Source organism: Lycium barbarum, chromosome 8 (genome assembly GCF_019175385.1).
Source record: "Lycium barbarum isolate Lr01 chromosome 8, ASM1917538v2, whole genome shotgun sequence".
In the NCBI taxonomy this organism is placed as follows: Eukaryota; Viridiplantae; Streptophyta; class Magnoliopsida; order Solanales; family Solanaceae; genus Lycium; species Lycium barbarum.
Window position 1 is genome coordinate 60261799 of NC_083344.1, and position 72089 is coordinate 60333887.

Below are 72089 nucleotides of genomic sequence, written 5' to 3' on the forward strand. Positions count from 1 at the left end.
GAGAATTGACAAAATCATTAGACTCATCGACATATGCTTGTCTTAGTCCGTCAAATGAATTCATTTATAATCTGTCGAAATTTCGGCAGGATTTCCCCTGTAAATACACCATCCCCGAGAATCTAACTCGGCCAAATTATCAACAACAAATCCGACAATCATATCTCCAACTCAACAATTATTTCAAATGCATTCTAACGCTAACAATCCTTTCTACACAATTCGACGACATTCCCCTTATATTCAATTCAACCACATATAGTCAAGCTAACATCAATGATTTCACATTCAAGTATTAATCCGAAATCATTCTAACATGATTCAAGAACACTTCAAACAATCCACACAATATTCAAAACAACCCAACCAACATACAACTTCACCCGAAGCCTTCCAAATTCAACAAGAACAATAACAACACATTTCCTTCTTTCAAATTCATGAACTACATCAACAATTCACATGCTAGCAACATTATTCTCCATAAATACAAGAAACTACATTCAAATCACATTAACTTCTCCAACAAGCCACAACAATTTCAATACCAATTTGAACCATTAAACCTTCATTTGCACCATAGAATCTACAACAACAACAACTAAAATACTGAGTAAAATTAATTCATCACTTCTACACAAGACAACCATCCACACGGCTTCAACCCAACACTCATATTTTTATGAATTTCATTCATTTCTACACTCTACAACATATACAAACCATCCATAACATATAAAAAGAGGATTAAACATTACCTTTTTCACTTATCTTCTTTCTTGACTAAAATTGCTCCTTGTAAGAATGAATGGTTTTCTTGCCCCAACAACTACTCCACGTTAAAGAGGACCTTCCAATTGGTGGGATTGCTAGAAGAAAATAATTTTTTGATCAAGATTTTTGGGTCCTAGTTTTTGGGCACCATGGCCGAATGGCCCTTGCTCTTTGCCTTCTCCAAGCTTCTTGAATACTCTAAGGGATAAGAGTGAAAAAAATGAGACCAATAAGTCATAGTTTGGGTATTAATAATAAGCTCCCATGTGGGCCAAGGCCCACACCCTGTTGGATGGCCCACTTGGCCCATTTAACTCAAGCCCACTTTTTTTTTTTTTTTTGTAATTCATTAAAATTTATTTTTCCAATTCCAAATTTGCCCTTAACCTTCCTCCGTATTTTCTATGAGCCGTCTTGCGAATTTCCCTTTTTGCCCCTAGTCTTTCGTAATATTTCCACATCAAAACTTTCATGAACAACTTGTGTGCTAAACAAGGTCAAAAATATAGCCTTGCCCTTGATTTCCCGCAATTATCTTGAATTATCCGAATACGCAAAATACGGGAAATAACAAGAGTGCACCCCCACAGTTCACAGGTAGGAGATTTGATAGCACAGGGTATTCAGGAGCCAGTCAGAGCTCCAAGGCTTCGGGTTCACAGATGAACAGGGGTTCGAGTCAGTCGAGGCCACCTTTGCCTCGGTGTTCTCAGTGTGGTAGGCCCCATTTTGGGGAATGCTGCTTTACTACAGCTGCTTGTTTTTTCTTGCGGCCGTCAAGGCCATATGAAGAGAGAGTGTCCTTATGGAGGTGGTACAGGTGGTATGGCTCAGCCTACTGGATCGGTTGTTGGTTCGTCTTCTTCTGTAGCTATGCGCCCTATAGGGCAGAGTATTCAGACATCAGCAGGTCGTGGTAGAGGTCGCGGCGGAACTTCCTGTTCTAGCGGTCTTTCGAACCATATATTTGCTTTGGCTAGTAAGCAGGATCAGAAAGCGTCACCGAATGTGGTTACAGGTATATTATCGATTTTCCCCCAGGACGTATATGCATCGATAGATCCAGGTTCCACGTTATCATATATATCTCCCTTTGTTGCTAATAGAATCGGAATAGAACCTGAGTTGATAGAGCCATTTGAGGTAGCTACACCGGTAGGAGATTCTGTCTTAGCAAAGCAAGTATATAGAAATTGTTCGGTGGTTATATATAGTCGTCATACCATAGCAGATCTGATAGAGTTAGACATGACTGAGTTTGATGTTATCATGGGTATGGATTGGTTGGCTTCTTGTTATGCTAACGTTGATTGTAGAGAAAAGATAGTTCGATTTCAGTTCCCAGGAGAGTTGATTGTAGAGTGGAGAGGGAATACAGCATCGCCGAGGGGTAAGTTTATTTCATACCTCAAGGCAAGGAAGATGGTTAGAAAAGGTTATATTTATCATCTGGTTCGTCTGCATGATATGAAAGCAGAGGTACTGACTCTTCAGTCAGTCCCGATAGTTAATGAATTTCCAGATGAACTTCCAGGTCTTCCTCCTGAACGAGAAATAGAGTTTACTATAAATGTATTGTCAGATGCACAACCTATATCTATTCCTCCTTACAGAATGGCACCTGCAGAGCTGAAGAAGTTAATGGAGCAACTGAGAGACTTGTTAGAAAAGGGCTTTATCAGGCTTAACACATCACCTTGGGGAGCACCAGTACTATTTGTGAGAAAGAAAGATGGGTCACTGCGGATGTGTATTGATTATAGGCAGCTGAATAATTTAACAATAAAGAATAGGTATCCCCTCCCCAGGATTGATTGATCATCAGGTACGGGTAAAGGAGGCAGATGTTCCGAAGACGGCATTCAGGACCCGATACATGCATTATGAATTTAGAGTGATGTCTTTTGGGCTGACCAATGCTCCAGCAGTATTTATGGATTTGATGAACCGAGTATTCAAACCATTCCTAGATATGTTCGTTATTGTATTTATTGATGATATTCTAGTCTATTCACGTTCAGAAGAGGAGCATGCGTCGTTTGAGGACGGTACTTAGGGTGCTCTAATACCATAAGTTGTATGCTAAGTTTTCTAAATGCGAATTCTGGTTGACTTCAGTAGCATTCTTGGGGCATATTATTAGAGCTGATAGTATTCAGGTAGATACGCAGAAGATTGAGGCTGTAAAGACTTAGCCTAGACCTACGACACCTACTGAGGTACGTAGTTTTCTGGGGCTAGCAGGATATTATTGCAGATTCGTAGAAAAGTTTTCCTCGATTTCAGCACTTTTATCAAGGCTAACTGAGAAGGCAGCTAAGTTCCAGTGGACGGATGCTTGTGAGCAAAGCTTCTAGTTGCTAAAAGACAAGTTGACTACGGCTCCAGTTCTAACTCTTCCTGAGGGACCAGACGACTATGTTATTTATTGTGATGCTTCAGGTGTTGGACTAGGTTGTGTATTGATGTAGCATGGCAGGGTTATAGCCTATGCTTCCCGACAGCTCAGAAAGCACGAAAAGAATTATCCTACTCATGATATGGAGTTAGCAGTGGTAATTCATGCCTTGAAGATATTGAGGCATTATTTATATGGTTTTCATGTTGATATTTTTACGGATCATAAGAGCCTCCAATATATCTTCAAACAAAAGGAGTTGAATTTACAACAGAGACGGTGGTTAGAGTTACTAAAGGATTATGATGTTGATATTCTATACCATCCAGGGAAAGCAAATGTTGTAGCAGATGCTCTTAGCCGTAAATCTATGGGTAGCTTGATAGACGTGCAACCAAAAAGGAAGGACAGAGTTCGTGAGATTTACCGGCTAGCTAACCTTGGAGTCTGTTTGGCTGATTCTGGAGATAATGGAGTTTCTGTTCGAGAAGTTACAGAGTCCTCTATCATAGAAGAGGTAAAGATACGCCAGTACGAGGACCCTGTTCTGGAACAGTATAGAGATACAGCTCTTCAAAAGTAGAAGACCCCATTCGAGGTTACACCCGACGTAGTGCTACGGTATGGGGGCAGACTGTGTGTACCTGAGGTTACAAGGCTACGACAACAGGTTATGGAAGAGCCACACTATGCCCGTTATTTTGTTTATCCAGGGTCAACGAAGATGTATCATGACCTCAGATGTTTATATTGGTGGGGTGGCATGAAAAGGGACATAGTGGAGTTTGTTGCTCAGTGCCCGAATTGTCAACAGGTTAAGGTCGAGCATCAGAAGCCTGGTGGGTTATTACAGGAGATAGAGATCCCAACTTGGAAATGGGAAGTAATTAATATGGACTTGATTACAGGTTTACCTCGCACTCAACGGAAGTATGACTCTATATGGGTTATTGTGGATAGGCTGACAAAATCAGCCCATTTTTTTTCCAGTCAGGACTACTTGTTCAGCTGAGGACTATGCGAGGTTATACATCAATGAGATAGTGAGACTTCATGGGTTTCCCACATCTATTATATCGGACAGAGGAGCTCAGTTTACAGCTAACTTCTGGAGATCATTCCAGAAGGGATTGGGGACACAGGTGAGTCTTAGCACAACATTTTACCCTCAGACTGACAGACAGGCTGAGCGTACTATTCAGACGCTAAAAGATATATTACGAGCCTGTATTATTGACTTCAGAGGTAGCTGGGATGATCATTTTCCACTTATTGAGTTTGCTTATAATAATAACTACCATTCTAGTATCCAGATGGCACCGTACGAGGCTTTATATGGGAGGAAGTGCAGGTCACCATCGGTTGGTTCGACGTAGGCGAGACTAAGTTAATCGGCCCAGACATGGTTCAGTAAGCTGTTGATAAGGTGAAACTCATTCAGGAGAGATTATTGGCAGCCCAGAGTTGACAGAAGTCATATGCTAATAATCGGCATCAATATTTAGAGTTTCAGATTGGCGATTGGGTGTTCTTGAAGGTATCACCCATGAAGGGTGTGATGATATTTGGCAAGAAGGGGAAGCTTAGCCCAAGGTACATTGGGCCTTATCAAATTATTTGTAAGGTAGGCAAGGTTGCCTATGAGTTAGACCTACTATCCGATTTCGAAGCGGTATATCCAGTCTTTCATGTTTCAATGCTTTGTAAATGTATTGGTGACCCTTCTAGAGTATTCCCTGTAGACGATATCCAGGTAACAGAGGAGTTGTCTTATGAGGAGAGCCCTATAGCTATACTTGATCGCCAAGTTAGAAGATTACGTACAAAGGATGTGGCTTCCGTCAAAGTATTGTGGCGAAATAATAATAGGGAAGAGGTGACCTGGGAAGCCGAAGCCGAAATAAAGAATAAGTATCCTTACTTGTTCCATATGCCTGCAGGTAAATTAATTCCTTACTTGACTATATTGATTAGTAGACAAGACTTTATGTCATTGTGGCCCTGTGAGGTATTTGTGGGTTGCTGAATGCAGGTTGGTAGGTATAGCGATAAAGGAGACCTTGCCAAAATTTTAATAAGACCCTATCGAACTAGTTTAACATTCGAGGATGAATGTTTCTAAAGGGGAGAAGGATGTTATATCCCGTACTTCTGTACGTTGGATTATTCGTAAGTTAATTGACATAAGTTCAAGGACAAGATTATTTTTAAGATATGAGACAAGGACTTTTAAATCCCAATTACACGGTTTCCTAATTAACTACTATTAATGTAGAAACATTAGTGAAGTGGGCCCCACTAAAACATGGCTGATTAGGATTGGAGCATGGACAAGTGGGGCACGTGTCAAGTGGGCTGGTTGCCTATATATATTAAGTGATGACTAATGCATTCATATCATCTTCTTCATGAAATTAAATTGAGAGAGAGATTACCAATAGCCATGGCTGTTACCTTGTTTCTCATGGCCAGAATTCAAGTGTTTGGAAGAAAGAAAATTATAATTTTTAGAAGGTGTTCTAGAATTCCAAAGGAGGCAGCAATATTTTCTACATCTCAGGCCTCATTTTCTTGTTGAATTAGGAGCAAGTAGCACGTTAATTTCATCTTGTTCATAGGAAAAAAAAAGGTTTCAACCCTCTTTTTAATCCAGTGAGTAGCAACATTGGTATTTGATTTGGGGAAGAAGAAGTGGGTAGTAACCTCATATCTCATTCCATTCAAGTAGTGTCATGATTATTGGGAACCCGGTCAGAATTGGCTTGTTCTTGTCTATGGTATGTACTCACTTCTTTTCATAATAGAAACAATCCTAAATACTATATTGGTAGGTTATTGTTGGGCGTTGTGGTATGGTAGTTGGGTAGGGTTGTTCTTGTAGAGTTGAAGGATTAAAAGTGTGGTTATGATTATGTATTTGTCTTGTTGTAGTCGATGGGCTGTTTGGGGTATGTTATTGTTAGGTAAATTTTGATGATGTGTTGTGGCTATAAATCATTGGGAATAACTTGAATATTTCGTGGTTGTTATGTTAATTATTATTGAACGTTGCAAGGTGTGGACTAATTTGGAGCTTTGTGCGTGCGGTGCGGGTTGTTTCGAGGTGTTCTTAGACCTTGTTTTGGCTAGTTCTTGATACGGTAACTGGGACGTGTTGTTGTTGATGTTATTTTGGTTGTTTTAGAGTAGGTTTGAATATGAGGGAAGTGAACAATATTGGGGAAATGCTGCCCAATTTTCTAGAAAAAAAAGCTACTAACTTTGAAGTACGTTTTAAGCATAGTTCTTAACGTCTTAATATAGGTTGAGGTACTTCGGGCAGCGTACACATACCGAGTCACGGATTAAGCGTCAAAGGTGTGTAAAGCTATCCCTTCTTTGTTTTTGGCATGGTCTATATGAAATAAACAGACGACAAACATATAAACTCAAAAGAAGCTCCTATTCTTAGAGATACTAGAATGGCTAATGTTCTTGATTTCCATAAGCTATTTCATTGTGTCCTGATACGTGTCTATGATTCCTGAAGTCCTATTTTGATATAATCCATAGTGTCGTTCGAGGGTGCTTTCAGGTTATTCAAGGAGTTCAGAAATAATTTTATGAGTCTCGCTTGCATTATGACTCCAATGAATTCTAGTTCTCAGTGGTACTTAACGTGACTGTCGTCTTGATTCTCAAGTGTTAGTTCATTTAAATTATTCTATTGAGTCCCAGATGATGATTTAGTTTGCATATGGTTGCTCAGATATTCTACTCGTGCATGCCGTTAATGTATCATTCACCGATTCATTCCATTGTTCACCGAGTCCCTCACTAGAGGGTCGGGTACGGTATATAAATATATATATGATTATTTCGCCGAGACCTTCACTAGAGGGCCGGGTACGGTATATATGTGTATGACTTCCTTCACCGAGTCCCATAATGGGCCGGGTATGGTATATTATATAGATATGCATGATTCTTATCCCCTAAGGCACCAGTGCATTGGTATCTTTAATTATCATACTTTTCTCATGTTATATTTTATTCAGTCTTGATCTACTTTATTGTATTTCATGCTTTATATACTCAGTACATTCCTTGTACTGACCCCCTTTCTTCGGGGGCTCTGTTTCATGCCCGCAGGTACAGACACTCAGTTTGGTGATCCTCCAGCCTAGGACTTGTGCTCAGCTATTTGGAGAGCTCCATTGTTGTTATATCCCGTTGTTTTGTACATTGGAATATTTTTAAGCGAATTGAGGTAAATTTGAGGACAAGATTATTTCGGGGAATAAGATGAAGACTTTTAATCTTCGATTTTAATTAGTACACGAATTGCTTATAAATTTTAATTGGGAAAGAAATATTAGTGGAGATTTGGGATTAATTAACCATGATTAGATTATTAAGTGGGATTAAGACTAATTATCATTTAATAAGAGGTTAGTGGGCCATGTGGACCCCACCATGGCATGGCCCAATCTGATTGGCCCATGCCTTGGGTGGGGAACGTGTCCAGCTCATGGACAACATATAAATGCCAACTTGATGACTAATAGACCAACCCTTATTTCATTTTCATCATCTTCACATTTTGAGAACTATAGAGATAGAGAGGGAGAGCTCACGGTTATGGCTGAGCTAAATCAAGCTCACAAATCTTCATTCCAATTTATTTTTTCCAAGGTGTTCTAAGTCAATTGAAGGTCATGGGAATGAGAATTAACCGTTCAAGGGCAGCAAGAACGTGTATTTAAATTCATTAAATTTCAGCCACGTTGAGAAGTCAAGTTTAAGGTAAGGTTTGATCATTTTCTACACGTTTTAGTAGGGATTTGGACTTGTTACAATTTGGTAAATGTGAATTGGATATATGGAATTATGTATGTTGACGTTGAAGTGTTGTTGAAGCCGTGTAGGGGGCTGTTTTTATTTGGAAATGGTGAATCAATTTTAAGTAACATTTTTGTTGTTGTTGTCATGGATTAGGTGATGAGAATGAAGGAATTAAATGGTTAAAGATGAAGTTGTACTTGTTTTGTGGGCTGTTGTAGAACTTATTGGGATATTAATGTAGTTTTCTTGCATATGAATGAATGAAATTGTTGTCGTGTGTTGCCTGGTATAATTCACTAATTTAGATGAAAGGAATGTATGGAATAATGTATAAAAAGCGCATGTGGTTTGCTTAGTGTATTTGTAGATGTTCGTAAGATTTTTGGGCACCTTTATGTTATATTGGTTGGGCTGTTATAAGGTCGTTTCGATGAAAATGTTATGGCTAAGGATCATTAAGAATAACTTGGATATGTCGTAGCCGTATGTAGGTTATTATCGACTGCTATGATATGTGGACTGATTTGAAATGTCATGCGGGCTGTTTAGAGTGTTCTCGAATCTTGTATTGATTAGTCTTAATATGGTACTTGAACGTGTGGTTGTTGATGTTGACTTGGTTGTTATGTAGTTGGTTTGAATGTAAGGGAAACATCGTCTAATTACCTAGAAAGGAGTTACTAACGTTGGAATACGTTTTGAACTTTCTCGTAGTTTAACCATAATTCTGACGTCTTAATATAGGTTGAGACACTTCGGGCAGCGTAGACGTATTGTGTTACGGATAAGCGTTATTGGTATGTAAAGTTGTCCTTTCTTTCTTTTGGCATGTCTTAGATATAAGTGACGTATGATATGAGCTTTGGGGTAATCCTATTCATAAGTTTCGAGTGTGATTCATGATTCTTATTCACTTCTTGATGTTAGAACTCTTAAGGTAATTGAGCTATTGCCTCTCGAGTCTTCTATACGTTGGATAGTAGTTGGTATGTACAAGCTCCTATTCTTAGAGACTCTATGATGACTAATGTCCTTGACTTTCATAAGTTATTTCTTATTATCTTGATACATGTCTATGATTCCTGAGGCTCTATTTGATATAGTCCATAGCGATATTTAAAGGGGTACTCAACATGACTATCTCCTTTGATACTCGAGTGTTAGCTATTCTACTTATTCTATTGAGTCTCAGATGATGATTCAGTTGCATATGGCTGGTCATGATATTCTACTCGTGCATACTGTTATTATATTATTCACCGAGTCCCGAGCCGGGTATGTTATCGTGCACAGTGTCACTGCATTGTTCACCGAGTCCCTTACTAGAGGGCCGGGTACGGTATATGTATATGATGATAGGATGATATGACGATATGATGATATGATTATGGAACCGAGTCCCATGATGGGCCGGGTGTGGTATACGTGTACACGACTTTATTCACCGAGTCCTATAATGGGCCGGGTATGGTATATGATAATGATATGTATGATTTTGTTTCATAAGGCACAAGTACAGTGATTTCTTGATTATCATACTTGTCTCCTGGAATCTCTACTTCAGTTATGAGCTTCCTTAATGTAATTCATGCTTTATATACTCAGTACATAGCTCGTACTGACCCCCTTTCTTCGGGGGGCTGCATTTCATGCCCGCAGGTGCAGATACTTGCTTTGGTGATCCTCCAGCTTAGGGCTTCTACACAGCTGTCCTGGAGTGCTCCATTGTTCTGGAGCCTATACTTTTTGTACAGATCCTTTTTATGTATATATATGTTTATCCAGGGGTACGGCGGGGCCCTGTCCCGTCATATGTCACTGTTAATACTCTTAGAGGTCTGTAGACATATGTGTGGGTTGTGTACCGATGTTGTTCGGCTGTGTTAGCATGACTTATCGTTGGGACGTTCCCATACGTAGTGGCGGCTTTGTCGGCTTGCATATATATATATATATATATATTGGGATGTTGTATGTAGTAGCAACCTCGTCGGCTTGGATATATAGATGTTCCCGTACGTAGTGACAGCCTTGTCAGCTTGCGTATTATGTCATGCTTGATTGATTGTGACTCCTCAGGAGACATGTTACCTTGATGTACATATGTGAAAGTTCTGAGATGACATATTGCTTTTACAAGTTTCCATATTATGTTTGGTTTCGGGTTGATTATAGCTAACAGGTACCTATACGAGTGTCCAGCTCGGGCACTAGTCACGGCCTACGGGGCTAGGTCGTGACAGTTGTTACGGAGCCTAAATCATTTTGGTGCAGATGCTTTGATATAGACTTTTGCATATCCAGGGGTACGGCGGGGCCTGTCCCGTCGTGTTTCACTATGATACTCTTAGAGGTCTATAGACATGTGTGGGTTGTATATAGGTTTTGGTTAGCTATGTTGATATGGTTCGTTTTGGGTATTTCTGTTACACCCCGTAAGAGTCCGTGCTATTTTAATTAAGACAAGAAAGAATGAGTTAAGAAAGTTCAAGGAAAGTTAATCGAGTTAGTAAGAATATCGTTATATATATATGGTTGCCTTAAGTATCCCGAGGTGACATCGTAACCTAAAGGATTTGAAATCGCGTTACGAGCGTATATGAGGTAATGTGAGTGCCCTTTTAAAGTATTTGAGATTATTAGTAATGATATAGAAGATGGATAAAAGATATGAATATATTTTTGCGATTGGAGTTTCGTCGAAGCTTCGTAAGTTCTCTAGTTACGTTTAAGGTTATTGTGATTCTCCGGACCCTTCGAGATGTGTATGGATTGTTATATATGTATATGAGTATGTATATGTATGTATAAGAGGTTATATGAGGGTCGGAAGAGGATTAGAAGTTAAACGAATCTGAACGAAATGAATCCGAACAACTTCAGAAAAATCTCGGACCAGATTTTTAGCCCATATTGTTGGAGACATATCCCCTAGTATAAGAGGAGTTTTATGGTGTTTCAAAAGCCTGAAATTAATTTCATCGAGTCTAGTTTCCAACGCAACAAACGGCTCATCAAAATGATATTTGGATAAGGACATATGGACGATGCAATTTGGGCTGGCAGGGCAGCAAGTTTGGACCCGACCCAAACACTAATGTTTCGGCCCATGAGGCCTATTAACGTTAATATATATAGCAAAATCATTTGAGGGCTGATCATTTTCAGCTAAGATCCTCCAAAAACATTAGAGAGAGAGCTCCTAGGCTAAGGAAGCCATTTTGATCAAAATCCGAGCCCCGAATCCCGAAGCTCATGAAGAGAAAAGCGTTGTACGTTGCGTTGCCTTCAATTTGAGCTAAATATTGGTCTTGGGGAATGAAATTTTCGTGGTTGAGCTGCTGCTAAGGTATTTATAAGATTCCTTTTATGTTATTAAAGTGTTTATTTAGAGTTTTAACGAATTAGAACGGAGAAAACAACATTTTAAATTCGTTTGTTGTTTTGTTGAGATTTATGGATTAGGGGCTGTTTTAATTGAAATTGATGGATTGATTTGAATTAATATTTTGGTTGTTGTAATCATAGATTATGTGATGAGAATGAAGGAATTTAAAGGTTAGAGTTGGAGTTAAAATTGTTGTGGGTTGTTGTAAGGATTATAGAGATAATAATGTGGTTTAGTTGCATATGAATAGATGATGTGGTGTCGTGTGGCTGCTGTTGTATTTCCCTGAAATTTGCTGAAAAGATTGCATGAAATAAGGTATAAGAAGTGCATATGGGCTGCTTGGTGTATTGTAAGTGTTCGTTAGAATTTCGGGCATCGTTATGTTATAGTTGGGGGCTGTTTTGATATGTTGTTATTCTTGTTGAAATAAAAGAATTGAAGATATGGCTGTGTCCATATGTTATTGTTGGTATTTCTGTGTCAACAGGAGAGCAATTGGAAATTCGGATAGGCGAATATATAGGGGAAATGCTGCCGAAATTTCTGTAGACAAGTACCAGTTAGAATTGGATTTCTAAGTACTTGTAGCTAATATTTGGTAATTGATAATATTATTGTAGATATTGGAGAGCCCGAGACTTGAGTCGGGATTTGGTTAGCGAGCGATTGAGGTATGTAACGCCTACCTTTCTTTCTTTTGGCATGACCTTTTTGAAATGAACAAATAACGTATAAGTATGCTCCTAAAGAAAATCCTATTCTTAGAGCCACTAGGATGGCTAACATCTTTGACTTCCATAAGCTATTCCATATGGCTAGATACATATTTTATGATGTTCAAAGATCCTATTTGTTATGTTCCGAATGTTATTCGAAAGAAAGAAAAACGAGAAGACTAAGGCCTTTGATGAATATTTCGACATGAAAATATGGTCTTAAAGTCCCCATTTGATTTGATCCATAACGTTATCCGCAAGTTTCCTAGTATGATTATGTGATCCGTAATGATGTCCGAAAAACATTTGATATGGCTAAAGTTTTGGATACATATATTTTGATACATACATATGATCTTAAAGGCTCCATTTGATTTGCTCCATAGTAATGGTTGAAAGTTCCCCTAATATGAATGTCACTTGAAATTCCGAAAAGAGTTTCTGAAATGCTTTTAGAAAGTTCTGTACTTCAAAAGTTTGTAACTTTCGTATACTAACTCCGATTGACCCGAAACTGATTTCTGAGCCGTCGGATGCAGTAAATATATTTGTTCATCGAGTTTTGAATTTTTTTTTATTTTTTTATTATGCATATGGTTTCCGCACTACTCTGCTCGTGCCTACTACTATGATATCGTTCGCCGGATCCCGGGCCGGTTTTGTGATCGTGCGCACCATGTATATTCGGCAGTATGATGTGTTACGGTTCCCGAGTTCCTCGTCATAGGGCCGGGTACCGCTTATATACGGCGTTATGATGTGATATGGCATATGATATGTTTTGATGTTGTGATATGATATGTTCGGGGATTGTACGGAGATTTGAAACCTTCTGGAGTATGATGTGTTGTTGCGCCAGTGTCGGAGTGGCGACCACGTTCCTGAGCCTTATGCATGATTTTTATTTGCATTACTTATGTTTTTAAAACAGGTTTGATATACTGGTTCTGTAACCGCTTTCCATACTCTTTATTTCAATTCTGATTTGGATTACTGTACCTCATGCTTTACATACTCAGTACATATTTCGTACTGACCCCCTTTCTTCGGGGGCTGCATTTCATGCCCGCAGGTACATACATTCGTTTTGGTGATCCTCCAGTATAGGACACATATTCTGCCACTTGGAGTACTCCTTTTGATCCGGAGCTCATATTTTGGTGCATATCTTCTGTTATACACGTTCTGTATATGTATGGCTGTTTGGGTACGGCGGGACCCTGTCCCGTCATATGTTTTGTAGAGGCCTGTAGTCATATGTGTGGGTCATGGGTCATGTTTGTTCGTTTCTGTTTATGATCTGTGCCTTAAGCGGTCCCTGTTGCTGTTATGGCCAAAACGGCCCATATGTCTGTATATGTTTGTAAATCTGGGTGATGTGTATTCCGCCAGCCTACCGGATTTGATATGATATTTCTGTAAGGGAAACCGCTTAAGATGACATTTGTTCTTAGTATCTGTTTGAAATAAAGTATGTTAAGTCTGAATAAATCTTTGATATGTCAATTTGGTACGTAAGTCAGTTTGGGTGTCCAAATAGGACACTAGTCACGGCCCACGGGGCTGGGTCGTGACAATTTCCATATATAGTGGCAGCCTTGTTGGCTTGCATATTATGTTATGTTTTGGTTAGTTGTGACTCCTCAGGAGATAGGTTCATTATGATATATGGCATTATGAGTCTATAGTTTGCTTTTACAACTTTCCATACTGTCCTTAGTTTCAGTATGACCATATCTAACAGGTTCGTATACGAGTGTCCAGCTCGGGCACTAGTCATGACTTATCGGGTTGGGTCGTGACAAGAACTTACAAAGTTTCGACGAAACTTCAATCGCGAAAGTATATTCATATCTTTTGTCCATCTTCTATACCATTACTAATAATCTCAAATACTTTAAAAGGGTACTCACATTACCTCGTATACACACTCATAACACGATTTCAAATACTTTAGGTTGCCATGTCTCCTCGGGATACTTAAGGCAACCATATATATATAATGATATTCTTACTAACTCGATTAACTTTCCTTGAACTTTCTTAACTTGTTCATTTTGTCTTAAATCAAGTAGCATGGACTCTTACGCGGTGCAACAGTCTTACTATAGGTGCTCGTTTGTCTTGCGGCTGTCAAGGCCATGTGATGAGAGAGTGTCCTTATGGAGGTGGTACAGGTGGCATGGCGGCCTACTGAATCTGTTGCTGGTTCGTCTTCTTCTGTAGCTATGCGCCCCACAGGGCAGGGTATTCAGACATCAGCAGGCCATAGTAGAGGTCGTGGCGGAGCTTCCAGTTCTAGCGGTCCCTTCAACCGCATATATGCTTTGGCTAGTAGGCAGGATCAGGAGACGTCACCAAATGTGGTTACCGGTATATTATCGATTTTTTTCCGGGACGTATATGCATTGATAGATCAGGTTCAACCTTATCATATACATCTCCCTTTGTTGCTAGTAGAATCAGAATACAACCTGAGTTGATAAAACCATTTGAGGTAGCTACACCGGTAGGAGATTCTGTCATAGCTAAGCAAGTATATAGAAATTGTTCGGTGGTTATATATAATCGTCATACCATAGCAGATCTGATAGAGTTAGACATGACTGAGTTTGATGTTATTATGGGTATGGATTGGTTGGCTTCTTGTTATGCTAATGTCGATTGTAGAGAAAAGATAGTTCGATTTAAGTTTCTAGGCGAGTCAATTATAGAGTGAAGAGGGTAGCATCACCGAGGGGTAAGTTTATTTCATACCTTAAGGCAAGGAAGATGGTTAGAAAAGGTTATATTTATCATTTCGTTCGAGTGCATGATATGAAAGCAGAGGTATCGGCTCTTCGGTCAGTCCCGGTAGTTAGTGAATTCCCAGATGACCTTCCAGGTCTTCCTCTAGAACGGGAGATAGAGTTCACTATAGATGTACTGCTAGATACCCAACCCATATCTATTCCTCCTTATAGAATGGCACCTGCAGAGCTGAAGGAATTAAAGGATCAACTAAGAGACTTGTTAGAAAAAGGCTTTATCAGGCCTAGTACATCACCTTGGGGAGCACCAGTATTATTTGTGAGAAAGAAAGATGGGTTGCTGCGGATGTGTATTGATTATAGGCAGCTGAATAAAGTAACAATAAAGAACAGGTATCCCCTGCCCAGGATTGATGATCTATTTGACCAGTTGCAGGGTGCTAAGTGTTTTTCGAAGATAGACTTGCGGTCAGGTTATCATCAGGTGCGGGTAAAGGAGGAAGATATTCCAAAGACGACATTCAGGACCCGATACGGGCATTATGAATTTAGAGTGATGTCTTTTGGGTTGACCAATGCTGCAGCAGTGTTTATGGATTTGATGAACCGAGTATTCAAACCATTCCTAGATATGTTCGTTATTGTATTTATTGATGATATTCTAGTCTATTCACATTCAAAAGAGGAGCATGCAGACCATTTGAGGACGGTACTTAGGGTGCTCCAGCACCAGAAGTTGTATGCCAAATTTTCTAAATGCGAATTCTGGTTGACTTCAGTAGCATTCTTGGGGCATATTATTGTAGCTGACGGTGTTCGGGTAGATACGAAGAAGATTGAGGCAGTAAAGACTTGGCCCAGACCTATGACACCTACTGAGGTACCCAGTTTTCATGGGCAAGCAGGATATTACAGGAGATTCGTACAAAAGTTTGCCTCGATTTCAGCACCTTTAACAAGGCTAACTCAGAAGGCAGCTAAGTTCCAGTGGACTGATACTTGTGAGCAAAGCTTCCAGTTGCTGAAAGACAAGTTGACTACGGCTCCAGTTTTAACTCTTCCTGAGGGACCACATGGTTATGTTATTTATTGTGATGCTTCAGGTGTTGGACTAGGTTGTGTGGTTATGCAGCATGGTAGGGTTATAGCTTATGCCTCCCGACAGCTCAGAAAGCACGAAAAGAATTATCCTACTCATGATCTGGAGTTAGCAGTGGTAATTCATGCGTTGAAGATATGGAGGCATTATTTGTATAGTGTTCATGTTGATATTTATACGGATCATAAGAGTCTCCAATATATATTTAAGCAGAAAGAGCTGAATTTACGACAGAGACGGTGGCTAGAGTTATTAAAGGATTATGATGTTGATATTCTATACCATCCTAGGAAAGCAAATGTTGTAGCAGATGCTCTTAGCCATAAATCTATGGGTAGCTTGACAGATGTGCAACCAGAAAGAAAGGAGATGGTTCGTGAGATATACCAGCTAGCTAGCCTTGGAGTCCGTTTGGCTAATTCTGGAGATACTAGAATTTTTATTCGAGAAGCTGCTCAGTCCTCTATCATAGAAGAGGTAAAGAGACATCAGTACGAGGACCCTGTTCTGGCACAGTATAGAGATACAGCTCTTCGAAAAGAGAAGACCCTATTCGAGGTTGCACCTGACGGAGTGCTACGATATAGAGGCAGATTGTGTGTACCTGATGTTGCTGGGTTACGACGGCAGGTTATGGGAGAGGCACACTATGCCTGTTATTCTGTTCATCCAGTGTCAACGAAGATGTATCATGACCTCAGATGCTTATATTGGTGGGATGGCATGAAAAAGGACATAGCAGAGTTTGTTACTCAGTTCCCGAATTTTCAACAGGTTAAGGTCAAGCATCAGAAGCCTGGTGGACTATTACAGGAGATAGAGATCCCAACTTGGAATTGGGAAGTGATTAATATGGACTTCATTACAGGCTTACCTCGCACTCAACGAAAGTATGACTCTATATGGGTTATTGTGGATAGGCTGACAAAATCAGCCCATTTTCTTCCAGTCAGGACTACTTATTCAGCTGAAGACTATGTGAGGTTATACATCAGGGAGATAGTAAGACTTCATAGGATTCCCACATCTATTATATCGGACAGAGGAGCTCAATTTACAGTTAACTTCTGGAGATCATTCCAGAAGGGATTGGGGACACAGGTGAGTCTTAGCACGACATTTCACCCTCAGACTGATGGACAGGCTGAGCGTACTATTTAGACGCTAGAAAATATGTTGCGAGCCTGTATTATTGACTTCAGAGGTAGCTGGGATGATCATTTGTCACTTATTGAGCTTGCTTATAATAATAGCTATCATTCTAGTATCCAGATGGCACCGTACGAGGCCTTATATGGGAGGAAGTGTAGGACACCTATCGGTTGGTTCGATGTAGGCGAGACTAAGTTAATCAGCCCAGACATGATTCATCAAGCTGTTGATAAGGTGAAGCTTATTCAGGAGAGATTATTGGCAGCCCAGAGTCGACAGAAGTCATATGCAGATAATCGACGTCGAAAATTAGAGTTTTAGATTGGTGATTGGGTGTTCTTGAAGGTATCACCCATGAAGGGTGTGATGAGATTCGGCAAGAAGGGGAAGCTTATCCCGAGATACATTGGGCCTTATCAAATTATTCGTAGGGTAGGAAAGGTTTCGTATGAGTTGGACTTACCATCTGATTTGGAAGCGGTACATCCAGTCTTTCATATATCAATGCTACGTAAATATATTGGTGATCCTTCTAGAGTATTCCATGTAGATGATGTCCAGGAAACAGAAGAGTTGTCTTATGAGGAGAGCTCCATAGCTATACTTGATCGCCAGGTTAGAAGGTTACGTACTAAGGATGTGTCTTCCGTCAAAGTATTGTGGCGAAATATTAATAGGGAAGAGGTGACTTGGGAAGCAGAAAGCGAAATGAAGAATATGTATCCTTACTTGTTCCCTATGCCTGCACGTAATTTAGTTCCTTACTTCGACTATATAGATTGGTAAATGAGACTATATGATATTGTGGCCCTATAAGGCATCTGTGGGTTACTGAATGCAGGTTTGTAGGTATAGCTATAGAGGAAACTCTATCAAAAATTTTATAAGACTCTATAGACTAGTTTAACATTCGAGGATGAATGTTTTTTTTAGAGGGGAAGGATGTTACACCCCGTAAGTGTCCGTGCTACTTGACTCAAGACAAGAATGAATGAGTTAAGAAAGTTCAAGGAAAGTTAATCGAGTTAGTAGGAATATCATTATATATATATGGTTGCCTTAAGTATCCCGAGGTGACATGGTAACCAAAAGGATTTGAAATCATGTTATGCGTACGTATACGAGGTAATGTGAGTGCCCTTTTAAAGTATTTTATATTATTAGTAATGATATAGAAGATGGATAAAAGAATTTTATATTATTAGTAATGATATAGAAGCCTAAAATGAATTTCATTGAGTCTAGTTTCCAATGCAACAAGCCTCTCATCAAAATGATATCGGGATAAGGAATTATGGACGATGCAAGTTGGGCTGGCGGGCCAGCAAGTTGAGACCCGACCCAAGCATTCATATTTCGGCCCATGAGGCCCATTAAACTTAATATATAAGTCACCACTTTGTCCTATATCACTTCACACGACCTAAAACAAATCCAAGAACCCTTATGCTCTCTCCCAAATCCCCTTTCTAATTGAGCCATCATATAAACTAAATCCTAGCCCCTTGACATGAGATTTGTTAAAGAGAAGTTGTGGCCTACGTCCTCTTTGTGTTGTTAAGCAAGCAGCTGGAATGAGGAGCTAGATTCTTGAAGATTCTGATTGTTAAAGGTAAGTTCAACCTCCTACTCATGTTATTAAGTTGGATTAAAGGTTTAACATGGTGTATACGTGAAGGAAACGTTGATATACAAGCGATATATGGACTTAGATATTATTGTATGTTGGGGGCTGTTTTGTGATGATATTTTGGGGCTGTTTAATATGATTTTCGTGGCTGTTTTGTGATGATATTTTGGCTGTTTGATATGATTTTCGTGGCTGTTTTGTGTTGATATTTTGGGGCTGTTTGGTATAAATTTCGTAGCTGTTTTGTGATGATATTTTGGGGCTTTTGGTATGTTTTTTGTGGCTGTTTTGTGATGATATTTTGGGGTTGTTTGGTATGATTTTCGTGGCTGTGTGCGTTGTTGATATTGTTGTGATGATTTTGGGTTGTTGGTGAGTTGGGACGGAGTAAGAAAAAATAAGGGAAATGTTTCCGGATTTTCGTTAGATTGTTTGTTAGCTTACAATGAGTAGTAAAGAAGACTTTCATCTAATTGTGGCGTAATTATTGCCTTGTAGATTACAAACCTGGGCAGTAGATTTTAGACGAATAGAATCGCTTCAAGGTATGTAAAGCTATCCCTTCCTTCTTTTTTGGCATGAGTTACATAAAATAAGCGGACGATGAACGTACATAATTCCAATGAATTCTAGTCCTTAGTGATACTTGACATGATAGTTGTCTTTGGTTCTCCAGTGTTGGTTCATTCTAAATATTCTATTGAGTCTCAGATGATGATTTAATTTGTATATAGTTGCTCCTGATATTCTATTCGTGCATAACGTTATTACATCATTTCACCGAGTCCCGGGCCGGGTATGTATTCGTGCACAGTTTCATTGCATTGTTCACCCAGTCCCTCACTAGAGGGCCGGGTACGGTATATATATATAAATATATGGTTATCTCACCGAGACCCTCACTAGAGGGCCGGGTACGGTATATATGTATATAACTTCATTCACCGAGTCCCATAATGGGTCGGGTACGGTATATTATATAGATATGCATGACTCTCATCTCATAAGGCACATGTGCATTGGTATCTTTGATGTCTCTTATCATCTTTTGCTCAATCATGATCTTCTTTATTGTACTTCATGCTTTATATATTCAGTACATTTTTCGTACTGACCCCCTTTCTTTGGGGGCTACGTGTCATGCCCCTACAGACACTCAGTTTTGTGATCCTCCAGCCTAGGACTTCTGCACAGCTGTTTGGAGAGCTCCACTATTCCAGAGCCTAAGTCATTTTGGTACAGATCCTTTGATATAGACTTATGCATATCCCGGGGTACGGCGGGGCCCTGTCCCGTCATATTTAACTATTATACTCTTAGAGGTCTGTAGACATGTGTGGGTTGTATATAGATTTTGGTCAACTATATCGACATGGTTCGTTTTGGGTATTCCCATATATAGTGGCAGCCTTGTCGGCTTGCATATTATGTTATGTTTTGGTTAGCTGTGACTCCTCAGGAGACAGGTTCATTATGATATATGACGTTATGGGTCGATAGCTTGCTTTTACAAATTTCCATATTGTCCTTAGTTTCAGTATGATTATATCTAGCAGTTTCGTATACGAGTGTCCAGCTCGGGCACTAGTCACGGCCCATCGGGTTCGGTCGTGACAGGCCCGATCCATATATAACATAATAGTGTCGAGGAACGTACGACCCGATCCATATATAACATAATAGTGCCGAGGAACGTACGACCCGATCCATATATAACATAATAGTGTCGAGGAACGTACGGCCCGATCCATATATAATATAATAGTGCCGAGCCGTATTCTCGGGGATGGCGCATTTACAGGGGAAATGCTGCCAAAATTTTTGTAGACAAATGTTTATTCAAGATTGAACTCCTAAAAGCTCTAATCAATATTTGGTAAACATGACCAAATTGTAGATTTTGGCGAATTTGCAACTTGAATTTGGAGAAGCAAAAGGGAGCGGAAAAGGTATGTAAGGCTTCTCCCTTCTTTCTATGGCATGTCTTAGATGTAATATGTTGGCTAAGAACCTCGGGGACCCTTCTACCCTCCAGAATCCGCATCTAAAGTTTCCCCTTTTTCATTCAGTAGAATTGAATTAATAATAATATAAAATGTTGGAAAAACTTCCTAAACCTCTAGAACTTGCATTAATAGGTCCCGACTACCTTAAAACCCTCGCAAGTGACGCCATGAAATGTAATGTACGTAAATTTGGTACGCCGCCTCATTTGATCCGAGGTGGGCCCATTGTTCCCGGATTGTCCTTATTGTTTCACTTAACTTACCTTGAAGTTAAATCCAAAGGAAACCTTTGATCCTTATTCCGTTATCAAATGACAAGTACTATACCTATTCTAACGAGAATACTTCTATGACGATAATGATAACGATGAGGTTAGAAAAGAGAATATGCCTATGATAAGTACGATAAGAATGATTCCATGATTAAGAGTCTTGAGCTAAGAATCCTATGTGAATATGAAAGTGTTATACTAGCTCTTGAACCTCAATTCTATTCCTTAGCTATGACACTAGTTTCTAAAAGACTTCAAAGCATATGCGTTGGCGGTTATAATGTCCATGATTGCATTATGTGCTCTCTCTTAAGGCTATTTTCCGTTGGTAGTCTCGCCTTAAAATACTCGTTCCTTCAAGGTGAGACAAAGTGACCACGATTATTCCATGATGTAATCAGAGGTCACCGACCTTACGTCACTCCGATGGACACATGACTTTCTTTGGGCTCTCATGCATGCCAATTGTGTGACATATGTATATGAATGTGAATATGTATATGTATATGTATATGTATATGGGGAAAAGGGGAAGGGCCACTGTTATATCACCACCTGATTCAGCTGGATTTCGTCCCGGACGCGGGATGCCCGGACGCGGGATATGGGAGAGCCGGATACGGCGTCTGTATACGCGATATATATATAATATGTTGGGACACTGTTGGGGAGGGGGGTGGGAGAGCCGATGTACTCGGCGTCTGTAAATGTAAATAAAGGACACCGTTTTCTGAAACGTGCTATTTTTTGTACATGTAAATAAGAAGTACTATTTTTCTAAAAAAGGTTCTAAGCATGCATGGCATCTGCCTGAAAGACATTCATATGTACAGGTTACTTCTGTCCCAAGATAAGCTCCATATGTCTAATCTGTTATTATTCATATTGTATATTCCTTTATTATGTCACTATTCATGCCTTACATACTCAGTACATTACTCGTACTGACCCCTCTTCTTCGGGGGCTGCGCAGGTACACCAGATGAGCCACATCTAACATAGAAGATGTTCCAGCGGAGTTGGCAGGCCCCACTTGTTCTGGAGTGCTGCCGAGTCAGAGTATCTGAGCCATGATGTCTATTTGATGTTAGAGGCTTTGCAGACAGAGTCATGAGTATAGAGTGTCAGCTTGGTAGACGACTTCACCAGTCAAAATGTTATTACGTTTCATGTCGCGGGCCCCATATGCTAATAGTCATTACTTATGAAAAAAAATTGGAGAGCTTACTATGTATTTATTTCTTAATTGATACAAGATTTTATCTATGTAATAAGAGTCAGCGGGTTCGCTCGGCTCCAGATATGGGGTCGGGTGCCCATCACACCCTAGTAAAGTCGGGGTGTGACAGTATCTGCCTTATGAGGCAATCAAATGTACAGGTTATCTTTATCTCATGTTATGTTCCATATTTCTTTTTATATTATTATTCATGCCTTACATACTGAGTACACTGTTTGTACTGATGTCCCTTCTTGTGGATGCTGCGTTCATGCCCGCAGGTTCAGGTAGCCAGACCGGTGGTCCAGTTCAGTAGGCCCTCCACTCCGCTGCAGTCAGTGCACTCCACTTGGTTCGGAGCTATAGTCCTTTTGGTATGCTATTTTGACATGTATATATATATATATATACACACGACAGGGCCTTGTCCTGTCTTTCCAACAGTTCGTGTTCCGTAGAGGTCTGTAGATAGTTGTATGTAGTTGGGATATTATGTAGCCTTGTGGGCTCTTATTTTTGTTGTACAACATATGTAGCGGCCTAGTCTGTCACACCCCAATTCTGATAGGGCAAGATGGGCACCAAACCCTTACTTAGAGTCGAGCGAACCCGCTGGTTCTCGTTATACTCATAATCTTACTAGACTCTTAATTATGAAATGATATGCATAATGAAAGCTTTTCAAAACATTCCTTTCTTCTTTCTTAAATCAAGTAAAATCTGTAATCATATGAAATATGTAAAGTAATGCAAAATGATATATTGGCTTACATAGCCGCTTACAAGACTGACATACTGTATAAATGACTCTGTCTGCAAAAGTCTCTAACGTAGAACATGATATCAAAACATAAGTTGGGACAGGGCCCTGTTACACCTCGAAAATATTTCAGTGAGTCTACAATGAATAGATCAACGAAGGGTATGAGTGTGCGGTGTTTTACTAAGTAGGGAATGACGATTCATGAATTTTTGGAAATAAGAAAGTTGCAGAAATTCATTTCAGTCCAGTGGTCGTAAAGCACAATACGGCCCGTAAAGTGATTTACAGACCGTAAAGTGCGATCGTCCTCCAACACTCCAAGAAATTCAATAAATGATGAAATGGTAAAACACGACCCAGAATACGGATCGTAAATCGAAATACGGCCCGTAAACCTCAATCGTAAATCACCATGATGACAGCCAACCCTTCTATTTTTTATATGCTTAAATACGGCCATGAAGGACGGACTGTAAACCAGTATACGGCCCGTAAACTGTGGTTCACGACCACTGTACACCCCGACTGTTGATCATTAAAAATCAGACTTTGAGTTACTAAAAGGGACCCAAGCCTCATTTTATTTCATTCTCATCTACACAACTCAAGAGCTTTCTAGAGAATTCTCCAAACACTTCATCTACAAGAAGGACCAAGGGAAATTAAGATCAACAACATCAAATTCCTGAATCAAAGTCTATGAAACTCAAGTGAAGTTCATCCAAACCAAGAGATCCCAAAGGAGGTGAAGTAGGGTTTTGGTGAAAGAGGAGAGGCTTCACTCCAGGCTTGTTCCACCAACCTCTAAGGTAAGTTTGATGACTTTTCCATTATGACTAAAGTATCTATATGACGAAACACTTGGATTATGAGAGGGTGTAATAAATGGGTCATAAAATGTGAATAGTGTTATAATTGAATGATAGTGGGATTGAATCATGAATGTTGATGTGTTGTGAGTATAAAGATGTTATAAATGACGTGTAGACCATGAAGTGGGTGTGTGGTATGAGAAAACATGATAATAAGTTAGAACCCATGAACGTGGAAATTTGGAGAAAAATGGTAGATTTTGCTCAATGTATATAAATGACGATTGTTGATTACAATATTGTGAGTGTTGTGAGAGTTTGGGAATTGAGATTGGACACGGGAAAAGTAGTACAAAAGAAGGAAAGTTCTGCTCAATTTTTCCTAGAAATAACGATGCGTTCCTATAGTTGATTAACTAACGTAATGTGCATTCTCTCGTGAAGGTAGCAACGTGATATTGAAGGGGATCAAGTGAACGATAGCTTAACTAAGCGACAAAGGTATGTGAGGCTAGTCCTTTTCTTTCTATGGCATGAATCCCATAATATGATTCTTCTCCCTTTCCATAATTCTCCTATATCCCGGAAATCCAAGAGCCTAAGATCATGAATAGCTATATGAGTCAAGAGATATGATATGACGTTCTTATAAAGTAAATGATGTTGTTCCTTGTATACACTCACCTTATATACTAATCCTTTCAAGGTGAGGCGGAATGTTCATATATGTTCATAATGGAATCGAGGGTTCACGACCTTGCGTCACCTCGATGGAATGCGGTTGTTCTAGAGTCCTTATGCATGTACGATGACAAGTATATTTTGATAATCATATTATTATAAGTATTTTATGATGAGCATGTCATAATTGCATCACACCGGGCCTAGTTGGCCGGGCAGTCACCGCCAAAGCGGGCAGCTATACGATACACCATGGCCAGTTGGCATGGGTAGATACCACTAGTGGGCGACATGAGATGGTACCCCAGACGCGGGAGGCCTTGACGCGGGCCAATGTTATTGATTATTACACAGTTCCGACATGTACGGGCACCTTACATATTATGCATATATGATATGATGATGAGTATGAGTAAGATAGCATACATTACTTCTCTTATGATTGTCATTCAGATCCAGATGCTCCATATTGATGTTCTCATTATATTATTGTTGCCTTTCTTAATTGTTTATGCCTCTCATACTCAGTACAACATTCGTACTGACGTCCGTTTTCTTTTGACGGTGTTCATGCCCACAGGTGGACAGGGAGGTGAGCTTGATCCAGATCCTTAGTAGATGCCAGCTGATTGAGAGCACTCCATTGTTCGGAGGTTCTTATGATTCCTCTTTTGGTATATATGTACATTTTGGGCATGATGGAGTCTTGTTCCGTCTATATGCATAGTATGTCAGTAGAGGCTCGTAGATACGCAGTGTGGGTTAGATGGTCTCACGAGATGTTATTATATGTATATAGTATTTTGATAGCCGAGAGGCAAGTGTATATAAAGCATTTATGTTTCTATCTAAAATATGTTTTTCCTATAATTCATGTAAAAAGTTGACAAATGGGGCCTTGAGCGAGTAAGATGAGTAGTGGAGCGAGTGGTGCTCGGTGGCTAGCCCCGGGTACCCGTCGCGGCCCCTAGCTGGGTCATGACAGAAGTGGTATCAGAGCAGTTCGTCCTAGGAAGTGTCTACGAGCCGTGTCTAGTAGAGTCTTGTTTATAGTGTGTTGCGCGCCACGCTAATAAACAAGAGGCTACAGGGCATTTAGGAAAATGACCGTCCTTCTTCTTATTAGATCGTGCGATAGAGCCATACATAAGATTTTATTTTTCCTAAAAGTGTGCTGTGCTTTCAGAATGCCGCAAAAGGGAAAAGCTATAGCCGCCAAGAAGGGAAAAGTTACGACGAAATGGCGGGCGAAACGAGAGCTCCCAATGAATGTAGGGGAAGGTGAATCACTAAATGATGCCTCGCCCAATGTAGAAGAGCAAGGAGGAGCCTCAGCTCCGGTCCCTCCACTGGGTACTTCAGGTCAACAAGTGACCGAGGCTATACATTTATTGGCACAATTGGTTGCCGCTCAGGCACAACGACAGAATGCGGGCCCGAGTGATCGTTCAGCTGGTATGAGAGCCCGTGATTTTATGACTCTAAATCCTCCGAAGTTCTTTGGGTCTAAGTCGGACGAAGATCCGCAAAACTTCATTGATGAAATGTTGAGGAATTTGAAGATTATTCATGCTTCCGAAAGCGAATCCGTGGAGTTGGCCTCTTATAGACTCCGCGATGTGGTAGTATTATGGTACAACAATTGGATGGCATCAAGAGGAGAGAATGCGCCTCCTCCGGTTTGGCAGGAATTTGTGGATGCCTTTATTCGTCGTTACTTGCCACCCGAGATCCGCCGACCTAGAGCGGACAGGTTCTTGAATCTAAAACAAGGAAGCATGAGTGCCCGAGAGTATAGTATGCAATTCAATTCTTTGGCTAGAAATGCTCCAACTATGGTGGCCGACATGGGAGACCGGGTCTATAGATTTGTGAGTGGTTTGGGGCCACATTTGTTCAGAGATTGTCTGACGGCCTCCTTGCAAAACGGGATGGATATTTCCCGAATACAGGCCCATGCTCAAAACCTTGAGGAACGACAACAGTCGCAAAGAAGTGATTGTGATAGTGCCAGAAGACAAGGTAAAAGGGCTAGATCTATGGGGGCGAGCAGCGAATATAGAGGGGGACCGAGACAGATGCATTTCAGACACTTAGGACAGTCAGCGACTAGTGCGCCACCCAAATTTTCAGACAGGAGTCTTGACCGTTCTTTTTAGTCAGGACAGGGCCAGAGTTCGAGGCCCTCAGATTCTCAATTTAGAAGAGATTTTTGTCAGAGGAGACCCTCAGTACCGCGGTGCAGCCAGTGCGGTAGATTACATTCCGGACGATGTTATCGGGGTACGGATGATTGATATGCTTGTGGTCAGACCTGGCACATGATGAGCGATTGCCCGTCGGTGAGAGATAGGGTGGGGGCTCAGCCCACAGGTTCAGCAGCAGGCTCTTCTTCAGTACGCCCGAAAGTACAGACTTCTTAGACTACATCAGGTAGAGGCAGAGGCATAGGGGGAGCATCTACTTCAGGTGCTGTTCAGCCCCGCGTATATGCTTTAGCTGGGCGACAGGATCTTGAGTCCTCCCCAGATGTTATCACAGGTACATTGACTATATTTTCCCGTGATGTATATGCTTTGATCGATCCAGGTTCTACTTTCTCTTATGTCACTCCGTATGTTGCTGATTGTATTGGGGTGCAATCCAAGCTAATTAAACCTTATGAGGTATTCACTCCGGTTGGTGATCCGGTAATAGCGAGGAAAGTGTACAAAAATTGCGTTATTGTGATATGTGATCGCCCGACCAAAGTCGATTTGATCGAGCTAGAAATGATAGATTTCGATGTAATTATGGGTATGGATTGGTTGGCCTCATGTTATGCTAATGTGGATTGCCGAACGAAAATGGTTCGATTTCAATTTCCGGGAGAGCCCGTACTTGAATGGAAGGGTAATACGGCATCTCCAAAGGGAAGGTTTATTTCCTACCTTAAAGCAAGAAAGATGATAGCTAATGGTTATATTTATCATCTAGTTCGGGTTCATGACACAGAGGCAGAGTCGCCGACTTTCCAGTCTGTTCCAGTAGTGAATGAATTTCCAGATGTATTTCCAAATGAACTACCAGGACTTCCTCCTGAGAGGGAAATTGACTTCACTATTGATGTATTGCCAGACACGGAGCCTATTTCTATTCCTCCTTATCGAATGGCTCCAGCAAAATTGAAAGAGCTGAAGGCACAGTTGAGGGACTTGCTTGAAAAGGGGTTTATAAGGCCCAGTTTATCGCCGTGCAGAGCACCGGTCTTGTTCGTAAGAAAGAAGGACAAATCTCTACGGATGTGCATCGATTACAGACAGCTGAACAAGGTAACAATAAAGAACAAGTATCCCCTCCCCAGAATTGACGATTTGTTTGATCAATTACAGGGTGCTAAGTGGTTCTCCAAGATAGATTTGAAATATGGATATCATCAAGTGAGAATTAGAGAGAGAGATATTCCCAAAACAGCCTTCAGAAAGAGGTATGGCCACTATGAGTTCCGAGTGATGTCTTTTGGGTTGACAAATTCCCCGGCGGTGTTCATGAATTTAATGAATAATATGTTCGGGCCATTCTTGGATCTCTTCGTGATAATATTTATCGATGATATCCTAGTGTATGCTCGCACAGAATCAGAGCATGCAGATCATCTAAGAATTATCATTGGCGTTCTTCGAGCTCGGGAATTGTATGCAAAATTCTCAAAGTGCGAGTTTTGGTTAAATTCTGTGGCATTTCTAGGTCATCTTATTTCAGATGATGGCATCCGAGTCGACACTCAGAAAATAAAAGCTGTGAAGACTTGGCCAAGGCCTACAACACCTACAGAAGTCCGTAGTTTCCTCGGTTTTACAGGATATTATAGCAGATTCGTAGAGGGCTTCTCATCTATTTCCGCCCCATTAACGAAGCTAACCCAGAAATCGGCGAAATTTCAGTGGAATGACGCTTGCGAGCGTAGTTTTCAAGAGTTGAAAGATAGATTGACTTCAGCTCCAGTGTTAACCCTTCCAGAAGGGCCAGATGGCTATGTGGTGTATTGTGATGCTTCCGGTGTGGGACTTGGATGTGTATTGATGCAACATGGGAAAGTTATTGCGTATGCCTCGAGGCAGTTGCGGAAACATGAAAAGAATTATCCAACTCATGATCTCGAATTGGCCGCGGTCATTCATGCCTTGAAGATACGGAGACATTATTTGTATGGTATGCACGTCGATATTTATACAGATCACAAGAGCCTCCAGCATATTTTCAAACAGAAGGAGTTAAATCTGCGGCAGAGGCGATGGTTAAAGTTACTGAAGGATTACGATGTGAATATTCTATATCATCCCGGAAAAGCGAATGTGGTAGCCGATGCGCTTAGCCGTCGATCAATGGGTAGTTTGTGTGAAGTTCCATCAGAAAAGCAAGAAATGGTTCGTGGGCTCCATCAACTAAAAAATCTCGGAGTACGTGCAATTGATTCGGGCAGCACAAGTATTAGCATCAATGACCCCACAGTGTCATCTTTGAGTATAGAAGTGAAGGAACGGCAATATAAAGACTCTCAGTTAAGACTCTCAGGAAAAGTCTCCATTTGAAGTTTCCATAGATGAAATCCTTAGATATCAGGGCAGGCTATGCGTACCGGATGTGGCAAACTTGCGCCAGCGAATTTTTGAGGAAGCGAACTATTCTCGGTATTCTATTCATCCCGGTGCAACCAAAATGTATCATAACCTCAAATTGATGTATTAGTGGGACGGCATGAAGAGGAATATAGCAGATTTTGTGGCACAATGTCCAAATTGCCAACAACTGAATGCTGAACATCAAAAGCTAGGGGGCTTATTGCAAGCAATGGAAATTCCTACGTGGAAATGGGAAATCATTAATATGGATTTTATTGTGGGATTACCCTGTTCACGAGGGAAGTATGATTCTATATGGGTGATCGTGGACAGGCTCACGAAAGTAGCCCATTTCCTCCCAGTTAGAACCACGTATTCAGCGGAAGATTATGCCAAGTTGTATCTAAAGGAAATTGTGCGACTTCATGGAATTCCATTAGCCATTATTACAGACAGAGGGGCACAGATTACAGCCAAGTTTTGGAAGTCTTTTCCAAAAGGTCTAGGTACCCAAGTCAAGCTCAGTACGGCGTTTCATCCACAGACTGATGGGCAAGCCGAACGTACTATTCAGACCTTGGAGGATATTCTACGAGCGTGTGTGTTGGATTTTGGCGGTAGTTGGAATGAGCATTTACCCCTTATTGAATTTGCCTACAACAATAGCTACCATTTCGGTATTCAATGGCTCCATATGAAGCTTTATATGGAAGAAAATGTAGATCTCCAATTGGATAGTTTGAAACCGGAGAAATGACATTAATAGGCCCCGATTTGATTCAACAAGCAGTCGAAAAAGTCAAGGTGATTCGAGATCGATTATTGACAGCCCAAAGTCGCCAGAAGTCCTATGTGGACAACCGCCGACGAGACTTGGAATTTCAAGCCAATGATTGGGTATTCTTGAAAGTATCGCCAATGAAAGGGGTAATGAGGTTTGGCAAAAAGGGAAAGTTAATCCCAAGATATATTGGACCTTACAGAATTATCCGTAAGGTGGGTCGTGTAGCCTACGAGTTGGACTTGCCTTCCGAGCTTGAGTCAGTGCACCCAGTTTTTCACGTATCAATGCTCCGCAAGTGCATTGGAGACCCAACAAGAATAGTTCCGGTTGATGACGTTCAAGTGACAGAAAAATTGACATATGAAGAAGTGTCGGTTGCTATTTTAGATAGATAGGTGCGAAGACTTCGGAACAAAGAGGTTGCTTCAATCAAGGTTCTACGGCGAAACAATAATCAGGAAGAAATGACTAGGGAAGCAGAGGTGAATATGCAAGCCAAATATCCGCATTTATTCCCACCCCCGGAGGAGACTCAAGCTGAGACGTCGACGAGATAAGGTATGTATGCTTTATTTTTATACTTTTGGTCGTGTGTGGCCATAGATATGTTGATATTATGATGTAGCCCTGTGAGGCGATGATATTATGGGTTGTTGTGACAGGATGGTAGTGCCAAATTACAGGGGAAACTCTGGCGAAATTTTTGTAGAATCCCGAGTGTTTTAACATTCGAGGACAAATGTTCCAAAAGGGGGGAAGAGTGTTACACCTCGGAAAATTTTTCGTGAGTCTACAATGAATAGATCAACGAAGGGTATGAGTGTGCGGTGTTTTACTAAGTAGGGAATGACGATTCATGAATTTTTGGAAATAAGAAAGTTGCAGAAATTCATTTCAGTCCAGTGGTCGTAAAGCACAATACGGCCCGTAAAGTGCCATCGTCCTCCAACACTCCAAGAAATTTAACTTTCTGTTAAATGTTGAAATGGTAAAACACGACCTAGAATACGGACCGTAAATCGAAATACGGCTCGTAAATCACCATGATGACACCCAACCCTTCTGTTTTTGATATGCTTAAATACGACCATGAAGGACGGACCATAAACCAGTATATGGCCCGTAAACTGTGGTTCACGACCACTGTACACCCCGACTGTTGATCATTAAAAATCAGACTTTGAGTTACTAAACGGGACCCAAGCCTCATTTTATTTCATTTTCTCATCTACACAACTCAAGAGCTTTCTAGAGAATTCTCCAAACACTTCATCTACAAGAAGGACCAAGGGAAATTAAGATCAACAACATCAAATTCCTGAATCAAAGTCTATGAAACTCAAGTGAAGTTCATCCAAACCAAGAGATCCCAAAGGAGGTGAAGTAGGGTTTTGGTGAAAGAGGAGAGGCTTCACTCCAGGCTTGTTCCACCAACCTCTAAGGTAAGTTTGATGACTTTTCCATTATGACTAAAGTATCTATATGACGAAACACTTGGATTATGAGAGGGTGTAATAAATGGGTCATAAAATGTGAATAGTGTTATAATTGAATGATAGTGGGATTGAATCATGAATGTTGATGCGTTGTGAGTATAAAGATGTTATAAATGACGTGTAGACCATGAAATGGGTGTGTGGTATGAGAAAACATGATAATAAGTTAGAACCCATGAACGTGGAAATTTGGAGAAAAATGGTAGATTTTGCTCAATGTATATAAATGATGATTGTTGATTACAATATTGTGAGTGTTGTTGTGAGAGTTTGGGAATTGAGATTGGACACGGGAAAAGTAGTACAAACGAAGGCAAATTCTGCTCAATTTTTCCTAGAAATAACGATGCGTTCCTATAGTTGATTAACTAACGTAATGTGCATTCTCTCGTGAAGGTAGCAACGTGATATTGAAGGGGATCAAGTGAACGATAGCTTAACTAAGCGACAAAGGTATGTGAGGCTAGTCCTTTTCTTTCTATAGCATGAATCCCATAATATGATTCTTCTCCCTTTCCATGATTCTCCTATATCCCGGAAAGCCAAGAGCCTAAGATCATGAATAGCTATATGAGTCAAGAGATATGATATGACGTTCTTATAAAGTAAATGATGTTGTTCCTTGTATACACTCACCTTATATACTAATCCTTTCAAGGTGAGGCGGAATATTCATATATGTTCATAATGGAATCGAGGGTTCACGACCTTACGTCACCTCGATGGAATGCGGTTGTTCTAGAGTCCTTATGCATGTACGATGACAAGTATATTTTGATAAGCATATTATTATAAGTATTTTATGATGAGCATGTCATGATTGCATCACACCAGGCCTAGTTGGCCGGGCAGTCACCGCGAAAGCGGGCAGCTATACGATACACCATGGCCAGTTGGCATGGGCAGACACCACTAGTGAGCGGCATGAGATGATACCCCGGACGCGGGAGGCCTAGTCGCAGGCTAATGTTATTGATTATTACACCGTTCCGACATGGACGGGCAGCTTATATATTATGCATATATGATATGATGATGAGTATGAGTAAGATAGCATGCATTACTTCTCTTATGATTGTCATTCAGATCCAGATGTTCCATATTGATGTTCTCATTATATTATTGTTGACTTTCTTTATTGTTTATGCCTCTCATACTCAGTACAACATTCATACTGACGTCCATTTTCTTTGGACGTTGTGTTCATGCCCACAGGTGGACAGGGAGTTGAGCTTGATCCAGATCCTTAGTAGCTGCCAGCTGATTGAGAGCACTCTATTGTTCGGAGGTGCTTATGATTCCTCTTTTGGTATATATGTACATTTTGGGCACGACGGAATCTTGTTCCGTCTATATGCATAGTATGTCAGTAGAGGCTCGTAGATACGCAGTGTGGGTTAAATGGTCTCACGAGATGTTATTATATGTATATAGTATTTTGATGGCCGAGAGGCAAGTGTATATAAAGCATTTATGTTTCTATCTAAAATATGTTTCTTCTATAATTCATGTATAAAGTTGATAAATAGGGCCTTGAGCGAGTAAGATGAGTAGTAGAGCGAGTGGTGCTCGGTGGCTAGCCCCGGGTACCCGTCGCGGCCCCTAGCTGGGTCGCGACATGCCCCAACATACCCATAATGCATTTGACTCAAATCATAAAGAAGTACTCTGACTCGGCCATACTCCGAATGAAATGGAGTTTACCAATGCAGCTAATAGCCTGTGAATACCTTACAGTCATTCTCCTATATAATCTTTCCTGCAAAACAATCTGGGGCTGCGTGGCATGAACACAGCGCCCCCAAGCAAAGGGACGCCAGTACGAACATTGTACCAAGTATGTAAGGCAGCAACAATCATAAGGAATGAATCATAAATCATAATGAAAGTACGAGAAACGACCTGTACGTTGAATAGCCCTGAAGGCAGCGAACAATAATGTAAATATCCCCGAAGGCAAGAATCATGCATGCTTTAATGTAAAACCATTTATCAATGCATAAGTATCCATAGGCCTTTATCGCCATCATATCTATATAACGTACCCCACCCTTGTAGGACTCGGTGTGTATAACGTACCGGGCCCTAGTGGGACTCGGTGTGTATAACATACCGAGCCTGTACAAGGACTCGGTGTGAATAGCCAACAGATTAGTATTTGCACATCTATGTTCGGTACCCGGCCAACTATAGCGTGGCTCGGTGGAGTAAAATAGTGTATACATATATATAGATGCAAATGAATGCAAGTGAGTGATGCAAGAAAAATAACAAAGATAGAAAGAAGACACAATTTGAATAACAATTGCACAATAACTAGAAGAACTAGTCCTAGTTACCTTCCAAAAGGATCAAAGGCACCTATCTTATGCAACAATCCTCAAGAGAATAGCAATCTCTTGCAAATTGAATGATCAAACGGAGGTTGTACAATTTGGAGTCCACTAAATCACAACAACTCTCACAACAACTCTCATACTCAGTACAACATTCATACTGACGTCCATTTTCTTTGGACGTTGTGTTCATGCCCACAGGTGGACAGGGAGTTGAGCTTGATCCAGATCCTTAGTAGCTGCCAGCTGATTGAGAGCACTCTATTGTTCGGAGGTGCTTATGAATCCTCTTTTGGTATATATGTACATTTTGGGCACGACGGAGTCTTGTTCCGTCTATATGCATAGTATGTCAGTAGAGGCTCGTAGATACGCAGTGTGGGTTAAATGGTCTCACGAGATGTTATTATATGTATATAGTATTTTGATGGCCGAGAGGCAAGTGTATATAAAACATTTATGTTTCTATCTAAAATATGTTTTTTCTATAATTCATGTATAAAGTTGATAAATGGGGCCTTGAGCGAGTAAGATGAGTAGTAGAGCGAGTGGTGCTCGGTGGCTAGCCCCGGGTACCCGTCGCGGCCCCTAGCTGGGTCGCGACATGCCCCAACATACCCATAATGCATTTGACTCAAATCATAAAGAAGTACTCTGACTCGGCCATACTCCGAATGAAATGGAGTTTACCAATGCAGCTAATAGCCTGTGAATACCTTACAGTCATTCTCCTATATAATCTTTCCTGCAAAACAATCTGGGGCTGCGTGGCATGAACACAGCGCCCCCAAGCAAAGGGACGCCAGTACGAACAATGTACCAAGTATGTAAGGCAACAACAATCATAAGGAATGAATCATAAATCATAATGAAAGTACGAGAAACGACCTGTACGTTGAATAGCCCTGAAGGCAGCGAACAATAATGTAAATATCCCCGAAGGCAAGAATTATGCATGCTTTCATGTAAAACCATTTATCAATGCATAAGTATCTATAGGCCTTTATCGCCATCATATCTATATAACGTACCCGACCCTTGTAGGACTCGGTGTGTATAACGTACCGGGCCCTAGTGGGACTCGGTGTGTATAACATACAGAGCTTGTACAAGGACTCGGTGTGAATAGCCAACAGATTAGTATTTGCACATCTATGTTCGGTACCCGACCAACTATAGCGTGGCTCGGTGGAGTAAAATAGTGTATACATATATATAGATGCAAATGAATGCAAGTGAGTGATGCAAGAAAAATAACAAAGATAGAAAGAAGACACAATTTGAATAACAATTGGACAATAACTAGAAGAACTAGTCCTAGTTACCTTCCAAAAGGATCAAAGGCACCTATCTTATGCAACAGTCCTCAAGAGAATAGCAATCTCTTGCAAATTGAATGATCAAACGGAGGTTGTACAATTTGGAGTCCACTAAATCACAACAACTCTCAACTAGAGAGAAAAGTTCAATATTCATATATTTCAAAATAGGTATCTTTCAAATGAATTACAAGCACCTTTAAATAAGGTTGTTAAAATATACTAGTCAAAAGAAATAAATGGAAGTGTAGTCTTCTATGTGCATAGAAGACTACAAAATGCATACTCCTAGAAGCCTAGAAAGACACTACCCATATTGAAAGCCAAAATAGCCTTTAATAAGCCTAGAAAACACAAAAACGGAAGCTTCCATTGTTCACATTAGTCCAGCCCCTCATGTTCACACTAGAGCTTCTAGAAGTCCTAATTTGGGCTGATAGACTTGTTCTTTCTGTGGGGCAGATCTTGGGCTTCAATGCACATCCTTTCGGGCTTCAATTTGGGTCTCCTTGGCTTGAACACTTGAGTCGTCACCATGGTAATTTGGATTGCATCATCCTCCCTTTCTTGGAAGAATTTCGTCCTCGAAATTACAACATTAATATCAACCTCGACTGCAGCATCAACCTCAACCACATCATTATGGCACAGTTGGATCATCATCATGGCTATATGGATTACATCATTCTCCCCCTCGTGAAAAGAAATTGTCCTCAAATTCGATCCCTGCAAAACATGGACGAGAATGAGTATGTGTAGCTTCCAAGTCTCAATCGGGTAATAGTTAAGTAGCAACATGAGTGAATAATCATGATATTAACAAGAGTGCTACAAAACTGCCCAAAGATAATAGAGATTACCGTCATGGATTTGGAAAGCCCAAGAAGAAGCATGAGCCAAGAAAACCTACCATCTTCATGGAGTTTGCAAGTCGTGGTTGCATACCATAATGATGTCCAGGGAGGATCTTTCCAATGGCTCTCCACCTGATTCATATTAAAATACACTAAATTATTTCCAAGGCTAAGTACAAAACAAGTAGAATAACTCAACTCCCAAATACCGAAGTAATGTACCAGCCCACCCCAAATCATCAATTCCAACAAGTTATAAACCTTATGATCAATTCTGGGGTCAAAAACAAAAATAGTCAACACATCAAGCTTAGCATATGTCTCAAGCATATCTATTTCAAGATAAGGAACTTGGTATAGCCTACCTCAAGTGACTGATCCATGTAAGGATCACAATAAGTAAAGTAATAGACAGTAGAACTAGCATCCACCATTCTACTTTTCTTTTCCGCTTCAAGCTTATTCACGCCTAGAGATTTCAACTAAAATTCTGCTCCTAGTGAGAACTCATCCTCAAATTAATCTTTACTATTAAAGAATTTTGGACTACTTTCCCAATCCTCTTCAAGATCACATCCTATATGTCAAGCACACTCAAAGTCACACTTTAAGTCCTCCACATCACAAGAGCTCCGAAAACAATTATGACCCTCATCATACGCAAACAAATAGTAAAGATAAGTGCTACTTAAGGTCACTTCATCATCAGTAAGTTCACTTTCACAATCATGAATACTATTAAGCACAAGATCACGATTTGGACCACACAAAGAAGATTTATTACTTAAGCAACTTCCACTTTCCTTTCCATGACAATGTCCTTTATCAAGTGAACTATCCAACAAGGAGTTAATTCCATCACAAGAAAGAGTATTAAGAAACTCAAACTCATCATTAAACAAACAAGCATCTCCAAGTAAAAATTGTTTCACAAGAAAGGTCTCACCAAAGTTCACATCATCATTGAAGTCCACATATTCAAACTCGTCATTTAAGTCAATTTCATTATCATGCACAAATTCAACATTAGAAAGACTCAAAGATGAATTTATTTCTTCCTTATCAAACATTGGTGGTGTGCGTAATTCTAAACAATCACATTTATGGCCAACAATTCCATCATATCCAGAATAATCATCAACTAATAATGGAATATTACTGACACACACACAAGGTTCAAGATTGCTTTCTAAAGACAAAACATTAAAATCAATCAACTTTTTTTTACTCCACTCAACCACAAAAGGTTTGTCTTTTGCATTAAGACTCTCATCACAAGTGTCAACACTAGTTTTCATCACATCAAACTCACAAGTAGTTTTAGTTTCAGGATCACAACCGAGAACAACTAGTGTATCTCCACAAGATTCATTCAGTTTATCATCACAAGGCAAAGAAGATTTTAAGCCCAAACAAGATAATTCCTTAGTCATACTCACACAATCAACATGATCTACATTAGCATATAAAGTAGTGAGTTTAGCCGACTTACCTTTAGGCTCACAAGATTGATCTTCTTTACCTTCAAGTCCCTCTTTTGGAAAATTCGCTCTTCCGAAATTGTTGCATCCTTTTCATGAGTTTCCATTGTATGAGGCTGATTCTCAAGATTGTTTCCAATGGTACCTACAAAATAATTCAAAAAACTAGAGGAAAAAGAAATATTGTGAATGTTAGAGTGAAGAACTTCATCTCCCTCATTATTTTTCTTTTCTCTCATGTTCTTTTCAATTCCATTCTCTTGTTTCTTTTGTTGTAGCCCACTCATTCCAGTCAACCCAGACTTCCCATTTTGCATGGCATTACACTCCCCTATAGGCATAGAAGAGACATATGCACTATTGGGATTTTCTTTTGGAAATGGGAATGGAAAGAGAGGCCATCCTTCCTCGTCCCTGACATACCTTATCCAATCTCGTACATTTGGAACATCGTGTTTTAGAAACCAGGGCTGTCCAAAGCATAAATGACTTAATATTAGGGGAAACACATCACATCGGACCGTTTCAAGATAATCTCCACGAGATATTACCACCTGGACCATCCACTTAACTTGATACCCATTATATTCATATGGATATCTCTTTTTAACCCGTGTCAAATTCAACCAATCAGCCGCATAAGGAGAAACGAATGTGGAGTCACACAAATCGTCAAGCTCTAGATCAGAGCCATTATACCTACAAACATTCACCTTCAATTTTTGAAACCTTAGATTAGGCAATATCTCTCATTTGTGTATGCCCTCTAGTTCTTATTCTGATATAACGGGCTTAGTTCTGATTGCACCTTGGGCTATTATTGTACCTGCATAACAAAGCTCAAAAAAAAGGTTATGAGTTAGAAAAACCACCTTACTCACTCCCTTACTTTATTTGGGTGGCGCTCGGTTCACTCAATGATACAATAGGTTTGGTTCACTCCATCTTGTAGTAGTTGGCTTCCTTGGAATTGACCAACTCCTATTCAATCTCCCAAATTATACAAAAGATGCTACCTCTTCGAGATTAAAGTGAGATTATGGGACTCTATAGTCGGACGACTCTTGTAATTGTGGCTCACTTGAGTCAAATAATTCACGATGAGGTAAAACGAGAAAAGCTTGAAAGAATTAGCACGGAAAAAGTTATAGCTCAAGAACTAGTAAACTTTGAGTAGGTAATTACTCAATGAATACTAGCCAGATGTTATGTCACAAAGAAAGGATTAAGAAGCTTCCCAACCCCCATTAAAATGTGCAAGGTAGCCCCTAAGTCTTACTAATTAATATCCTTTGACCAACTTGTCTTGGAATTTCATTACTACAAGTTTCAATGTAGCTTTTCGTCTTCCCAAAAGATGACTACATGATAACAACGAGGTTAGGGAGATCCCAAACATACAATTAAAATATAAGAAGTGCGGAAGAAAATATAGAAAAGAATCTAAAAACTAGAAAATAAAAGATATGGGAAATTCGAAGGAACAATCCACGAATTTCCAAGAACGTAAGTTCTAAAGTCATGACAAGATACAAGTAACAACATATAGATTTATAGGAAGAAATCTAACGCCTTTACTTGAGATAACAAATCAAAAACAGTAGATTCGGATCCCGACCGCTTTATGAGTAACTTAAGACAACAATTAGTATTTAAAACTAATCGCCTTCGAAAGAATACCAAAACGAAATCAAAGATATCAAAGAAGAAATTATCTTACTACCTTGAACTAAGAACTAGTTAGGTTGAAATATAAATCCTAAAGTAATGCCACAAAGGTTCAAAAGAACTGTCAATATAATATATTCTTCAAAATATGATTTTACAATGAATGACAATCAACTCTTTATATAGTTGTAAAGAAGGAGCTAGTCAAAATAGAAATAAATGGGAATTATCTTCCCTAGAAGCATAGAAGTCTTCCCACACTTCGACCAATGCAGTCAACAGAGATTAAAACAACCTAGAAGACTACCCACACTTGGACCAATGCAAGTCAACATAGATTAAAACAACAATTAAATATTTATTCTAGAAACTAATATTTGGGCTAATTTTGGGCTGCTGGGAACTTCTTCTTTTGGGGCTGATTTGGGCCTCATTCCATCTCACTTTGGTCTTTAATTTGGGCGTCCAAATAAGTGTAAGACTTGAGGAAAAAATCTGAATTGGGCTGGAGCTCTTCTTCCATCACAAGACACTTTTGAATTGTTGTTTGCAGCCCATTGAGCTTGTCTTGCAATTTCCTCGTTTGAGATCTTGTCATGGGTCTTCTTGGAACTTCCAAATCTTCATCCACGTCCTTCAATAATTCTGAGCTACCATGGATGCTATCATTCCCCTCTTCTTGAGATGAATTCGTCCTCGAATTTAAACTTACATCAAATAAGGAAAGATCAGAAACATTGAAAGTATCACTAACTTGATACTCACTAGGAAGATCAAGTTTGTAAGCATTGTCTCCAATCCTTTCAAGGACTTCAAATGGACCATCTCCTCTTGGGTCTAGTTTGGATCTTCTTTTCGCAGGAAACCTTTCCTTCCTGAAATGCATCCATACTTGATCCCCGGGCTTAAAAATAATAGATTTCGCCCCTTATTTCTCCTTAAGGCAATCTGCTCATTCTTCCGCTCAATTGCAAGCTTTGTTTGTTCATGAATCTTCGTCATCATTTCAACCTTCTTCCTACCATCAAGATTAACAATATTATCAGTAGGCAAAGGCAGCAAATCAAGGGGGGTGAGGGGATTAAAGCCATAAACAACTTCAAAAGGAGACTTACCTGTAGAAGAATGGACAGTTCTATTATAGGCAAACTCTACCATGGCCAAATGTTCTTCCCAAAATGTTAATTTTCCTTTTAGAACAGCCCTCCATTCCCTAAATTCCTATTAACTACTTCTGTTTGCCTGTCAGTTTGCGGGTGGCAAGACGTAGAAAATAGTAGTTTAGTTCCCAACTTTCCCCAAAGAACTCTCCAAAAGTGACTTAAAAACATAGCATCCCTATCACTAATAATAGTTTTAGGTATACCATGTAATTTAACCACTTCGTTTACAAACAAATCAGCCACATGTGATGCATCATTAGTCTTCAAACATGGAATAAAGCGACCCATTTTTGAAAATCTATCTACCACCACAAATATACTGTCCATACCATGCTTAGTTCTAGGCAAACCTAACACAAAATCAATGGAAATATCAAGCCAAGGGGAAGTAGGAACATGTAAAGGAGTATAAAGACCATGTGGTAACACTTTCGATTTGGCTTGTTTACATTCAAGACATTGAGAGCACACTTTCTCAACATCCTTTCGCATGCCTTGCCAAAAGAAATGTTCAGCAAGTATATCCAAAGTTTTGGGTACTCCGAAGTGTCCCATGAGTCCACCACAATGTGCTTCCCTAACAAATAATTCACGCAAAGAGCAATTAGGGATACACAATTTATTTTCCTTAAAAATAAATCCATCTTGAAGGTTAAACCTGTCATAAGGACCCCACTTACATTCTGCAAAAACCTTGCCAAAATCAGAATCATTCGCATAAAGGCCCTTGATTTGATCAAAACCCATCAGCTTAGAAGTAAGAGTAGAGACCAAGACATACCTTCTTGACAGTGCATCAGCAACGACATTCTCCTTTCCTTGCTTGTAAGCAATCACATATGGGAAAGTTTCAATAAATTCAACCCATTTTGCATGCCTACGATTAAGCTTACCTTGGCTCTTCAAATATCTCAAGGATTCATGATCAATCTTAACCGCAAACTCTCTAGGCCACAAATAATGCTGCCATGTAGCTAAAGCCTTTACCAAAGCATATAGCTCTTTGTCATAAGTTGAGTAGTTCAATGTAGCTCCACTAAACTTTTCACTAAAGTATGCAGTAGGCTTGGACTCTTGCATCAAAACAGCACTTATTCCTTTTCCAGAAGCATCACGTTCAACCTCAAAAGACTTAGCAAAATTAGGTAATTGCAAAAGAGGAGCTGAACATAATTTTTCTTTCAACAAGTTAAAAGCATCATTTTGGTCTTTCCCCCATGTAAAAACCTTTATCTTTCTTGATAACTTCAGTTAGAGGAGCAGCAATGGTACTAAAATCTCTAACAAATCTCCTATAAAAACTAGCAAGCCCATGAAAACTTCTAACCTCAGTTACACTCTTGGGTTTAGGCCACTCTTTGATTGCCTTGATTTTCTCTTCATCAACCTCAACTCCCTTAGAACTGACCACAAAACCCAAGAATACCACACGATCCACACAAAAGGCACACTTTTTGAGATTAGCAAACAATTGTTGTTTTCTAAGAACTTCAAAAACTTGTTTTAGGTGTTCTACATGCTCATCTAGAGTTGTAGAAATGATCAAGATATCATCAAAATAAACCACCACAAACTTTCCATGAAAATCCTTAAAAACATAATTCATCAATCTCATGAACGTGCTGGGTGCATTAGTCAAGCCAAAAGGCATAACTAACCAGTCATAAAGCCCATATTTGGTCTTAAAAGCAGTTTTCCATTCATCTCCAGGATTCATTCGAATCTGATGGTAACCACTTTTTAGATGAATTTTAGAAAATATTTTGGACCCATGCAATTGATCCAACATGTCATTAAGACGAGGAATAGGATGACGATACTTTACTGTAATCTTGTTGATAGCTCGACAATGCACGCACATCCTCCAAGATCCATCTTTTTTTGGCACCAATAGAACAGGAACTGAGCAAGGACTCAGGCTCTCTCGCACAAACCCCTTTTTAAGCAACTCCTCAACCTGCCTTTGCAAGTCCTTTGTCTCTTCAGGATTACTCCTATAAGTAGGCCCATTTGGAATCTGTGCACCAGGCACAAAGTCAATTTGGTGTTCAATTCCACGCACAGGTGGAAGACCTTTAGGAATATCTTCAGGAATGATATCATCAAAATCCTGCAAAAGAGAAAAAACACTACTTGGCAAAGAAGAAGTTAGTAGCTCAGAATTAATCAAGACTTCTTTGTAAGTAAGTAGTATTATGGGCAGTCCCTCTTTTCTTGCATTCAAACACTCTTTGGCTTTTATATAGAGACTCTCTTTTTTCTTTTCCTTAGCCTCTTTCCTTTCACCAGAACTTTCTTTTTTTCCACTCAAACCCTCTTTTACCTCATTGCTTAAGTTGCTGCCCTCTTTCTCTCTCTCTTGGCCATCTTTCATTTCTTTTCCCTCAAGCTCACCTTTTTTCTGTCCCCTTTTTTTTCCCATTGATTCCCTCAATCTCTTTTGATCTTCAAACACCTGAGAAGGTGTTAAAGGTGCAAGAGTATACTTCTTGACATTAAGCTCAAGTGAATATCTATTCTTCCTTCCATCATGAAAACTATTCCTATCGAACTGCCATGGACGACCAAGAGAGATATGACAAGCTTGCATAGGAATGACATCACAAAGAGTATCATCCTCATACCTGCTAACATTGAATGAAATCATGCATTGTTTGTTGACTTTCTATTCACCACTATCATTCAACCATTGGAGTCTATAGGGCTTAGGGTGTTTCATGCATGCAAGCCCTAACGTATCTACCAAGTGTGAACTCACTACATTAGCACAACTACCACTGTCGATAATCATAGAACAAGTTCTCCCCCTTATCCCACACCTAGTATGGAATATATTTTCCCTTTTTTCTTCACCATTGACTACCAAATTGATAGCCATAATCCTCCTAACTACTGCAACCAAACCATCATTAAAAGGAAGTTCTACATCATCTTCACTCACATCTCCCTTTTCTTCCGCTTTCTCACTTTTTTTACTCTCATTTTCTCCATCAAGAATCTTCCTAGCTACCCCAACAAAACCACTATTAGGCAACTCTACGTCATCTTCACTCACACCTCCCTCTTCTTCCTCTACCTCACTTTTTTCACTCTCATACTCTCCATCTTCTTTCATGAGAATATTTCTTCTATTTGGACATTCATGCATCATATGCCCTCTTCCATGACATTTGTAACATTGAATAGAACTAGAAGGTTTTGGTGATTTAGGATTAAAAGTTTTACCTCCCTTTTTGTCATCTACTTTGGCCTTCCCCTTGCCTTCTTGAGGCCTAGAAGTCACATCTTGTTTCGGCCATGGCTTCTTTGAATTGGTGTTTGGCCGACTCCTCCACGAGTTAGCTTGCTACTTTCTTTTAATTTGCTTTTCTAGTTTTTACAGCCATATCCACTAACTCATCTAAAGTTACATATTTTTGTATCTCTACTACATCAGCTATTTCTTTATTTAAACCATTAAGAAATCTAGCCATAGTGGCCTCTTCATCTTCCATACAATTAGCTTGGATCATAGCCATATCCATAGCTTTGAAGTATTCATCAACAGTCATGGTTCCCTGCTCCAATCTTCGAAGACGCATTTGTAGGTCTCTTTGAAAGTGGGAAGGCACGAACCTCTTCTTCATGACTCTCTTCATCTCAGCCCAAGTAGCAATGGGTGTTTCTCCATCTTGTTTTCTATCCTTTGTAAGTTGTTTCCACCAGATAGAAGCATAGTCAGAAAATTCAACAACGGCAAGCTTTACCTTCTTAGCTTCAGAATAGTTGTGACAATAAAAATGGCTTCAACTTTCCGCTCCCAATCAAGGTACAAGTCTGGATCTCTTGTGCCTTTGAAAGTTGGCATCTTCATCTTTATGCTATTAATGTTATCATCTTCCACTCTTCCTCGTTGTACCCTCCTATCTCTCCCTACCCTATCTAGATTTACATCAATATCATCAACAAAATCATCTATAGGGTTTTCTTGATTTACAATGGGGGCATGGGGCATATTTCTTCTATTTTGAGGCCTAGGATTATTTTGTGGTTGTACAACATGTTGATCTCCCCTCCTAAGTTCAGCTATTGTCTCATTTTGTTCAGCAATGGCATCCTTGATCTCTTGAAATTTCAAGGTCCATCTCTCAAATTGTTGGTGCATAGCTTGTAGAGTGAAGACATTTCTTCCTCAGATCTCGGCTTCTTGACGAGCCCTCCTTTCATCATCACTACTACCTGTATTGGTCATCTCAAAAACTATTTATCACTCAAACTTTGGTTTTTTTTCCCTCAATTGTTCTCACTCACTCTTACCTTTTTCCACTCAAATAACCTTTGGGAAAACACTTTATGGATTTATAATTAAACCCTACTAGATCAAGCCCTTAGTAGTAAAATAAAGAATTTTGGGCACTAAAGAAAATGAAGAACCAATCCTAGAAAGAATTAGAATTTAGTTGAAACAAGACTCGAACAAAAAAGGACTTTTTTTTCTTTGACAAGATAAAAGGAGTAAGAAAAAAAATTGATTGCTTCTTAGCTTTAAAGATCTAGGATCCCCTCTTCTTGTTTTCTATCTTAATCTTTAGAAAACAAATAAATGGAAGAAATTTCTTGAAGAGCAAACACTAAACTTTTTTTTTTCGTCACTGTTCACTGCTACAGTACTTTTTTTAAAAAAAATGTGGCTCTTTTTTTTTTCTTCAAGAAATCCCCAAGATTATCAAGAACGGAATCTTGATAAAACCGCTCTGATACCACTTGATAACAACGAGGTTAGGGAGATCCCAAACTTACAATTAAAATATAAGAAGTGCGGAAGCAAATATAGAAAAAAATCTAAAAACTAGAAAAGAAAAGATATGGGAAATTCGAAGGAACAATCCGCGAATTTCCAAGAACGTAAGTTCTAAAGTCTTGACAAGATCCAAGTAACAACATATAGATTTATAGGAAGAAATCTAACGCCTTTACTTGAGATAACAAATCAAAAACAGTAGATTCGGATCCCGACCGCTTTATGAGTAACTTAAGACAACAATTAGTATTTAGAACTAATCGCCTTCGAAAGAATACGAAAAAGAAATCAAAGATATCAAAGAAGAAATTATCTTACTACCTTGAACTAAGAACTAGTTAGGTTGAAAGATAAATCCTAAAGTAATGCCACAAAGTTTCAAAAGAACTCTCAATATAATATATTCTTCAAAATCTGATTTTACAATGAATGACAATCAACCCTTTATATAGTTGTAAAGAAGGAGCTAGTCAAAATAGAAATAAATGGGAATTATCTTCCCTAGAAGCATAGAAGACTTCCCACACTTGGACCAAGGCAGTCAACATAGATTAAAACAACCTAGAAGACTACCCACACTTGGACCAATGCAAGTCAACATAGATTAAAACAACAATTAAATATTTATTCTAGAAACTAATATTTGGGCTAATTTTGGACTGCTGGAAACTTCTTCTTTTGTGGCTGATTTGGGCCTCATTCCATCTTACATTGGACTTTAATTTGGGCCTCCAAATAAGTGTAAGACTTGAGGAAAAAATCTAAATTGGGCTGGAGCTCTTCTTCCATCACAAGACACTTTTGAATTGTTGTTTGCAGCCCATTAAGCTTGTCTTGTAATTTCCTTGTTTGAGATCTTGTCATGGGTCTTCTTGGAACTTCCAAATCTTCATCCACGTCCTTCAATAATTCGGAGCTACCATGGATGCTATCACTAGGGACTTGCACCCTTGACTTTCTCGTTTTCCTAAGAGGAGATTATGAACTTGGACACTCTTTTCTCAAGGTGACTGTTAGTCTTCCCGAGAATTGAGTTGGGAACTTGTGTCAATTAATGGTTTGACTATTTGTTTACCTCTACACCCTTTCACACACCCCAAACTGATTTTTGACTTCTCCTAATGAGTGCAGCCCCCTTCTCCACGTTTTGGAGGTGTTCAATGCGCCAACTCCTTGGGAATCAACTCTTGACTAGTCCCTTTGACTTCCAAAACAGTTTTCACACTCCCTAACACCTTGAAAGCTTAATTTATCAACAAAATTAGATCAAACAAAGTCAGTAAATCTGAAATTATCAAGAACACACATGAACATTCACAAAATATTTATGAACACTCAAGAACACAAGTATTCAAAACATTTCAAATGAATACCAAAATGGCCATCTTGATGTCTAGATTCCAAATATCACCATGGATCACCCAAAACACCTAAACTAATGGCACGATTGGAGACTTTAGAAATAATAGTTCATGAATTTTTTCTTGAACATACGAACATCCAAGAACACAAGTCTTTAAACACCAAAAATCTGATTCACCAAATAGATCAAGAACACCGAAATACTCAAAATATTTCCAATTTTTGGATTCTTGCCCTTCTTAACTAGGAGAAATCAACCCAACAACTTTCAACCCTCAATTTCAACCTTTTCTATAAGACCCCCTTTGAGTCTTCAAGTATCAAGGTCAAACAATGGAGGAATTGAAATTCTAACTTCAATTTACTCAAAACATCAGATTTAGAACCTAAGAACTCAAAGAAACTCGAATCTAACACTAAATCAACAACAAAACAAGCAGTTCAAACAAATTTTGGATTAGTTTTTTCTAGATTTTTTTTTTCAAGATTTTTTTTTTGTGAATACCAAACCAAAGACTAGATTTGTTAGAACAAATCTATACTAGGCTCTGATACAAAATGATGCAAGAAAAATAACAAAGATATAAAGAAGACACAATTTGAATAACAATTGGACAATAACTAGAAGAACTAGTCCTAGTTACCTTCCAAAGGATCAAAGGCACCTATCTTATGCAACAATCCTCAAGAGAATAACAATCTCTTGCAACTTGAATGATCAAACGGGGGTCGTACAATTTGGAGTCCACCAAATCACAACAAGTCTCAACTAGAGAGAAAAGTTCAATATTTATATATTTCAAGATAGGTATCTTTCAAACGAATTACAAGAACCTTTAAATAAGGTTCTTAAAATATACTAGTCAAAAGAAATAAATGGAAGTGTAGTCTTCTAGGTGCATAGAAGACTACAAAATGCATACTCCTAGAAGCCTAGAAAGCCACTACACATATTGAAAGTCAAAATAGCCTTTAATAAGCCTAGAAAACACAAAAAGGAAAGCTTCCTTTGTTCACATTAGTCCAGCCCCTCATGTTCACACTAGAGCTTCTAGAAGTCCTAATTTGGGCTGCTAGACTTGTTCTTTCTGTGGGGCAGATCTTGGGCTTCAATCCACATACTTCCGGGCTTCAATTTGGTTCTCGTCGGCTTGAACACTTGAGTCGTCACCATGGTAATTTGAGAAGTCCTAATTTGGGCTGCTAGACTTGTTCTTTTTGTGGGGCAGGTCTTGGGCTTCAATCCACATCCTTTCGGGCTTCAATTTGGGTCTCCTAGGCTTGAACACTTGAGTCGTCACCATGGTAATTTGGATTGCATCTGTGAGACTCATAAGAATCTTATTCCCCTTGATATGATATAGAAACGTAAGATCCTCAAGTACCATTAAGAAGCACTAATATCAACATGTGAAGCCTTTGGGATTATAGATATGAAATAATATACAATAAGATAGCCTTTAGAAACAAGGATATATGTCATTCTGATGTTCTAAAAGTAGGAGTCACATTTGGAGTTTATGTGTTGTCGTCCGTTTCATAGGATCATGCCAAAAGAAGAAAAGGGAATAGCTTTAACATACCTTCAATGCCAAAACTCTACTAACGGTGTCAGGACCAGCCTCCCCTACACCTTAATCTACAACAATTTATGATGACACGATTATAAGATAAAGGAAGGCACAATCACAACACAATGAGCAGCAAGCTCGCTATACGACTAACTAATTAAACGACATTTCTCCTCGCCCTTCTTCCTTCCCGTCTTCAAAACAGCAACAACGCCAACATATAAACACAATTATATCAACACGTCCAGAACTTTAACACCTCAAAAACATCCCATATCTATTTGATAACAACTCCAATAATTGAACTAATGGCTTTCGATAACCATTATGTGAGTCCTATACAATAAACATACCACTACGATCCTTACGATCTTCTCTACATTGATAAGAAGAGTTTAAGTACCTTATACTAGTTCGGACGAGCCAACTCTACCCCAAGCTTATAATGAACGCAAGGTTCTACAGTTACGACGAGGATTCGATGAGAGTTCTTGAACTTAAAGAAGACTAGAAGAGAGAATTATCTCTGAAGTGAGACAAAATGTTGCTGAACGTTTCTTTGGCCTTCAACAGAATAGTCTAGGTGAAAGTATGAATTCCAAAGTGAAAGTATTGCTAAAATGTAGAGTCATGTTGATGCCAGCTTAAGAGAACTAGCGTTGAAAAGTGTCAACTCAAGGAACTATCTTTCGTTTCTTTATTTGGAGTGTGGGACCCACCTTAACATTTATGAATTGTAAGAATATCCTACTATTGCCACCAGATCCGTATGCATGCATATGAGTCATTTGTTCCTTTTATAAAGTGGTGCCATTAGGAAGGGTGCCTCTTGTTACTTACCCACTTAATTATTAGCTAATCCCTTTTTGTCTCCCACTAACTTCAAAAATTTAACAAATTACCCACATAAATTTCTTGATCACAATTCATTTGAATAAGAATCATTTAACACACTTCATATACTTATTATCATGATCATGTGGTAGAACTCTAGTCCATAGCCTCTTTATACATTCGCCAAATATTATTCCTAATCATCGTTGTCACACTTGTTAAGCCCTAAATTATTTCGGGATCTCATCCTTTTATACACTGGCCTCTTTATTTGCATACTTGAGTATAACAAAAATTCTCCGGTGTGAGCGGTTCGAACCATAGCCCAAATTTGTTTAACCTTTAACCTTCACGACACTTACTTATCACTCGTTAAGCGTCACATAAATACTTATAACCTCAAAAATTAACCTTGCCCTTGAACTTATGTCGATTAACTTACGACAAATAAAACGTACAAAAGTACGGGATGTAACATCCTCCCCCCCTTAGGAACATTCGTCCTCGAATGTTAAGCTAATCTTGCATTCCCAATACTTCCTCAAGTATTCTGTTATTGAATTATGCCCTTCACATGCCTCTTCAGATCTCTAAGTAACCATTCCCGTAATATTTACTCTTGCACTTGCCTCTCGAGGTGATAATTCCGCGTCGTTGTCTTTACTCTCCTCTTTATTTTCCAGTTGGTTGACGGTTGTATTGCGAGCTCTTCTGCTGAAATGTTACTCTCTCTCTTGTCTGCATACTGTTCAGTTGTACCGGCACTGATTCATTCTGACTTATATTCATGGTGAACTTAGTCATAACTCGACTCTTTCTTCTTCTACAAGTTACTCCCTTAAGATGTATCGTTCACTTCATTTTACCTCTTTATCTGATACGAATCAAATTGGGGAAGAACCAATTCAATCCGAAAACGCGGAATTTAAAGATACAAAGAAAAGGGGATGAGAAAAGATGATAAAAGAAAGACCCAATTAGGGTGAAGTTATGGGCAACCCTGGATATATTAAATCCAACACCTCCCAATCTAATTCAATCCTAAAAGAACCTATACTATTTGAAATCAAGGCAAGAGTGATTCAAATGAATCCACAAATGAACAACTCTTCATGAAATCAATGGAATTAAAGGTTCAAAAACCAACAATGGAATCAACCATTATAATAACTAACCCTAAAACTACTAAGCTAAACAATCTATCTCCAAAGGAGTTTGTCAATTCATCATTCAACATAATCTAAGTAAATGAAATGTCTAAGTCTAGTATTTATACTCCTAGACTAAAGAAGACTAAGTTATTACAAAAATGCCATTAATGAGGCCAGGGCCTTGCTTGGCTAGTCTTCTTAATATAGTCTTCAATTCAAGGATTGATCTTCAATGGCCAAATGTCACGACCCGACCCCGTGGGCCGCGACTAGTGCCCTACTTAGGCACCTCAAACAGACTCACAACCCAGATCATCATATTAAGACTCATTCAGACTTAACATACGTTGTTCAAACTGAAAACTAATAGCAGACGTCACACAAACATTGATCGAACACTTATCTTAAGCAGTCGTCCGTGCAGAACAGTCATATCAAAATCAGAAAGGTGGCGGAACATACATCGTCCAAATGCACACACACACACGTACGAACTCATGGGCCGTCTTGGCCATAGTAGCATACGGGCAGCTTAAGAACGCAAAACAGATGCACATACAAACACACCGGACCCACGACCCACAAATATAACTACAGGCCTCTGGAACAAAACAGAACATACGAACATATGACGGGACAGGGCCCCGCCGTACCCACATAGCTACAAATGTACAGAATACACGCACAGCAAAAGGTATGTACCAAAAGTTAAGCTCCGGATCAAGGGGAGCTCTGCAAAATAGCAGAAAAGGTAGCCTAAACCGGTGGATCACCCACACGAGCTTCTGTACCTGCGGGCATGAAACGCAGCCCCCCCGAAGAACAGGGGGTTAGTACGGGAGAAGTACTGAGTAGGTAAAGCAGAAGGTACAGAAATCACAATCATAACTGGAGTCAGAAGGAACAAACACAAACGTCAAAGTAGCAAATCAAACCTGTACGGAAGATAAATGTACAAATGCAAATAAAAGTCATGTATAAGGCTTAGGAACATGGTCACCCCCCGACGCTAGTTCCACAACACATCATACTCCAGAAGTTTTTCAAATCTCCGTACCGTCTCCAGACAAATCGTATCACACACATATCACATCATCAGAACATATCAAATGCCATATCACATCATAACTCCATAGACGGTAACCGGCCCTATGGCGAGGCCTCGGAAACCGTAACACATCATACTTCCGAATATAGTATAGCGCGCACGATCACAAAGTCGGCCCGGGTACCGACGAACGAAATCATAGCGAATGGCACGAACGGAGTAGTGCAGAAACCATATGCATATCAAAAGTAATTTACAAGACTCGACATATAATTACATATAGGCATATACCGACGCCAGAAGGCTCGGGGTAGGAGTCAGGGCGATCAAAATTTATATATGGAAGTTACGAAGTTCCAAACTGCAAAACCTCTGAAAAGCAATTCACAGATCATTTTCCGAAAATCTAACATCATTCATAGTGCAAAACGTTCAATAACGATATAGGAAATTTCAAACGGACCTTTGAGTCATAGGCAAATGATTACTTTTCATATCGAACGAAAATGAGCCAAACAAACCAAATAAGGGAAGCCTCGGGGCTTGCGGGCCCACCTTGAGTCAAATCGAGGCGGCGGACACAAATCACAGACTTTACGCTCCATAAAGCCATCTATAAAAGTTTCGGAGAGATTCGGACACAACAGCAAAAGTTAGGAAGGTTTGAACATTCTTTCAACCAAATGTAAGGAATAGGTTTCAATTGCGCTGAATGAATAGGGCCCAAACTTGCACTTGGATTTCCAAGAGTAGAATTATCCCCGAGGGTCCGATCTTGACCTAGTGTAACTAGGACATGCCAAAAGAAGGAAAGGTAAGCATTACATACCTGGATTGCGCCTTACGCTCGTCAAATCGCAATTCTCGTTTCGTCCAAAAACTGCAAATGGTCACTTTCACCAGTTACTATTCATGAAAGTTAACATCTTAATCTTTGGGCTATACTTGGCTACCGAAATTTCGGCAGCATTTCCCCTATAAATCTAACACCCCCGAGACTTAGCTCGGCTCAAAATACATCAACAACAACAACCCAAACATCATCAAACAACATAAACCACAATCAAGTCATTCTAACTTTAAAGTTCTACCTTACTACACAAGTTGACAACTTTCATTCAAACTTCACAATTCCAAACTTACGCCCACATTATTGTATTCATTCACCCATTCAAGATTATTCAAACCCATCCCAATTACACTCCAATAATATACAAAATTTCCCGAAGTTCATTACTTTCCATATTTCATCCAAAACATCAAAAACTTACGGCGAACATTCTAACTCGCATTGTTTCATTCCAAATTCATTAACATCAACCATAAGTCACATTTAACGTCTTTAGCATCATAAATATACAATGATATACACAAATACACCAAAGGTATATACTTTCCCATAATGTTCCGAAATCATTTTCCAACGCCAATTCAATTCGTTCAACGATCATTTACATCATAATTGTCACAACGACTTCTTAGGCACACGGCCACAACACCTTATACACACACACCCACGGTTTTCTACACACATCAAAACTACGGGATTCTCGTCTATTCTCAATCCTTAACACATTCATACCAATTCCATAACATTTGAGGGGCAAAATTCTTACCTTTTTCTTGAATTTCCGACTTGCCGCAAACGCGCACCTTTCGCCAAATTAATTATACCCCGTTCAAGAGGGTCTTGAGTACTTTACAAATATGGGAGAATCAAGATACTTGGATTAGAATCAAAGGCTTGGGAATTTATTTATTTTTAAAAGGAAAGGGGTTCGGCCGAAGGGCTCCTAGAGCTCAAAGTTGGAGTTGCACATTTTTCTTGATAATTTCCAAGTATTACAAGATACATATCCATATAGAGGTCATGTGCATAGCACATGGCTTTTAAAAGTGGGCTTGGCCCATGCCTAGTGGCCGGCCACCCCACCTCTTTCGGCCCAAATTTTTTTATTTCAATTTCCTTGGCCCAATTCATTAAAAGTCCCGTTTTGTAATTCCCGAAACTAATTTCCAAAATTCCAAATTTACCCTCCGCCTTCCCCGATGTCTTAACATTAATGATCTCATAACCAACATAGTCGCATCAACTAGAATCAAAATATTCCCTCATAACACACAAGTCTTAATCATTTCTCGATTTCCAATTATACGAAAACACGGGACATAACATTCTCCCCCCCTTAAGAACATTCGTCCTCGAATGTTAAGTTGACCTCATGGGGCGTCATACTACTTCGGAAGGGTTCTCTTTATAGTTGTCCTTTGTTGCTTTTCCGACATGGCTTCTTTATCAACATTAGGGGGGTAAATAAAAAATTTCACATCACTGATTCAAATGCCTTCCTAATACATTTTCTCATACCCCACGTAATCACCGAACCATACGCTATATTCTTGTAATGGACAAACGCTTTCCAGATATTATAATCAATATCATGTCTCGTTATACTTCTGAGTTTCTTACCACATCGTCATAATCCCACTTCACTTCATACCAGACACTTTATGCCAAACAGATTCAGAGCTAGGGCCGGACGCGTATAAGCATATCGGACGGATTCATAGTCAAAATCAGAGGTACGGAAGTATGTCAGACAAATCTGAGATCGGAGTCAGACGTACAAAGAGGTATCAGACAGATTCGAAATCAGAATCAGACGTACAAAATTGTATCAGACAGAGTCGTGATCGAAGTCAGACAGAACGAAGTGTATCAGACATACGAAGATGTATCAGACAGACGCGTGATCAAAATCAGACGCACAGAGGTGTGTCAGACAGAAACGTATTCAGAATCAGACGCACAAAAATTCATCAGATGGGAACATAATCAAGCTCAGAAATACAGAGGCGTACTAGGCAGAGCCTTATCGGAATCGGGAGTGTAGAAGTACAACAGATAGAATACCGAATTAGGATCAAATCGCTCCTATTAAGGCTCCAATGGTTCATGAGAATTTCCCTTTATTTGTAAACTTGTTTGCCAAGTGATCATACAAATCGTCTTGCGTGTCGCTCATCGGCTCCTTGAGAGGTTCCGCTTATTCACACTCTTATTCTTCGTTACTCACAATATTAGTCGCCTGGACTCGGCTCTTGTTCCACATGGACACCAAACGAAAATCATACACATACACATACACACACTTACTAATACCTTACTGGCGAACGTCTCAGACTGTTGTTCAAATTCGTTTAATTTCCCAAGCGGTGGTGTACCCTTTTCTTTTTGCCCATTTAGTCCGCCTCGTTCTGCACGACTCCTGTAAGGGCACTAATTACTCCACACATTCTATTTTCCTTTCGGTTACCCCAAATTTCCATTCATATTTATCATACTCTCACTTGTGAAAAACTTTGCATTACTTCCCAGGGGGTCACCCATCCCAGAATTGCTCTGGCTTGAGCACGCTTAACCCCGAAACTTTCATGCATTTTGACGCGTTAGGGCTGATATAAGTTCGTCAACTGCCCCGCACGACATTTGTCACGTAATTTTGGAGCCAATCGGGGTCTTAGCAAATTTTTCGGGAAGTTTTCGTAGCGGGTCCCACTCCGACCCAAAGAGATCGTTTGCTCTTCTGGCTATATGGTTTATCGCTTTAGCCTGTCAAATTCCCTATATTCGACTCCCACATGAATAGTTGGCTGCCTCAAATATTTTCATTGATTCGGATTCTTACCCTACTTTTACTGACACGTAGAAAGAGAATATCACGTAATATACTGGAGTACAGACCTATCAGTGCACATATTCATTCAGAAAAAGGTTAGTAATATACCTGGGTCTGCGTCTGGTGATGCCTCTGGGTGCCGCCGACCAGTCAAAGCGTATATGCGGTTCGAGGGACCGCTAGAATCTGAGCACCCACCACGGCCTCTACCGCGGCCCGCTGGTGCTGGCATACCTCGCCCCGTGGAGCGCGTGGCCGAAGGGGTAGATGGCGAACCAGCAACGGATCTCGTCGGCTGTGCTGCGCTACCAGAACCGCCTGCCCACGGACAATCTCGCATGATATGGCCCTGGCGGCCGCAAGCAAAACAGGCCCCAGTGGCCCTGAAGCACTCACCGGGGTGCGATCTTCCACAATACGAACACGGGGGCATAGGCGGCCTAGTCTGACCGGGACCCCTGCTCGCCTGAGGACCTGGGGCTCTGGAACTCTGGTCTGCCCTGGACGGTCCTGCGCCATCAAATCGTTTACTAGCAGACTGTGTGTCCCGGCCTAACAGAGGGAAGTATCCACTGGACTGATACTGAGGCTGCCCTCCCCGAGAATCTCCAGAATACCCCGCTGATCTGGCCCTCTTGGGCCGTCTCCCATCATACTCTCTGCTAGGCCGATCTGCTCGGTGCCGGTTCTCCATCCCCTGGGCGTAGGCCTGTAGACGGGCAATGTCCATGTCTGTCTGCAATGACACCGCCATACAGCCGTCGATCAAGTAACGATCCAACCCCATAACATATCTGTGCATCCGATCAGACATATCTGCTACCACGGCAGGTGCATACCGGGCCAGGGAATCAAACTCCAGATTATATTCACGAACGCTTCGACCCCTCTGCTGTAGATGTAAAAACCGATCAGCTCGCTCCCGTCGTAACTCTGGGGGCAGAAAGTGGCGGGTGAAAGCAGTCACAAACTGATCCCACGTAGCTGGAGGAGCACCCTCACCCCTGGATAACTCCCAAGTCTCATACCAGTGAGCGGCAACATCCCGAAGTCTATGCGAGGCCAGCTCAACCGACTCGGTCTCTGAAGCCCTGACCAAGTCTAATGCACGCCGCATCCCTCGAATAAAGTCATGGGGGTCCTCGTCGGGCTTAGACCCGAAAAACTCTGGAGGGCCACATAATAAGAACTCCCGAACTCTCAGGCTGTCCCGCCTGTCATCATCATCATCGTCCCTCCGCCCGCGTCGGCGAGCCTGTCCTGCCACTAGTGTAGTCAGCAACTGTACAGCCTCCCTCAGGGTCCTATCCTCCGCCCCTGGCTGAGGAGCTGGAGTCTCAGGTGCGGGTACACGGACCTCTGGAGCTGCTGAAGGTCCTGCTCCAGGCTGTACAAGTGGGGGTGTAGCAGACCCCTCAGAATGAGGCACAACCTCAGGCAAATCATAAACATGAGCACGGGCAGCTCGCTGTGCCTGACAAGTCTCTCCCATCCTCGCTTTGCCCTTCTGGGCCGCCGTTGCCTTCTTCGGAGGCATCACTGCAAACACAATAGCGGGTCAGATCAGAATCACCCTAATAGCATAGCTCTATCGCACGATCTAAGATTCCAAGGAAGAGTAACACCCTAAATGCCCTGTAGCTTCCTGTTTATAGATGCGGTGCACAACACATCGATAAACAAGACTCTACGAGACACGGCCTGTTGACATTCCGAGGACAAACCGCTCTGATACCACTTCTGTCACGACCCGACCCCGTGGGCCGCGACTGGTGCCCTACTTAGGCACCTCAAACAGAGTCACAACCCAGATCATCATATTAAGACTCATTCAGACTTAACATACGTTGTTCAAACTGACAACGAATAGCAGACGTCACACAAACATTGATCGAACACTTATCTTAAGCGGTCGCCCGTGCAGAACAGTCATATCAAAATCAGAAAGGTGGCGGAACATACATCGCCCAAATGCACACACACGCACGTACGAACTCATGGGCCGTCTTGGCCATAGTAGCATACGGGCCGCTTAAGAACGCAAAACAGATCCACATACAAACACACCGGACCCACGACCCACAAATATGACTACAGGCCTCTGGAACAAAACAGAACATACGAACATATGACGGGACAGGGCCCCGCCGTACCCACACAGCTACAAATGTACAGAATACACGCACAGCAAAAGGTATGTACCAAAAGTTAAGCTCCGGATCAAGGGGAGCTCTCCAAAATAGCAGAAAAGGTAGCCTAAACCGGAGGATCACCCACACGAGCTTCTGTACCTGCGGGCATCAAACGCAGCCCCCCCGAAGAACAGGGGGTCAGTACGGGAGAAGTACTGAGTAGGTAAAGCAGAAGGTATAGAAATCACAATCATAACTGGAGTCAGAAGGAACAAACACAAACGTCAAAGTAGCAAATCAAACCTGTACGGAAGATAAATGTACAAATGCAAATAAAAGTCATGTATAAGGCTTAGGAACGTGGTCACCCCCCGACGCTGGTGCCACAACACATCATACTCCAGAAGTTTTTCAAATCTCCGTACCGTCTCCAGACAAATCGTATCACACACATATCACATCATCAGAACATATCAAATGCCATATCACATCATAACTCCATAGACGGTAACCGGCCCTATGGCGAGGCCTCGGAAACCGTAACACATCATACTTCCGAATATGGTATAGCGCGCACGATCACGAAGCCGGCCCGGGTACCGACGAACGAAATCATAGCGAATGGCACGAACGGAGTAGTGCAGAAACCATATGCATATCAAAAGTAATTTACAAGACTCGACATATAATTACATATAGGCATATACCGACGCCAGAAGGCTCGGGGTAGGAGTCAGGGCGATCAAAATTTATATATGGAAGTTACGAAGTTCCAAACTGCAAAACCTCTGAAAAGCAATTCACAGATCATTTTCCGAAAATCTAACATCATTCATAGTGCAAAACGTTCAATAACGATATAGGAAATTTCAAACGGACCTTTGAATCATAGGCAAATGATTACTTTTCATATCGAACGAAAATGAGCCAAACAAACCAAATAAGGGAAGCCTCGGGGCTTGCGGGCCCACCTTGAGTCAAATCGAGGCGGCGGACACAAATCACAGACTTTAGGCTCCATAAAGCCATCTATAAAAGTTTCGGAGAGATTCGGACACAACAGCAAAAGTTAGGAAGGTTTGAACATTCTTTCAACCAAATGTAAGGAATAGGTTTCAATTGCGCTGAATGAATAGTGCCCAAACTTGCACTTAGATTTCCAAGAGTAGAATTATCCCCGAGGGTCCGATCTTGACCTAGTGTAACTAGGACATGCCAAAAGAAGGAAAGGTAAGCTTTACATACCTGGATTGCGCCTTACGCTCGTCAAATCTCAATTCCCGTTTCGTCCAAAAACTGCAAATGGTCACTTTCACCAGTTACTATTCTTGAAAGTTAACATCTTAATCGTTGGGCTATACTTGGCTACCGAAATTTCGGCAGCATTTCCCCTATAAATCTAACACCCCCGAGACTTAGCTCGGCTCAAAATACATCAACAACAACAACCCAAACATCATCAAACAACATAAACCACAATCAAGTCATTCTAACTTTAAAGTTCTACCTTACTACACAAGTTGACAACTTTCATTCAAACTTCACAATTCCAAACTTACGCCCACATTGTTGTATTCATTCACCCATTCAAGATTATTCAAACCCATCCCAATTACACTCCAACAATATACAAAATTTTCCGAAGTTCATTACTTTCCATATTTCATCCAAAACATCAAAAACTTACGGCGAACATTCTAACTCGCATTGTTTCATTCCAAATTCATTAACATCAACCATAAGTCACATTTAACGTCTTTAGCATCATAAATATACAATGATATACACAAATACACCAAAGGTATATACTTTCCCATAATGTTCCGAAATCATTTTCCAACGCCAATTCAATTCGTTAAACGATCATTTACGTCATAATTGTCACAACGACGAAATAAACAAACTAAACAAGATCAAATTCACACTTCTTTCTCCTTCTTAGGCACACGGCCACAACACCTTATACACACACACCCACGGTTTTCTACACACATCAAAACTACGGGATTCTCGTCTATTCTCAATCCTTAACACATTCATACCAATTCCATAACATTTGAGGGGCAAAATTCTTACCTTTTTCTTGAATTTCCGACTTGCCGCAAACGCGCACATTTCGCCAAATTAATTATACCCCGTTCAAGAGGGTCTTGAGTACTTTATAAATATGGGAGAATCAAGATACTTGGATTAGAATCAAAGGCTTGGGAATTTATTTATTTTTAAAAGGAAAGGGGTTCGGCCGAAGGGCTCCTAGAGCTCAATGTTGGAGTTGCAAATTTTTCTTGATAATTTCCAAGTATTACTTGATACATATCCATATAGAGGTCATGTGCATAGCACATGACTTTTAAAAGTGGGCTTGGCCCATGCCTAGTGGCCGGCCACCCCACCTCTTTCGGCCTAAATTTTTTTATTTCAATTTCCTTGGCCCAATTCATTAAAAGTCCCGTTTTGTAATTCCCGAAACTAATTTCCAAAATTCCAAATTTACCCTCCGCCTTCCCCGATGTCTTAACATTAATGATCTCATAACCAACATAGTCGCATCAACTAGAATCAAAATATTCCCTCATAACACACAAGTCTTAATCATTTCTCGATTTCCAATTATACGAAAACACGGGACATAACATTCTCCCCCCCTTAAGAACATTCGTCCTCGAATGTTAAGTTGACCTCATGGGGCGTCATACTACTTCGGAAGGGTTCTCTTTATAGTTGTCCTTTGTTGCTTTTTCGACATGGCTTCTTTATCAACATTAGGGGGGTAAATAAAAAATTTCACATCACTGATTCAAATGCCTTCCTAATACATTTTCTCATACCCCACGTAATCACCGAACCATACGCTATATTCTTGTAATGGACAAACGCTTTCCAGATATTATAATCAATATCATGTCTCGTTATACTTCTGAGTTTCTTACCACATCGTCATAATCCCACTTCACTTCATACCAGACACTTTATGCCAAACAGATTCAGAGCTAGGGCCGGACGAGTATAAGCATATCGGACGGATTCATAGTCAAAATCAGAGGTACGGAAGTATGTCAGACAAATCTGAGATCGGAGTCAGACGTACAAAGAGGTATCAGACAGATTCGAAATCAGAATCAGACGTACAAAATTGTATCATACAGAGTCGTGATCGAAGTCAGACAGACCGAAGTGTATCAGATATACGAAGATGTATCAGACAGACGCGTGATCAAAATCAGACGCACAGAGGTGTGTCAGACAGAAACGTATTCAGAATCAGACGCACAAAAATTCATCAGATGGGAACATAATCAAGCTCAGAAATACAGAGGCGTACTAGGAAGAGCCTTATCGGAATCGGAAGTGTAGAAGTACAACAGATAGAATACCGAATTAGGATCAAATCGCTCCTATTAAGGCTCCAATGGTTCATGAGAATTTCCCTTTATTTGTAAACTTGTTTGCCAAGTGATCATACAAATCGTCTTGCGTGTCGCTCATCGGCTCCTTCAGAGGTTCCGCTTATTCACACTCTTATTCTTCGTTACTCACAATATTAGTCGCCTGGACTCGGCTCTTGTTCCATATGGACACCAAACGAAAATCATACACATACACATACACACACTTACTAATACCTTACTGGCGAACGTCTCAGACTGTTTTTCAAATTCGTTCAATTTCCCAAGCGGTGGTGTACCCTTTTCTTTTTGCCCATTTAGTCCGCCTCGTTCTGCGCGACTCCTGTAAGGGCACTAATTACTCCACACATTCTATTTTCCTTTCGGTTACCCCAAATTTTCATTCATATTTATCATACTCTCACTTGTGAAAAACTTTGCATTACTTCCCAGAGGGTCACCCATCCCAGAATTGCTCTGGCTTGAGCACGCTTAACCCCGAAACTTTCATGCATTTTGACGCGTTAGGGCTGATATAAGTTCGTCAACTGCCCCGCACGACCTTTGTCACGTAATTTTGGGGCCAATCGGGGTCTTAGCAAATTTTTCGGGAAGTTTTCGTAGCGGGTCCCACTCCGACCCAAAGAGATCGTTTGCTCTTCTGGCTATATGGTTTATCGCTTTAGCCTGTCAAATTCCCTATATTCGACTCCCACATGAATAGATGGCTGCCTCAAATATTTTCATTGATTCGGATTCTTACCCTACTTTTACTGACACGCAGAAAGAGAATATCGCGTAATATACTGGAGTACAGACCTATTAGTGCACATATTCATTCAGAAAAAGGTTAGTAATATACCTGGGTCTGCGTCTGGTGATGCCTCTGGGTCCCGCCGACCAGTCAAAGCGTATATGCGGTTCGAGGGACCGCTAGAATCTGAGCACCCACCACGGCCTCTACCGCGGCCCGCTGGTGCTGGCATACCTCGCCCCGTGGAGCGCGTGGCCGAAGGGGTAGATGGCGAACCAGCAACGGATCTCGTCGGCTGTGCTGCGCTACCAGAACCGCCTGCCCACGGACAATCTCGCATGATATGGCCCTGGCGGCCGCAAGCAAAACAGGCCCCAGTGGCCCTGAAGCACTCACCGGGGTGCGATCTTCCACAATACGAACACGGGGGCATAGGTGGCCTAGTCTGACCAGGACCCCTGCTCGCCTGAGGACCTGGGGCTTTGGAACTCTGGTCTGCCCTGGACGGTCCTGCGCCATCAAATCGCTTACTAGCAGACTGTGTGTCCCGGCCTAACGGAGGGAAGTATCCACTGGACTGATACTGAGGCTGCCCGCCCCGAGAATCTCCAGAATACCCCGCTGATCTGGCCCTCTTGGGCCGTCTCCCATAATACTCTCTGCTGGGCCGATCTGCTCGGTGCCGGTTCTCCATCCCCTGGGCGTAGGCCTGTAGACGGGCAATGTCCATGTCTGTCTGCAATGACACCGCCATACAGCCGTCGATCAAGTAACGATCCAACCCCATAACATATCTGTGCATCCGATCAGACATATCTGCTACCACGGCAGGTGCATACCGGGCCAGGGAATGAAACTCCAGATTATATTCACGAACGCTTCGACCCCTCTGCTGTAGATGTAAAAACCGATCAGCTCGCTCCCGTCGTAACTCTGGGGGCAGAAAGTGGCGGGTGAAAGCAGTCACAAACTGATCCCACGTAGCTGGAGGAGCACCCTCACCCCTGGATAACTCCCAAGTCTCATACCAGTGAGCGGCAACATCCCGAAGTCTATGCGAGGCCAGCTCAACCGACTCGGTCTCTGAAGCCCTGACCAAGTCTAATGCACGCCGCACCCCTCGAATAAAGTCATGGGGGTCCTCGTCGGGCTTAGACCCGAAAAACTCTGGAGGGTCACATAATAAGAACTCCTGAACTCTCAGGCTGTCCCGCCTGTCATCATCATCATCGTCCCTCCGCCCGCGTCGGCGAGCCTGTCCTGCCACCAGTGTAGTCAGCAACTGTACAGCCTCCCTCAGGGTCCTATCCTCCGCCCCTGGTTGAGGAGCTGGAGTCTCAGGAGCGGGTACACTGACCTCTGGAGCTGCTGAAGGTCCTGCTCCAGGCTGTACTAGTGGGGGTGTAGCAGACCCCTCAGAATGAGGCACAACCTCAGGCAAATCATAAACACGAGCCCGGGTAGCTCGCTGTGCCTGACTAGTCTCTCCCATCCTCGCTTTGCCCTTCTGGGCCGCCGTTGCCTTCTTCGGAGGCATCACTGCAAACACAATAGCGGGTCAGATCAGAATCACCCTAATAGCACAGCTCTATCGCACGATCTAAGATTCCAAGGAAGAGTAACACCCTAAATGCCCTGTAGCTTCCTGTTTATAGATGCGGTGCACAACACATCGATAAACAAGACTCTACGAGACACGGCCTGTTGACATTCCGAGGACAAACCGCTCTGATACCACTTCTGTCACGACCCGACCCCGTGGGCCGCGACTGGTGCCCTACTTAGGCACCTCAAACAGACTCACAACCCAGATCATCATATTAAGACTCATTCAGACTTAACATACGTTGTTCAAACTGACAACGAATAGCAGACGTCACACAAACATTGATCGAACACTTATCTTAAGCGGTCGCCCGTGCAGAACAGTCATATCAAAATCAGAAAGGTGGCGGAACATACATCGCCCAAATGCACACACACACACGTACGAACTCATGGGCCGTCTTGGCCATAGTAGCATACGGGCCGCTTAAGAACGCAAAACAGATCCACATGCAAACACACCGGACCCACGACCCACAAATATGACTACAGGCCTCTGGAACAAAATAGAACATACGAACATATGACGGGACAGGGCCCCGCCGTACCCACACAGCTACAAATGTACAGAATACACGCACAGCAAAAGGTATGTACCAAAAGTTAAGCTCCGGATCAAGGGGAGCTCTCCAAAATGGCAGAAAAGGTAGCCTAAACAGGAGGATCACCCACACGAGCTTCTGTACCTGCGGGCATCAAACGCCGCCCCCCCGAACAACAGGGGGTCAGTACGGGAGAAGTACTGAGTAGGTAAAGCAGAAGGTATAGAAATCACAATCATAACTGGAGTCAGAAGGAACAAACACAAACGTCAAAGTAACAAATCAAACCTGTACGGAAGATAAATGTACAAATGCAAATAAAAGTCATGTATAAGGCTTAGGAACGTGGTCACCCCCCAACGCTGGTGCCACAACACATCATACTCCAGAAGTTTTTCAAATCTCCGTACCGTCTCCAGACAAATCGTATCACACACATATCACATCATCAGAACATATCAAATGCCATATCACATCATAACTCCATAGACGGTAACCGGCCCTATGGCGAGGCCTCGGAAACCGTAACACATCATACTTCCGAATATGGTATAGCGCGCACGATCACAAAGCCGGCCCGGGTACCGACGAACGAAATCATAGCGAATGGCACGAACGGAGTAGTGCAGAAACCATATGCATATCAAAAGTAATTTACAAGACTCGACATATAATTACATATAGGCATATACCGACGCCAGAAGGCTCGGGGTAGGAGTCAGGGCGATCAAAATTTATATATGGAAGTTACGAAGTTCCAAACTGCAAAACCTCTGAAAAGCAATTCACAGATCATTTTCCGAAAATCTAACATCATTCATAGTGCAAAACGTTCAATAACGATATAGGAAATTTCAAACGGACCTTTGAGTCATAGGCAAATGATTACTTTTCATATCGAACGAAAATGAGCCAAACAAACCAAATAAGGGAAGCCTCGGGGCTTGCGGGCCCACCTTGAGTCAAATCGAGGCGGCGGACACAAATCACAGACTTTAGGCTCCATAAAGCCATCTATAAAAGTTTCGGAGAGATTCGGACACAACAGCAAAAGTTAGGAAGGTTTGAACATTCTTTCAACCAAATGTAAGGAATAGGTTTCAATTGCGCTGAATGAATAGTGCCCAAACTTGCACTTGAATTTCCAAGAGTAGAATTATCCCCGAGGGTCCGATCTTGACCTAGTGTAACTAGGACATGCCAAAAGAAGGAAAGGTAAGCTTTACATACCTGGATTGCGCCTTACGCTCGTCAAATCTCAATTCCCGTTTCGTCCAAAAACTGCAAATGGTCACTTTCACCAGTTACTATTCATGAAAGTTAACATCTTAATCTTTGGGCTATACTTGGCTACCGAAATTTCGGCAGCATTTCCCCTATAAATCTAACACCCCCGAGACTTAGCTCGGCTCAAAATACATCAACAACAACAACCCAAACATCATCAAACAACATAAACCACAATCAAGTCATTCTAACTTTAAAGTTCTACCTTACTACACAAGTTGACAACTTTCATTCAAACTTCACAATTCCAAACTTACGCCCACATTATTGTATTCATTCACCCATTCAAGATTATTCAAACCCATCCCAATTACACTCCAACAATATACAAAATTTCCCGAAGTTCATTACTTTCCATATTTCATCCAAAACATCAAAAACTTACGGCGAACATTCTAACTTGCATTGTTTCATTCCAAATTCATTAACATCAACCATAAGTCACATTTAACGTCTTTAGCATCATAAATATACAATGATATACACAAATACACCAAAGGTATATACTTTCCCATAATGTTCCGAAATCATTTTCCAACGCCAATTCAATTCGTTAAACGATCATTTACGTCATAATTGTCACAACGACGAAATAAACAAACTAAACAAGATCAAATTCACACTTCTTTCTCCTTCTTAGGCACACGGCCACAACACCTTATACACACACACCCACGGTTTTCTACACACATCAAAACTACGGGATTCTCGTCTATTCTCAATCCTTAACACATTCATGCCAATTCCATAACATTTGAGGGGCAAAATTCTTACCTTTTTCTTGAATTTCTGACTTGCCGCAAACGCGCACCTTTCGCCAAATTAATTATACCCCGTTCAAGAGGGTCTTGAGTACTTTACAAATATGGGAGAATCAAGATACTTGGATTAGAATCAAAGGCTTGGGATTTGTTTTTTTTTTTAAAAGGAAAGGGGTTCGGCCGAAGGGCTCCTAGAGCTCAAAGTTGGAGTTGCAAGTTTTTCTTGATAATTTCCAAGTATTACTTGATACATATCCATATAGAGGTCATGTTCATAGCACATGAATTTTAAAAGTGGGCTTGGCCCATGCCTAGTGGCCGGCCACCCCACCTCTTTCGGCCCAAATATTTTTATTTCAATTTCCTTGGCCCAATTCATTAAAAGTCCCGTTTTGTAATTCCCGAAACTAATTTCCAAAATTTCAAATGTACCCTCGGCCTTCCCCGATGTCTTAACATTAATGATCTCATAACCAACATAGTCGCATCAACTAGAATCAAAATATTCCCTCATAACACACAAGTCTTAATCATTTCTCGATTTCCAATTATACGAAAACACGGGACATAACACCAAACACGTCCTTTCTTGCATAGATGGACCTCTAATCAACCTTGCATGCATTTCCTTCTTACAAGCATAAGCCTTCTTGTGCAAAGTAGCCACTTGCACAAATAGCCCTTTGCCCAAATAGCCATCTTTCGGCTGTGAATCACCGAAGCTTGCAATTGTAGCCACTTTAAGAGGCAAGCCTTTGCCCTTGGACTATTGACTTCTTATCCCATGCTATCTCCCATAGCTTGAAGGCCCTCCAATGTCCATTTAAATGCTCCCAAAACTTCATTCTCCATGAATCCGCTTCCAATACAAATCCTTGGAGAACTTTGAGTAGTTGAGTTAATTGTGCCATTTAGGATCATATCATCTTCCCCTTCTTTAAAAGGATTCGTCCTCGAATCTGAACCTAGCAAAAACCAAGGGAAGATAACAACAAGCAAGATCCTCAAAGCATGAGGGTTAGTGTTAGCACAAACAAATCGACCAACATGCAAAGAATGCAAAAACTTGTGGTATGCATCAACCACTATCAAAAATAAAAGTTTCACATATGAGGCATCAATAAGTTGATTCCTCCAAAGTAGTGACAAGACTAAATCATACAAGGTATTACCGGGATCAAAGGGAAAGAGCACACACATATCTTGGTTAAGAGCATAATCATCCTGTCACGACCCAACCCCATGGGCCATGACTAGTGCCCGAGCTGGACACTCGTATACGAACCTGTTAGATATAGTCAGACTGAAACCAAGAACTGTATGGAAACTTATAAAGGGAACTAAAGATTCATAACGCCACATATCATCATAAATCTATCTCCTGAGGAGTCACAGCTAACCAACACATAACATAATACGCAAGCCGACAAGGCTGCCACTATATACGGAAAAACCCAAAACGATCCACATCGACATAGCTGACCAAAACCTACGTACAACCCACACATGTCTACAGACCTCTAAGAGTATAAGAGTGAAATATGACGGGACAGGGCCCTGTCGTACCCCTGGATATACATAAGTCTACATCACAAGATCTGTACCAAAATAATCTAGGCTCCGGAACAATGGAGCTCTCCAGACCGCTGCGCAGAAGTCCTAAGCTGGAGGGTCACCAAACCGAGTGTCTGTACCTGCGGGAATGAAACGCATCCCCCCAAAGAAAGGGGTCAGTACAAGGAATGTACTGAGTATATAAAGCATGAAATACAATAAAGAAGATTATGACTGAATAGAAGATAACAAAAGGCAAGTATGATAACCAAGAATACCAATGCACCTGTGCCTTACGAAATGAGAATTATGCATATCCATATCATTTACCATACTCGGCCCATTATGGGACTCGGTGAATAAAGTCATCATATACCATATCGACCCATCATGGGACTCGGTGCCATAATCATATCATCATATATATATATATACCGTACCCGGCCCTCTAGTGAGGGACTCGGTGAACAATGCAGTGAAACTGTGCACGAAAACAAACCCGGCCCGGGACTCGGTGAAAGATATATTAACAGTATGCTCGAGCAGAGTAGTGAGCAACCACATGCAAACTAAATCATCATCGGAGACTCAATAGAATAAGTAGAATGAACTAACACTTGAGTATCAAAGACAACAGTCATGTGAAGTACCCCTCGAATGTCACTATGGATTATATCAAATAGAACTTCAAGGATCATAGACACGTATCAAGACATAATGAAATAGGTTCTGGAAATCAAGAACATTAGCCATCCTAGTGTCTCTAAGAATAGGACTTTCTTTGGAGTTTATACATTCGTCGTTTGTTTGTCTCACATAGGTCATGCCAAAAAGAAAGAAGGGATAGTTTTACATACCTTACATCGTCCAAGGAACTCAACTTAATCACGAACTTTCCACAATTAGGATGCCAAACCTATAATCATAGGAATACGTACACAACTTTAGAAGGCTTTCGTATATCGCGTATATGAATTGATAACTATGACTATAAAACGAAACGGGCTGCATCTCCCTTTTATCACTAGTACATCCCAATTCTACCTATCATCACCACAGCCCAACAACAATGTAAATCTCCGCAATACAATAGTTATATATATTCATAACAACTTCATAATACTTTCTAAGGAGCGACAAGCTCGAATACGATTATCAAACGCACTTCTCCAATTTTTTTCCTTCCTTCAAAATACATATCAATGACAATCACAACAATATACTTAATTTACTCCAACAATCAATCAAATATATAACCTTAAAATCAATCCCTTAAACTTATCTCTATTTCTAACGGAATTTCGACAGCATTTCCTTTATAAACTGGACAAACCCGAAAATCCAATTCAGCTAAATTATCAGCAACAACGTCAAACAACAATATCAACAATCAATATGCATCTTAACTCAGATATTTTCATCCATTTAACTCCACTGAAACAGCCCCACCTTCATAAACCTCCCAAAAATGCCAAACGAGCTTTTAACATTATTTCCTCCGTTCTAATCCGTTAAAACTCTAAATAAACACTTTTAATAACATAAGAGGAACCTTACACATACCTTAGCAGCAGATCAATTAAGAAATATCATCCCCCAAGCTCAATAATTAGCTTAAAACGACGACGACAACTCGTACTACACTTTATTCTTCACAAGTCTGGGGATTCGGGTCCTCGAACTTGATCGAACCCTTGCTTTATCTCTCTAAAATCCCCTCACTCTCTCTCTACCATGTTCTGGATTTTTCGGTGTGAAATGAGGATGATAAGGGTTAAGTCCTCCCTTAAATAGCAAGGGAAGTGGGCCTAACCCGACTTGGAGTCGGGTTGGGCCGAGCCCATTCCCCAGCTTGACCTTTCTGTCGTAAAACATCCATAACTTTTTATTCCTATGTCGTGTGAAGGTGCACGACCTATGGTTGGAAAGATAATTCAATTATCTACAACTTTAATATTTTACGTTTTCCAAAATTCCCAAATAATTATGGGGTTATGGCCTCCCGAAGTCAGATCACCTGAAAACGTAACTTAAAAACATCTTTTTGGAGGGTTTACACTTGGATTTGGCTCAAGGGTCCTTCTTGAGTTGTGTTTAACTTCACATATATTGTCCATATAACTTATCATATGTCCTTTATAAGAATCCCATCATGTGGCCCCACCTCAGCTTACGTTTACGAGGGCTATATATCTTTTAACGTATCATTCCAATCATATTGTACGAATTCCAAATATCATACTCATGCTATCCTCATGCTACTACAGTAGAATTTCATTCTTTATACTTGTAATATTTGCTCCTCCTTGAGCTCACATTAAGCCGTCTGTTGCCTTAGTAACACGAAATGTTTTGGGGTGTAACACATCCAACCCATAAAGACCCCTTTGAACATAAGATGCACCCCTATCACACACAACATCGTCATCATATGCAAATAAGTAATAAAGAAAGGTATTGCGTAAAACAACGTCCTCTTCTAGGTCATCCTCAAGTGTAACCTCACGACTAGAATCTAGAACAAGATCATACAATAGGTTACTGTGAAGTTGATCATGAAAGGAAGAATTAGCAATTTCTAAACAAGGATCACCTTTCTTTGCAACACTTTTCTTCCCCACAAATGGTTCACAATTCCTCAAAGGAAGATCTCCATCATGGGAAAGAGTGTCATCATTCCATAGTGGGTTACATATCACATTATAGTCTCCAAAGGAACCAAATGCTCAACATTACCAAACACCCCACCAGGTTCATCATTCCCAATAGTCATGTTACTATCAAATAACGCATTATCTATATGGAGAGAAGAATCAATGAACAATGAAGGATCAAAGCATGCAATCTCACTCTCAAAAAGACAAAGGTCATTCTTCAAAGCATTTTCAATCTCATGACCATCTACTTGACACATAACGCCTTTAGAATCTTGAGTCTCAACGAATGACAACAAATCAAGGTCATGAGACTCATCTCCATAAGCATCAAACACGGGTGGTGTGTCATATTCACATTCAATATCAACTTGGCTATCATCATCACTAAATTGAGGTTCATTAAGCACACCACACCATTTCTCAATTAGTGGACTATTAATACAAGCAAGTTGACCAATAACATCTCACCCATACTAGTTGGACACAAATCGACCTTGCTAGAAGATTCAATTCGGTCATCACTAGGATCAACTAGTGGGTGCACTAACAATTCACATGACAATGTACTAACATGCATATCAAGAGGATCAACACTAGGTGGACACAACTTGAACTCAAAAGAAGAGTCAAGATAGTCATCAATAGGATCAACTAGTGTTGGATCGTCCATTTCAACTACATTGTCAATTGGCATTATAGAACTAAGCATACCACAAGGCAAATATTCATTAAGCTCATTAAGGACAAGCTATCATTTACACTAACTTCAACAACATGGGCAATCACATCATTGGTGGTGTGAAGGTTAGCTATTTTACCTTGAAGTTCGCACACAACATCTTCTTTATCTCGTTTTTCAACTTGGAAGTCCATTTGCTCCTTCGGGAAGCTCTCAACTACCTCATGAACTTTCAAAGTTTGAGGCTCAACATTCGGTTTGCTTCCACGAATACCTGCACAAGAGATATCATAAATAGGAGAAGAAAGATTGAAATTGTTAGTGTTAGAAAAAGTGTGTGGCAACTTTGTCACATCACTTCACACATTCTCTCCTTTTTCCTCTCTTAAGTTGCCACTTTTCTCTCCCTTACTCCTCTCAATATTTTGTCTCTCATCTTTGGGGAAGTTAGGGTGTACTCCAAGAATGCCCTTTGAAGGGTTAGGATGACCCTTCAAATCAATTCTAAGTCGTGGACTTAGAGATATATGTTTTGACTTCTTCTTCATTTTGGATTGGTCACAAGACTTAGAGCTCACTTCTTGAGTAGTTCTGCCAACACTTGTTCCATTAATCTCATGGCTTCTTGAACTTGTAGGACTTCTTTATGTGTCATCATGTGAGGACTTATAGAAACTTCTACTTGGAGTAGAATAAGATAACACATTTCTACTTTCTTCTTGGTAGGCTTCCACAAGCTTACTCCTTTGTGGTTTTTCGATAGGCAATTCCTTAAAGAGACGTTCATTAAAACCAAAATGAGTATGAACCATGAATCTTCTATGCACATCTTCATAAACAAGATCATAACAACGTTTATACCAAGGAGATCCCAAGCATAGGTCACAAGTGGTCAAAGGAAACACGTAACAGGTTTGCGAATTATAAAAATGTTCTCCTTTACTAACATAAACATTATCCACCACTTCATTGACCTATGTCCCATTAAAGTACTTTGGATGAGACATTTGATAACAACGTAGCTCCAACTTTTTCACAACCGGGGGACTAATAAAATTTTCCAATATGTTTCTTCCCACCTCAATAGTATATCCCCTTTGGTAGTTGATAGCGACCTCAAATCTACAAATACCTTCTTTCACATCAATTCCCTTTACATCTTGAGGACTCTCATTCAACTCATCATAACAATATTCATATGATCCTCCACTAGTATGAGAGTTACAAGAAGGAATATACCCCGCATCTCCACCATTCACATCCCCATCTTTTGATTGGGGAGTGCCCAACCTACTATTTGCTCCACATTTGCCAACCTAATATTGATACTTCCCACATCCGCCCTCATTGCACTCATCTCCATAGTCATCCTTGCAAACTCCCTAAGTAAGAGAGCCATTGAGTCCTTTCCATCATGAGATTATTCTCCGGAATTAGTCATGATACCTACAAAACTCAACAAACAATATTAGTAGTAAAGTTCCTCACATCGCTTGTATTTTACTCTCAAAGTTTACCACTCAACCTAGTGCTTCGGCCAAGGTTGGGAATGAAAACCACTTGTCCAATCAAGCCTCACGATTGCTAAGCTTTGTGCAAGAATAGATTCTTGTGTTAGGAATGACGGACGACTCAAAACAAACGAACAAGAGCAAATAAATGTTCAACGAAATAAAACGAGAAAAGCTTGAAGAAATTGGTACGAAATAAATTCGGACTCAAGAACTAATTTAACAATCAAGTAAGAACAATTAGTAATTGTTAATTAGTTAGAAGAATCAAATAAAAGAAACTAGAAGAAGAGACAAACCTTGAAGAAGAAAGATTTTTTTTTATTTTGGGGCTGGAAAAAAAATAGGGGAAAAATTTGGTGAACAGGGGAGAAAAATTGGACTGAAACAGGGCCTAAACAGAGTAAAATACACTCTGAAACTGGCCTTCACGCGTGCTCAAATTGCGCCTGGGCCTGGGCAGGCATGTAGGGGCAGGCTGACGTTAGCATGCGTCAGATTTTTTCTTTTTTTTTTCTTTTGGCCCACAGACATTTTTTACTTGAACACTTTTTGGATTAAACACACCTTTTGAGATTTTGTTTTCTATGAAGATTTGAAGTTATT

General features: G+C 40.6%; 1 long non-coding RNA gene across 1 annotated transcript; it reads right to left on the reverse strand.

Annotated features, from left to right (window-relative positions):
* Positions 1-45345: 45345 nt before the first annotated feature.
* On the reverse strand, positions 45346-47113 carry LOC132605084 (uncharacterized). Its single transcript, XR_009569020.1, has 2 exons — positions 46976-47113; positions 45346-46212 (listed from the first exon to the last, which is right to left on the reverse strand). It is a non-coding gene; the product is annotated as an uncharacterized LOC132605084 (long non-coding RNA).
* Positions 47114-72089: the final 24976 nt, after the last annotated feature.